General features: G+C 39.8%; 3 protein-coding genes and 1 non-coding gene across 7 annotated transcripts; 1 reads left to right on the top strand and 3 right to left on the bottom strand.

Moving 5' to 3' along the window:
- The first annotated feature begins 6,572 nt into the window (after positions 1 to 6,572).
- GINM1 (glycosylated integral membrane protein 1) lies at positions 6,573 to 25,910 on the top strand. Its single transcript, XM_021540632.3, has 8 exons — positions 6,573 to 6,741; positions 15,862 to 15,921; positions 16,098 to 16,194; positions 18,884 to 19,035; positions 21,205 to 21,361; positions 22,110 to 22,240; positions 22,952 to 23,115; positions 24,912 to 25,910. The coding sequence occupies exons 1-8, from the start codon at positions 6,637 to 6,639 to the stop codon at positions 25,018 to 25,020; spliced, it is 975 nt and encodes a 324-aa protein (XP_021396307.1). The 5' UTR covers positions 6,573 to 6,636; the 3' UTR covers positions 25,021 to 25,910.
- Positions 25,911 to 29,047: 3,137 nt separating this feature from the next.
- On the bottom strand, positions 29,048 to 47,231 carry KATNA1 (katanin catalytic subunit A1). Of its 2 annotated transcripts, none has more exons than XM_021540631.1 (11): positions 47,131 to 47,231; positions 42,180 to 42,354; positions 41,317 to 41,474; positions 40,350 to 40,533; positions 38,355 to 38,476; positions 36,862 to 36,967; positions 36,335 to 36,493; positions 35,089 to 35,215; positions 33,449 to 33,583; positions 33,067 to 33,193; positions 29,048 to 29,389 (listed from the first exon to the last, which is right to left on the bottom strand). In XM_021540631.1, the coding sequence occupies exons 2-11, from the start codon at positions 42,348 to 42,350 to the stop codon at positions 29,191 to 29,193; spliced, it is 1,488 nt and encodes a 495-aa protein (XP_021396306.1). In that variant the 5' UTR covers positions 42,351 to 42,354; positions 47,131 to 47,231; the 3' UTR covers positions 29,048 to 29,190. The 2 variants fall into 2 exon arrangements, with proteins under 2 accessions (XP_021396306.1, XP_077638323.1); XM_077782197.1 differs by lacking the exon at positions 47,131 to 47,231 and adding an exon at positions 45,374 to 45,976.
- A 239-nt stretch (positions 47,232 to 47,470) lies between these two features.
- Positions 47,471 to 47,541, bottom strand: TRNAG-GCC (transfer RNA glycine (anticodon GCC)). The gene has a single exon. It is a non-coding gene; the product is annotated as a tRNA-Gly (tRNA).
- Positions 47,542 to 49,416: 1,875 nt separating this feature from the next.
- Positions 49,417 to 71,010, bottom strand: LATS1 (large tumor suppressor kinase 1). 3 transcript variants are annotated; one of them, XM_021540628.2, is made up of 8 exons: positions 70,936 to 71,010; positions 66,569 to 67,074; positions 64,362 to 64,512; positions 61,004 to 62,532; positions 55,710 to 56,292; positions 54,829 to 55,011; positions 54,475 to 54,581; positions 49,417 to 53,526 (listed from the first exon to the last, which is right to left on the bottom strand). In XM_021540628.2, the coding sequence occupies exons 2-8, from the start codon at positions 66,917 to 66,919 to the stop codon at positions 53,008 to 53,010; spliced, it is 3,423 nt and encodes a 1,140-aa protein (XP_021396303.1). In that variant the 5' UTR covers positions 66,920 to 67,074; positions 70,936 to 71,010; the 3' UTR covers positions 49,417 to 53,007. The 3 variants fall into 3 exon arrangements, with proteins under 3 accessions (XP_021396303.1, XP_021396305.1, XP_021396304.1); XM_021540630.2 differs by having other exon boundaries at positions 61,004 to 62,529; XM_021540629.3 differs by lacking the exon at positions 70,936 to 71,010 and having other exon boundaries at positions 66,569 to 70,529.
- Between the last annotated feature and the right edge of the window lie 212 nt (positions 71,011 to 71,222).

Genomic DNA, 71,222 nt, shown 5'->3' with positions numbered 1-71,222 from the left:
CTGGAAAGGCTGTTGAAAACCATGACGCATACACACTACACAAACACTTTAATAAAGATGTTCCTTTTCAACATGATTTTAGGAGACACTCATTGACTTTGCCTTGAAAAAGCAGGCCAAACCCATAACTTACAGCAGAACAGAAGTGTTACACAGTCTTTATCCACTATAGTTTGGGAGAAGACTATAAATGCAAAAAAAAGACCACCTTTCCCCCCAAATGCACCTGTGAAAGTATCTGTTCATTTTCTTTGAACACTTGCACAAGAGGGAAGCTATTATATTACTCACACCATTATCTTCCTCCCCACCAAAGGAAGAAAGATGTCCCAGCACAGTGCTAGGAAATACTTACCTTTTTTACACATTATTTTGTAAATGGCGTTACATTTTACTGCATTTTTTTTGTGTTGGTACAAAGTGTGTGTGAGCAGGAAGGCACATGATTTTAATACCTTGCACAGCAGCTATTTGATTATCTTTTATTTATTTATTATTTTATAAAAACATATTCCTATGTAAAGACTTTTAATGAAGCAAGAAATGTGATTCCTTTGGACAATTGGCTTGGTTCACAGCAATACCTGTGTAATTAATGTTTATTTATTAGAAAAGCATTCCTGAATCAGTAAATGTATTGACTCTGCTGAAAACTACTTTGGTAGCTTCAAAAATATAAATAATCTACATCTAATAGGAAAACAAATTACCTGAAAAACATCATCTACATCTAGCAGGAAAACAAATGGAAGCTGAAAAACATTCCTGTAATTAAAAAAGTCAAATCCTGAGCAGCCATTATGTTTGGTGCAGCAATCTTTTTTTTTCTTTAAAAAATACTTTCTCATAACCTTAATACAACAAGTTCATACTACTTGATTGTGAACTGGGCCCAATATTTACAATATTACTACACATAATCAAAGGTCAATGTAATTAACAAAATTGATCAAATTTATTCTTTTGGAAGAAAAAAAAAAAAGACTGATTTTGATGGCATTTTGGAGAGCTGGCTTGGTATAGAGTGTTACTTTGGTATCAATGCATTTTAAACATAAATCACTGGCTAAAGGACTGATGGCTAAGACAGCATTATACTGCTGGAAACTAAGTTACCAGTGATATAACATAAATCAAGGCAGTAATGCATTACTTTAAAGATATGTAAATATTTATTTGAATTCTGAAGCATAATAGCTGTAATTTTTCATTGCTTTGATATCCAAGGATTTCTAGTACTACACAAATGTATTTTATCTGCTTTGTTTTTTTAGTTTCAGTACTGTCAGTCAAAACAGTCAAAGCAAAGTAACTCCCATTTCTTTGTATCACACTGAAATAAAGAATCTTGTTTCAGTCCATAATGCTTTTCTTATTCTTTCTGGTCTGTCTCCGTCAGTGTTTGTTTTATGAGCATCAAACCCCAGATACTAGTCCCTAGTGTCCATCTCCCAGTACCCTGGCTCCCAGTCCTCTGTACATACACACCCCAAAGGCACACCAGGCAACACTGACAGTGCACCTGGTGCCTCCATCCAGGACTCTGCAGAGTCTGAGCAGTACTGGCACTGCTACCAGACCACTCGGACTTCGGCAATGTGATCCCTTTTTCTAGTAGATTCCCATTAGGATTCTTGTTGGAACCTGGGAAAGCAGGCCCTACCCTGCATTTCCCATTTCTCAGGAGACTGCCAGAGTCGTTGTGATTTTCTGTTGCTGGGACTGCTGTCACTTTCTGCTAAGACCACAGAAGTCCTAAATAAATAAACACAAATCTCCCTCTGACTTCCATCTAAAAAGCTTCTAACCAGGTCTACTGCCAAGTACTTTGCTCTATGGAGACTCATGCTCCCATCAGTTTGGAAATTAGAACATTCAGGAGCAGACAATATTCAAACAAAAAGGTAAAGACTGACAGGTGGTGGGAGAAAGATGAATTTCCCAACATAAGTACTGGCCTCAGTACTGTGTGCTTCTTTAAGAGCTGTTTTCTGTTGCACCAAACAGGCAGCTTTTGACTGCATAGGTGGCAGCAAGGTGAGAAATAACTAGCTGCCCTGTGACTCTGAACAGATTTCAGATGCAGCAGGAGTGATGAGGTCAGAACAAGGAGAAACAATAAACTCCCATGCAGAGAAGCTTTACCTTAATTCCCAAACTAGTTATGTCCCCCATTTTTTCCTAACAGCATCCAGAGCACCTCAGTTTCACATTTCATATGCTTTTTACAAGACAATTATTGTACTTATTCTTTTTGCGCTGACTGTCACAGAAAATTAAGTATACACTTAACAAAAGTCTGCATTTAGGAAATCAATATTCTTTTCACTTATGCAGCTTTACAACAATCATATGAAGTTGAAAAGAATATATTAGTCCTGCTTACACACAATGAGCTTTAATAGCTTTCTGTGCTCTGCATCACAACAGTTAAGTTTGCAAAATACAAAAAAAAATTAAATTTAGCTGCTGACATCTATGTAAATATTTCCTTTCCAAATATGCATCTTCTCTACATAGATATGCATGGAAATGTTGAGATGCATTCCATGACAACACAAAAAAAAATTCAATCCCACTAGCTGAAAATAAATAAGTTGCAGTGTCACAGCTACAGTGCAAGACACTGCCACTGGACTGATTCACAGAGAAGGAATGGATTTTATCCTACTCCCTGCCTTTAATAGCATCCAACAGGATTTGCACTCCTGTGGAATGAGATGATGGTGATGGTGATATGGATGGCCCCCCTCTCATTCAGGATTCACTAGAATACTATAAATAACTGCTTTTTATGAGACTGCCTAGTCCTAAACTGGTCACCTCTCAAGTAAAACAGATGGTGCTTACTTACAATACCATAACGTTTTTAATAGGACACACCCTTTTCAGAGTTGTTCTCCACCTCCTAGGTAGGACATATGTTTTATCAATTAAAGTAGGTCACCTCCTTTGAGTGTGTAACTACAGGCTTGTTGTACATCAGGTAATGCATCTGACTTTGTGGACAATGCTGTGAGTAGGCTGCTAGGGAGCCTGTCCTGGAGGGGATGTGGAAAATGAAAGACACACACCCACGCCACCCCAGGAGCAACCTCCTATGGCAGAGTACGCATTTTGATGTGGATCACACAGATTTTGAGTGTGGTGCACACTGAGGGGCAATAGGAAATCACCATGATTCTGGCAGTCTCCTGAGAAATGGGAAATGTGTGCTTATTTTACCCAGTCTCATAGATACTAATTAGAGGGTTTCAAAACAATTAACAGTCCAAATATTTATTGTGAGTACACGGTCACAACATGATGTGTAGTATTGTGAGCACCTCTGAAAGGACAGACAAGCAAACAGCATTTATTCCCTTCCTGTAGTGCACACGCACTACACATAGTGCAGCACATGTACACGTACATGTAGCTACATGTACACATGTAGCATGTCCTTGGGCTTATGTGTTACAGCTGAACTCATCTAAGCAGGCTTGTTGCCCTCAAAATAAGGGATTCTACACTGGGAACAGTGTAGAGAACTTCTACTTCAGGCCACTGTCTTTGCTTCTTTCCAGATCATGCTCTGGTACTCATCACATAATGAGTTTGTCCAAGTCACTAATCTCCTGAAAAACTATTTCTCTTTTTTTATAGCTGAAATTGTTTTCTGCCAGATTAGTGACCTGAATTGACTCACTGTGCAGTAAAATGGAACCAGCGAAGGGGAAAGGGGGAAGCAGGAGATGGGAGTGCAGGGATGTGTGTAGGTTGGTGAGAGCAGGATCTCCTCTTTAAGTACTAGTAAAAGTAGCAGCAGATATAATAGCACCTTTTTAAACAGCCAAGCAGGGAATTTACTTTTCAGTGCTATATTGCTGCAGCATGGTCCTGGAAACATAATGGGTTGGTCCTGGGGCCAAGATCTGCACTGCAGGGCATTGTGTTCTGCCTCCACATTGTTCTAGTTCTCAAAGCTGCTTGTGCTGTCACAGAGTGGTTGGCAGTGTTGTATTGTTCTTGTGAGCTTATTCCCAGCCTGTATGTCAATCCAGAATTGATTCAAGGCTGGTTTTAAGCCATCCATATGGCAGTTATCGACAGAAGAAAGCACTATAGCACACATTAAATTTATTATTCTGAAACTTTAGGAGGGATGTAAATGGTACATTAGTCTCATGCAAGCCTATGCTGCCTGAAATTTAATTATTTACTCACTACTCTAAGTACTCTTACTTTGCACTTCAGTAAGAAAACATGTGACTAACTTAGAGCAGGCTTTTATCACTCTTTTTAGTCATAAAAAACCCTAAATCCTAATTTACTTCTTCTTTACACTGGCTTCTGTCTCCTAATAACCCATGCCTGCAATGAAGGTTCAAAGGAAAAACGGCTTTATAATTACTTAGAAAGGTCAAAGACATTACTTCCAACTTAAATAAAAACCCAACGAAATATACCACTTCTGGCACACAACAGCTCAAGAAGTAATCACTCTCAATACCATATATTCAAAATTGTTACATATTCTAATAATAGTTTAAAATGTCAGGACATGTTCACTGGCAGACTAGAGGAGCCTAAGAGCAGCTGAGCCCAAGAGAAAAGCCCTCTTATGCTCCCAGCTTTTTCTAGCACTGAGTAGCTCCACCTTCACCCAAGGACAGTTCACCTGTGAAACAGATCACAAGTTATTTAGTTGTTGCAAGGAATTTTACCATTTACATTAAATAAAACTGTTATGACATCTGTTATGCTGTGAGACTAATGAAAGCTTTGAAATTTGAAGAAAACAGAAATACTTGAAAGCACTATTAGTCCATAATTTTCGAAGTTTTTAATTAAGTTCCAGGAGAATAAAAAAGAGTAAGAAAGAGGATTGAAGAAAAGAGGGTGGAAAAAAAGGAAAGAAAAAGGAAAAAACGATGGGGACAGAAACAGAAGGAAAGCACTGCTTGATAGGTAGTTTACCAGGCAGCTTGCAAGCAGAGATAGTCAAAAATGGAAAGGCATTCATCTACTGTTCAATTTCAGTGAGATGCTAAACTCCTCAAGGTCAGCTCAGAAACCAGCTTGAATTTTGCTGAATCTATAAATTCTGCAGATCAGGGATCTTTGCTTCTCTCCATTTTAAAGTACCCGAATAAGATCAATTATTATGCCCCTGGTACATTTTGTAAACATTTGAGGTAATTAATCTATTACAAAAAACACTGTATTATTCTCCTGCTAGAAGACAACCCCCACTCTGAGTTCTAGAGAATGCAACTCATAGTTAGGAATTTCGGTAATTTAAACTTCCTCCCACCAGCACATGCAAATGACTGCAAGTACTGACAAGAGCTGCATTCTGACAGCCCTCATATCCCCGAACATGCTCCTGCAGCCGTCAGGAGAGGCAGCAAAAGGCCGTGTTGGGGAGCTCACTTACCTCATAGCTCTCTGCCTTATTTCAGGTTACCAAACAATACAGATTAAAAAAAAAAAAAAATCTTGAGGACCAGTATGTGAGAAATTAGGTAAACTAGGTGATAGTGAAGAGAGGTGGTAGAAATTAAGATGTCAGTTTTTATCCCTTCTTCTGTTACTGATACCTGTGGATATTACAAAGGCAATTAGTCAGCTCTGGTTTTTGCAATCTCTGAAACAGTAGGAACTGCTGATGATAAATGTGTTGCATATTTGATGGTTTCATGGAAGTGCGTGAAACATACTTCACAATATATGACTCTCTTAGGCCTCATTTTCCAATGCCTTGTTCCTTGTACCAGATGTTTGCATCAGTGTCTCATGAATGAGAACTGCATATAAAGTAAGTTTCTGTGGGTTTTATGATTCATGTTCATTATCAACCGATAGGGAGTCATAAAATCAGGCTAAAGATTGCTTCAACAGGACAGCTAATTTATGGCAGTATTAAAATCTCTCTACACAAGGTGTTCATATATTTACCACGCCTACCATTTTTTCCTAATAGGTAATGGCAATCCTTCTTGTTCCAAATAAAACACTTGCTATCTTCAAATCCACAGAGAACTTGGTGGTCTAGATTTTCTTTTTCTTTACCTGAGACTTCCATGGTTTTGACTGGCACTACTAAGTTTCACTTTGCTTCCTCTTTTTTAGGATGATGATCTCTAGTTCTTGAAAACTTTCCCTGGTGCTTTCTTCCTTCCCGACGGCTCTCCGCTCCCTCCTGGAGCACTCTGCTCGCTTTGCTTTCCAAACCCTTTCCTGCAGAGCGGTGCTGGGGACTGGCGGCATCGCTCCGGCCCTACGACCCCTCCAGGCAGAGCGGCTGACAACAGCAGGCGCCTCACGGCAGCCTCACCACCGACAGCTCAGTTATTCACACTGTCCACACGGGAATTTCTCCGAGTGCTTGCAAAGGCTGCACTCGCCTGCTTAGCGTGACGGGCTCCTGTAGCGCAGCTCCGTATTCGCGCCTCATTCCGCAAGGCCGAACGGGACCGCCCGGCGGCGGCGCTGCCCGGCCAGGGACAGGGACAGGGACAGGGACAGGGGCAGGGACAGTGACAGCGACAGGGGCAGGGCCGGGGCAGGGCCGGCCCCCTCCCGCCGCCTCCTCCGCTTCCTCCCGGCCCCGCCTGTTGATGTTTCACTTGCTTTTAATTCCCGGGTCGCAAGATGGAGGCGGCGCTGGCTCGTCGGGAGCTGCTGCTGCTGCCGCTGTCGCTGCTGCTGCCGCCTCTGGCCGCCGCTCTGCTGGGCCCGGCCGCGCCGCTGGGACAGGTACCGCCGGCTCAGCCCTGCCCTGCCCTGCCACCTTCCCTGTCCCTGCCCTGCCACTGCCACCTTCCCTGTCCCTGCCCTGCCCTGCCACCTTCCCTGTCCCCGTCCCTGCCCTGCCACCTTCCCTGTCCCTGTCCCTGTCCCTGCCCTGCCCTGCCACCTTCCCTGTCCCTCTCCCTGCCCTGCCCTGCCACCTTCCCTGTCCCTGCCCTGCCCTGCCACCTTCCCTGTCCCTGCCCTGCCCTGCCACTGCCACCTTCCCTGTCCCTGTCCCTGCCCTGCCACTGCCACCTTCCCTGTCCCTGCCCTGCCCTGCCACCTTCCCTGTCCCCGTCCCTGCCCTGCCACCTTCCCTGTCCCTGTCCCTGTCCCTGCCCTGCCCTGCCACCTTCCCTGTCCCTCTCCCTGCCCTGCCCTGCCACCTTCCCTGTCCCTGCCCTGCCCTGCCACCTTCCCTGTCCCTGCCCTGCCCTGCCCTGCCACCTTCCCTGTCCCTGCCCTGCCACTGCCACCTTCCCTGTCCCTGTCCCTGCCCTGCCACTGCCACCTTCCCTGTCCCTGCCCTGCCACCTTCCCTGTCCCTGCCCTGCCCTGCCCTGCCACCTTCCCTCTCCCTGCCCTGCCACTGTCCCACTCCCTGCTCCAGCTCCTGCCCCGCCCTTGCCGGTGCCCCGTTCCCTCTCAGGGGTGAGCCGGAGCCTGCCGCGGGCAGACAGGGTTTCCCCTCTCCCTTTGCTGTTTTTCCGTATTCCGTGTGCCGTATCTGACAGGTCTGAGGGGGACGGTAGTTACTTCTGTGCGATACGGATGTGTTTATGTTGTATTTTCAGGCTTGTCCGCCTACATCTCCATGGTTCAGTGCCGTACAAGTACGCACTGCATTAGGTCTACACTTGAGTCTAGCCTGCTCGTGATTCGAAGCAAGAAAAGGGTTTTGATGTATTTGTGTATATCTATAAATACACAGGGCATTATGTTGTCTGTGTTTCTATCCCAATATCTGTGTTTCTATCCCAATATCTTGGTGACATCAGCTTTAAATTTGGTGGCTTTTTAAAAGAGTGGAAGGAATGTTTTGGGTATTACTTAAGAGAACTTTCCAGTGGGAATGAAAAGATTTGCTACAGCACGAGGTGAGCTCTGACCTCTAGAATTACAGAAAAGCTGGGTACTTCTTCCTGAGCTTGAGTCATGATCAGATACGTCATCTAAAATTGTTATAATTGTGAACCCAAAGTGTAAGATCACAGAGGGAAGAATTGTGAGGGGTTTGTAGTCAACTTGTCTAGCCAATGTGAAGTTACTGTTACCTGACCAAATTTATTATGTCTTTTTTCCCTCCAGAGTTATTTATTTAGTAGTGTAATTTAAGTAAAACATTTCCAAGAAAGCCTGGCAGAGGCCCTGCTCTGGCACATCCTGTGTTGCAAAGCAGGATTCATTCCTGGCCTTACTTCCTGGTTTCTGCTTCTCTTTATGAATTTTTGAAGAGAGACCTCCTTAGCTCTGATTTCAAAATGGGGATCTGGATCTTCAGGCATTTAGGCACTTTTGTAGGTGTCTGAAGTGAGGTGTGCTAAAGAGAGCAGAGGGAGTTCAGTATTTGGATACTTTGCTTATCCCTCTGAGAAAGGGAGTGCAGCTTGAATTTGCCAAAAGCCTCATGAAGTGACAATGTAATGCAGACTTGGGCTCTTGCACACCTTCTACCCTGAAACTGTCACACTTCCACACTGAAACTACAGCTTGGTGGCATTAAAGTTGTCACTGCTGGCAGTTTTAAAGGACACAGAGGCACATTTGTGTCTGCTGTCTTCGGATGTGAAAGAGTGAGCAGGGCACAGGGGTGCCGGGGCAGTGCCACGTAAGGCAGCTTGGGGTCAGGGACAGAACAGGTGTGTTTTGGAGTGTGAGTAGGGCTTGACTTAGGAACTGTAGTGCCTTATGGGCACAGCTGTGCTGTTTGTGGGGTTGAGTTTGTCCATTTGTGCTGTACTGCTCAGGTGGTCTTGTGAGCTCATGATTTGCTAATTTGGAAGGGTCTGCACTTTTTTAGTTTTATATGAGTCTGGTGGCCTAAGTATATGCAGTAAAAGGGACATAAAACTTTTTACTTTAGTGTTTTTTTCTTTTTATATGTTGAACTTAGCAAAATAAAAACTTGTGTTTTCTCCTGCATATTTAGTTTTGTACATACAGGACCAGTTTGATGCAAAAGGAACAGTGTGTCTGGAGAAAGTTTTGAGTAGAAGAATCAATGTTTTTTGACACAGAGGTGTTCCTGTTAGGAACAGAAGTGCCTAGGCAGTGGGAATAGGCAGAGTGGGAATGCCATGCTGTCAAGTTGCCTTCAGAAGCTCCTAGCTCAGTGACAGTGGGCTACAGGGTCAGAAAAACTATGTTGTTTCCTCAGGATTGCTAGGGACTGCAGACTGGTTGGGAGCAGGCAGCATGAACATGGTCAGCTTTGCTTTGGCTGGACACTACAGCTGTGCTTTACAACTCTGTGAGCCTGCTGGCTGCACTCTACTAACAGCTTCACATGCTGTTAACTCTTCCATGTTGGGTTTAAAGCTGGTGTTAAAGTTTACCTCCTTGCTGATGGTAGTGTTACAAAAAAATTAGCGGAAGGACTGAGGAAAAACCTTGATATACTGGAATAGCATTTTGTAAGGCTGAAATGCTTTTGTTCAGCTCTGGAATGTGAACTCCTCAACTGTTGTGCAATACTTGTAATTTCTTAAAAAAGCTGTTTTGAAATCTGGACTTTTTTTAACATTAGTATGTCTGTTATGGTTTTTGTTTCTCCTCATAAAATTTGGATATGCAAAACTGGACTAAAAACTGATTGATTTTAGACAAAATTGTGGGTTTGTTGTTGTGGTTGTTTTGGGCTTTTTTTTTTTATTTTAAAAAGTTTAAAGGGACTGATGCAATAAGACAACTGACTTTCATGTTAAAGTAATGTTTCTGGTGCAAGGTCAGGCATAAGGTTTTGTGCCTTAGAGTATTTTTTTTATGTGCTGCTAGGAACTGGCTGAAAGCAGTACTAACACCATGTTATTTGCTTATTCTGTTTACCTCTTGATAATTGAGGCTAGCAGAGTTCTTTCTAAATAACATACTTGCCTACCATACTTTTTTTTTCTTTTTAGTTTAGTTCAGTTGCCTGGAAAAAAAATGCTTTTATATTATTTGTTGCCTGCAAGAAACCTCTGTGTGGATGGGTTGTTTCACAACAGCAGGAAATAATCTTCACTACATCAACCATTTGATGCAGTGAGTACAATGTATTTTAATCAAAGAAGAAACTTGTTAATAGCAATGTGCCGGAATGTTTCTTCCATTGCTTTATGCCAGTTTCTCTATTAGCAGTCCGGCACATGTGAATTTTAGGCCTAAAAGAGCTGACATCATCTTCCAATGTATATTTGATTAAGTTAAAGCAGTATTATGCAGTTGTGTCTCTGTGATATGAGACTGAGTACTCACCTCTAAAACTCATGATAAAATATCATAGTATAGGTTGTCTTAATAGGAAGGATACAAAGGCAATTAATTCTAGTAACACACATAGGGGAAAGGGAAGGATAAATCATGTTATAATAAGAGTAATTGTAAAACAAGGAAGGAATGAAAGTAAGTGTGCTTGTTCAGAAAAGCAAAGTAAAGCAAAAACATCATGTTGGATTATTGTCTTAAGAAAGAGTTTAGATTTAGCTAGTTAAGAAAATACTGGATGTAGTGATCTTACCCTAAATACTGTCATGCAGTTTAATAATGCCAAATCTTAATGGAGAAAATTTTGTACAAAAATTTTCTGAAATGTGAAGGACAAATTATTGTCCTGCAAACTTGTGAAATTCTATCATGTCATGTCAAGCTTTTACCATGGTTATTTCTCAATTCAATTATGCCTGATTGCAGTTAAGACTCTACAACGTAGTTCTGTTTCAATTCTTATGCAAGAATTATGTGAAGCATGGATCATAGAACCCTGGATTGCAATATATAGTTACACTATGTGGAGTCAGTTGTCCATATGAGTGCCAGGATTCAAGTGGTATGAGTTTGTGCTGTAGTTTTATTTGTCTATTCAGACACTTCTTTTCCCATAATCTCTTCTCAAATTTAGAAACAGGTTACTAGTTTTGTCTATTTTTTACCTGTTTGGCAACCTGACATTTTTCAGTTGCAAACAGGATATCAGCTGTGCCTGTGTAATGGCTGTGAGGGGATTGTCTGCCTTTCAAGTCTCTGTACAGCTGGCCATCTTGTAAGGCATTGTGCCATCTGTTCCTAGGGCTGCCCACTTGGCTTCCACAGGCCTTGGAGCAGAAAGAGCCTTGTTTGGAGAGCCTCAGTAGAGAACAGCTGTGCTTCTAGTGGGCCAGCTGCTAGCAGCAGAATCTTGATGGGGTTTGTGTGACTGATGCAGCTGTGTAGGACTCAACAGTTACCCTGTACTGTGAGAAATTGTACAGTGCACCCCATCAGGTATTCACTGCCTGTGGATAAAGTTTTTCCATTATTCTTTAATCAGATCTGTTTGAAGTTCCTGTGTGATTGGACCCATCAGCGTCTTTTTCTTTTGCACCTTTTTTTAAAAAAGCAATATTAGGTGAAATGTTCTCTGTAGATTTGTGTGGTGTTAGTCTTTGAGAATTAATGAATATTCCCTTTTAACTTATGCCTGATGCTTTATATTCTTTGCTGACATCTTTCCCCCTTTTTGCTCTGCTGCTACTGTGATTATAATGCCCCAGTTAACAGTCCTGGATTCTGTTGCAGCCCACAGTGAAAGAGAAAATTAATAGAAAATGATCACTACCTGCTTACCTCTGCTGATCCAAGCTCACAAAAATTCACTAGTTCACTGTAACCTGTGCCATCACACCGTTAGTACTGCTACCTAGCTGTTCTAGAACACAATGACTTACATTTGTGGTAGGGATGCTGTCCTCTTTGCAGGTTCTGTGGCCATTACCACTGTAAATACCACTGCTGGAGTACTAAATCAGAGATAAGAAATCATAGAAAAACTCAGGAGAGACATTTACATCCAATAAGAGCATTAAGAATGATGAGGGCCATTTTTAGTGCAGGTTGGAGTTTCGTGTGAAGGCATTTACCATCACAGGAGGGGACAAGGGGCTGCAAAGTATGAAAGTGGGTCAATGGTAAGCTGAAAGCACACCCCAATTCTTAGGGACTTGAATTGCTTCTTGGGGCTGTCCTTCCATTCTAGCTCTGTCAAAGCACTGCTTTTTCAAATATCCCAGTGAATTCAGAACATTTTAAATTACAGGCCTGTCTGAAACTTGCATGATATTGTTAATGCTGAAAAGTGTATTATAAGTTATACAACAAAGTTTTACACTCATAATTGAGGCTTCTCCAAAAATTGACAGTGCAACAGTATGGACTACTGCAGATTTCCTGTGTTCTGCTCTCAGTGGCTTTGTTACTGCACACTGCTTACTGTGCTTTTACAAAATAAGGGTACCTTTCTTAGTACTGAAGTCATAACCACAAGACATATCTACAAAGCACTATAAAACACTTTCTTCCCCTCCACCCTCAGGCTGTGAATTTTATTATGGTAACAAAAAAAATTCCTATGTTGAAATTAAAGGATGTTCTGTTAAGTGTGTGCCTTCAGCCTTAGGACTGGAAAGATGGGGATTTGAATTATCACTAGAGCACTTTCTAGCAAGTGTGGCTTGTCAGATCAGGCATTTCATCCTGAAAGACTGGTACAAGAGCTGTTGACCTGCCACATCTGTTTCCCTCCCCTTTAAGAGGCATAAACAATGTATGGCTCTTGAGCACTTATCAACATGCAGATATTGAAGGGGTACCAGTCAGACCTGTGATAACAGGGGCAGTGCTATGCATCACTTCTTCTCTGCTGTGGGTGAAAGTGGGTTAGCTGGGATGGTACTCTGCTCTCCTGTGAGCTGCTGCTTCCTTTCCCCAGCACTCCTGCCCAGCTTTTCATGGCAGTTGGCATGCATCTTGTTTTTGCCATCCTGTAGATTTTGTTAGATGGGGTATTTGTAGGGTCAGGATGATTGGCCACAGCAGGACCCATTGAGTATTAAGTGTGGCACTGCAGGAGACACCAGCAGGAAGCCATGGGAAGACAGCAGTGTGAAACCCACCTTCAAGGAAGGGTTAAGACTGAGCTGGAACACTGCTGTTTTCTGTGGGAAGATAAGAAGAGTAATGAACAACCTGTTCATAAATTGCAAAATGAGAGCATATGACAACTGAGTAGAATGGATGTACAGAATCTGGGAAGATATCAGTAGAATTTTTTGGATCTTGATGTGAACACACTAGTCCCAGGAATAGCACGAGTCCCAACAGTATGAGTTCTCTGTTGTATGTGAACACAAAATTGCAAGGATCATGATGCAGCTGCTGTAGGGGAAAGCTGAGCATTGCTCTGAGTTACTGAGGAGCTTTATGAACCTGTACCATTAAGGAGATGCATCAGCATCACCTGAGATGGTGGTGAAGACAGATGTCTCCCAAGGAGATGCTGCAAGGACAGACAGATCACACAGCAGAGGCAGTCCGACAAGCTTTGTGCATCAGAACAAGGAGCCCAGCTCATTCTTCCCTGCTGTGTTCTTGGATCTCTTGTGCTTGTCCAGTTCTTCCTTGATTCTTCAACTAACAGAAAAATGGCCTGACAAAAAAGGGAAAGTTTTTGTGCCAATTTAATTAGCTAAATTACCTCACTGACTTGGGATGGGTTGAGATGGAAGGATGATGTGCAGGAGAGATCTACACTCTCTCTTTCAGTGGCAGAGGCAGCAAGTGGTTAAAGTGTGTTACAATCTGATTTTTGAACCTTTGACAGCACAGAAGTGATCCACTGAAATATTTCATTTCTTAAACATGTAACGTGTTCTTCAAGTGCAAGTTTTAAGTATGTTCCAGAATTCATAACAGTGCTTGTGGATACTGTGCCAACAGAGTTGACAGCTGTTTTGAAGGAAATTAATCATTGTATGTATAGCTAACTTTGTACATTTATCAGTCAATTGTTGAGCATATCTAGCTTCCTTCATGCCCTTCACTTTCAAGTAAAAAATTTGATTTAAAAAAAAAAAGGCGGGGATTTTCCTATTTTTCATCAGTCATTTCCTTTTTCTTGTAATCTCAGTGAGTCTCTTTGTAGATGTTGAAAAAAGATTGTGAAATACTTTCTGTGTAAAAAAACCTCAGATGTAATTTGTGGCTTAAAAAATGAAGGATTATTAAGACTGCCTGGAAAATCCTTTTTTTGTGTCCTTTGCATTCCCAGAAAACAGAAGAACCTAGGACGAAAGTTTTAGTCATCTGTTAAATATTTTGAGAGTGTAAAAGACTTACAGTTCTGAATGCTAAGACCTAAAATATCTAAAAGTTTGGTGAATTTTTATTTTGTTGTTAATATACAGAATTCTTAAAATATGAGAAAGAAATAAGTGGTTTGAGGAAATTACAGGAAGACAGGATAGAATATATCCTACGTTTATACTGTTAATCCAGTTTATATTTTCAGTTACAGAGTTCACTTCTCTGACTAATTTGGTAATTTTAATTTGCTTTGAATAGTTAGGATTTAAGTTTTGAAGAAAAGTCAATATAAAAACCTGTTTCATAGAAAGGGCATTGAGGAAGAGATTTCTCTTTGGTCTCAGTGGACAGAGTTTTCTTACTGATAGGCCAAATGGGTCTGAAGTATTTCCAAGTCACTTAGAACCAAAAGGTTATCTGTGCTAGGTTTGAAAGCATTCTTCTCATGATGCCAGATTCCAGCTGAATTGGACTTGGAAGTTGTTTTTCAGTTTTTACAGTTCTGGCCACTTGAGTATGCTCATTAACATATGAAACCCACTGCTACAATGATATTTGGCATTATAGTCACGCTTCAGAGTTTTCTTTTTCTGAACTGGGGCTGTATTATGTTAGGTATTGTATATTTCACGTATTTTCTGGCTGAAAATCTAGTGTTGTGTAAAAATACTAAATGAGAAGTCTTTTTACGTACTTACATTTTTATTTATTTTAAATGCTGAGCATGTTCAACTTTTTATTGAGACATGACTCACTTTTTAACTGTTGGTTGTGAAACAATGACTCAACTATAGAGCTAAAGATGCTGAAGGTATGGAGATATTTTTGAGAGGAAAATGGATCCGCAGAATCACCAAATCATTTAGGTTTGGAAAGACTTCTGAGGTCAAATCCAGCCTTTGACTGACCACTACCCAGCTAACTAGACCATAGCACTAAGTGCCATGTCCAGGTATTAATGAACTGAAGTTATCATGATTTAAGGCTCCCACAGGCCGAATATGGAGCTTAACATTATTTTTGAAGAGGTGTCTGAGGAAGGCAGTCTGGCAATCATTACTTTTGGCTATGTGCAAGCAAGATTTGATTTTTGTATGTAGTTTTTTTCAGGGACAGACCTGGGAGATTTAAGGTCTCATTTGCAAAGCAGCCCCTGAAATTACAAGGGAGAAATGAGAGGACAGAATGAGTGATTCAATAAATTGCAGCAATTAGGGTTTGAAAGAAAGAAGCAAATCCCCATTTTCTGTGAGTTTGAGATGTCCCCTGTGGCATTATTTGGGAATCACAACCAAAGAAACAGAAGTTCTGCTGACAGAACTCAATGTTCTTTAGTTTAGACTAGCTTCACTTTGAAGACTAACTGGAGTGCTTAAAAAAAACATTTACAGAGAATCTGATTTTTACCTTTTGTGGTTTATTATTTTTCAGCTAATGTAAGAGAATTTCATTATATCCTTGTGAAACAAGTGATTATTATTATTATTCTATCTTTATTACAAAAAACCACAAACTATACATAGGGGGATGCAGATGTCATTCTTTTCCATCAGGCGTCTTTATTAAAAAGAAGGGTGAAAGAACCAGAGTAATCCTTACATGAAACAAGAAGGCATATTCCTTTTCCTTCTACCTGTTGGATGGAAAGCCTGGGAATGAGCTCTGGGATTAGTATGAAGTCATTCTGCTTGGACAGTACAACAAAGTTGCCTCCAGTGGCTCATACGTTTTCTCAGACTTACAGCTCTTCTGGTTTTTTTTTTTCAGGAAGCAATTAGAGTCGGTGTTACGATGCTGAGCACCAGTGGAGAACTTCACAAAGTACAGGTTTGTCCAGTTTTTCTATTTATTCAGTGAATTAATATGCAGTGAAGCAAAGTCTGCAGCAGCTGCAAGTATATCCTTTATTCTGACATCAGTGAGTAGGGAGCGTGTTCCTCTGAGAGCAGAATTGCAGCACAGGGGCAGGAAATGTACACTCATTCTGGCTGTCTTTCTTTCAGGTTCTTTTTAACATCACCTATGTTAATGGACAAGTATATCTAAATGACTTTCCTATGAAAAGTGGGGTTGCCCACGTAACATGTCAAACAATTATATGTGAGTATTCTCTTTTCCTTTTTTTTTTAATTTTATTTTCCTCCCGCCTCTGGGGTATTTGGCTTCCCTGTTGTCTAGTAACCAAAGCTTATAATGGCTATATGTTCTGTATTTTGTAAACCAGAGCATTGTGGAAGCAAAACATTTCCCAAGGTAGGACAATTTTTGTATTAAAATGGATCAAAAAAATCTTACTGCCTTAATCTCAAGTCACATTAACAGGCTTGTGTGTAAATGGTCTAATCTGAAATCCAGACTCTGCCCATCTTTTAAAAGAATGTTTTGCACTACAAGCTAGACAATGTAAACAGAAGGATGCAACCCCACCCTGCTAATGGCTGTGTCCCTAGGTTAGTTGGCCTATATCCAGAAGGAGATTCAATAACAGAAGTATGAATTGTTGTTAGGATGATATTTTAAAGATATCACTTCTGTATCTGTTGGACAAACAAGTTTCTGCTGGATAGGATATTATAGCACAAATATTGTACTTTAATGACTGTAGTAGTTAATGACTTCAAATTGTCTTGAACCTGCTGTTTTTCCACTGATTCAATGCTACATTTTTTTGGTGAAAAAGCAGAAAGTACTGTGTGATCATTTTTGAGATCCACAGAGCATACTGTATAACTAATTAAAGAAGGACCATTAGGTTTATTTGATTTAGGCTTCTGTTGTATTGAGAACAATCTTCTACTGCATGTGATGCAGTTAGTCTCTAGGTTGGTATCTGAGGTCATCCTCATCAGGGACTTACAGAATAGTAACACTTTTACAAATTGCTTCTCTGAGTTGTGACCTTGTTGCTTGAACCCTTCTTTCCCAAGCATGATCAGTTATTAATTTGACAGTATTTCCTTCCTGGAGAGGGAAAGCAGTAATCAAATTCTCCTTTTCTGGTACAAAACCATGGTAAAATGTCATTTACTTGCAAAATAACTCACTCCAGAAAAATAGATATGATTTTATTGAGTAATTCTGAGAGCTCCTGAGCACTCTTCTGTAGTCATAGTGCTTGCAATGACTAGTTTTGAATCTGAAACAGTGAGGAAAATACTGATCTTTACCTGGGAGCTAGAAACCTGACACTCTTTATCTCCATATTTGAGTCTGAGTCCCCAGCGCAGTACCACTCTCTGTTACCTGTAATGTAATGTTTATACTATTTACTTACTAAATTATTGACAACAGATTCAGGTAGTGTTTGTAAAATGCTAAAGAACTATCAAGATACTTATTCATAGAGGGGGAAATACTCCTGAGTGTATATAAAAACAAAACTTGACCTTAATAATCATGCTTTTGAATATTGGAGACCACGTACTCTTAACATAGTTGTCATATCATTCTTGGCACCTACATCCCCATTGAACTTCCTCCAAAAGTCAGTTTTGGAAGTGTATGTGTTGTTCCTGTGAATGTAGTGGTGGTTGAACAGCCTGACACATGGTAAAAGCTGGGAACACAGGGAGCTTCAGCTGCTTGGCATGTTAGAGGCTTTGGGCCTTTAGTACATGCTTGCTGCTCCAAGTCAGAAAACATTCAGCAACCAGGTTAGTGCCCTGGCTCACACCTGTAGGTTACTTTCCTTCCAACTTATTTTGGCAATGGAAGACATTACTAAATTATGCCAGAAAGTATTTTTCTATATTTTCAATAATAAAAATAGCTTTATGAGGACAGAGATCACAGCATGGTAGTGGACACTCTGAGTGGTTAGTGTGTGACTGAGACCCAAGTTGAGCCTTATCCCACATTACCTGACAGGCTCAGCACTCCAGGTGTCACACACACAGCACCAGTAGCTTAACAGCAGGAATGGTCTCGTTTCAGTTCATGTCCCTTGGTATCTGCATACTGGAGAGATCCCTCACCTCCACTCTTGTGCTTCTCCAGGACTTCAGTTCTAGCATGCCCTCACCTGAAGCAGAGCTGTGGTAATTGGGAGGATAGTAAGAGTGTACAGAAACAGCCAGGGTAGAAAGGCAGTTCCGTGTGTACTTGTAGAATATTAAGCTGTTGAAATAGCTGAAAGCTTTTGGGTAGGAAGAGAGGTTGAGGTATCATCAGTCACATATGGAAACAGACAGGGGGACAGAAAAATATGTAGGAGGGAACTGGCACTCATCTTGAGCTGGAGATGCAGTGTGCCTGGAAAAGACCATATTTGTTTCTGTATTCAGAGGAAGGGGAATGTTGTGCAAATGAAGATGTTTACACAGGTGGCTGGCTAGGCTGTGGCATTACTCTTATGAACTCCTTTGGACAACTGATATAAGAATGCAGCAATAACCAAGCCAAAGAGCTCTGCTTAGAGTGCTCAAATGCAAACCTCAAAGGCAGATGTGACTTTTCTTGCAGGCTTCCTGAGTCAGGGGACTGTACAGCTCTGCTGTGTTACAGACCTGCTCTGATTTGGTGATATACTGGTAAAAAAATCATGGCACCTGTTTTTGCTGTTGCCCACATTACTACTGGTTGTAAAAGTGGTTACTGGAAGTGTTAAGATGTTCTGTACTGTTGTTCTGGCATTGATGGCTTGATGCTAGTGGTACTCTGACTTCTCTATTCAGGTGCTGCATGTGCAAAGGCATCTGTGTCAGAGTTGCACCTGTTTTCTCTATGGCTTGGTGCTGCTTTCTGGTTGAGGTGGTTTCTCTTTGAAAATGATGACATTTTGCATTAACAGTGGAGAACAGAAGCTTGGATAACTTACCGGATCAGCAGCACCTGGGAACCGTCAGTGTTCGAATCATGGTTCATGAGTGGCCTTTAGCATCCACTTCTGATTTGCAGCTGATTGTCATTCAAGAAGAAGTGACAGAAATTGATGGAAAACAGGTAAATAAAAAGCCCTGCTACAACATTCTGCTTGTTTTTAATTTAGGAGAGACAAGTAGTTCCCAGGGACTTACATGTATCTGGCTGGTGATTAGAACACAAAGAATATACTTAATGTTAACTAACATAGTATGGAGGGAGACAACAGCAGCATTGGCAGGGTAATAGTGGGGGTGTTTCATGAGGAAACTTCAAGTTTTAATACTTCTTTTCATATTTTAATAATTAACTATATCACATGCACTTTGAATAAGTGAACTTGTGCAGGCAAAGCCAGACCCACAAGCAAGAGTTGATTTATAAAATAATGTACAAAATTAAAAAAAGGATCATGGACTCATTCTGTGTCATGAGGTTTTCCCCATTGTTTATTCCAAGCTAACTAAAGGTTTCAAGCAGGTAGCATGGGGAACAGCTTGCAGCAGAAAACTCTTATGGCAAGTGGGCTTATTGTGAAAGCCCACTACACCTGAGAGCTTAGTCTTAGAAGACTTTGCATGTAAGATAATTTGAATCTTGATAATGAACATGGATTTTGAGATGCACAAGCACCTCCACCCCTCTGATTTCTAACTGTATTTGCACAAATAGCAGTCAATGTGAGGGGTTGTAATTCTAGCTGAGGTTGAAATGTACAGAACTAAGTTCTCAAAATCACTTCTAAGATGTAGTTGATTTACTAACAGAAGGAGATTCTGTAGAAAAGATCCAGCTGCTGAAGCCAGCAACTGGCTTATTTCTGTGTCATATTTCTGTTTCTGCACATCTGCATCTTACATGTGGCCAGGCTTTTTTGAATCTTGCTTATGGTTCTGTTGCCTTCTTCTTTTTTTAAATGATAATGATTGCAATACCATTGATCCTTGATTAATTGCATGGTCAGCATATAGAAGTTTTTACAGGGATCTGTATCATGTCAGAATCTTAGTCTGTTAGTGAAAATTCCCACTGAGCATTTCCAATGAGGTCTTTATCCCACTGATAATAGCCAAAGAATCATGGTTTGATTCAGTTGTTACACAACAATGGCATTGTATTTCAGGCCTCAAACTAGGCATCACAATGCATTTCAGATTTTCATAGGGCCCTAGTAAAAACAACTAGAAAGCTAATGTTGTTTCCTTGATTGTTCCTTTAAGTCAAAAGCAGTCTCACATAAGCACAGTAGAGGAGCAGACTCACCTCCCTCAGCCTTCTAGCCACACTGCTTTTGCTGCAGCCCCAGGACAGAGTTTGCTTTCTGGAACCTGAGTGCACATTCCTAGGTCATGTTGAGCTTTTCATCCACCAACACTGCCAAGTCTTTTTATCTAAGGCTGCTCTTTATCCATTCACTGCCCAGCCTGTACTTGTGCTTGGAACTGCCCCAACCCAGGTACAGCACTATGCACTTGGCCTTGCTGAACTTGGTGAGGGGATTTACCTCTCAAGCCTGTTCAGCTGCTTCAGGATGGTATCTCTTCCCTTCAGCAGGTTGACCATAGGGTGTCATCAACAAACTTGCTGAGGGTGTACTCAGTCTCACTGTCAATAGTGCCAGCAAAGTTGTTAAACAGGAGCAGTGCAAATACCCATCCCTGAGGACACCCCTTGTCACTGATCTCCATTTGGATATTGAGCCATTGGCAGCAACTTTCTAGAGTGCAAGCATCCAGCCAGTGCCATACATATCCAGTGCCTGCTCCATCTGTCATGTGCATGTCTCTTGGTTGGAGACAAGGGTTTCAAACACAACACTGTCAAATGCTGTGACACTTGGCTTTTCAGTTGAAAACAAGCAATGTTCCTGCAAAAGCAGAAATTTCAGTCTTGCCTTAGCAAGAATTTCTTTGTTTACAAGTGCTTTTACTACATATCTGAGTTTTCCATGCCTTAAAATGCCTTCCTGCAAGAGGATAGTGATGTACTATGTAAGACTTGGTTAAAGCCCATGGATTGACTACCATGTGCTTTTGCAGGGACAGACTCAGTCTGTTCAGCATATTTTCTGATGTGGTATGGTCTACAGAAGTGTGATATGTGAGAACAAAGAATATACCAATTCATGTTGTAACAGCCTTATGTATACATCTTAGTGGCCTGGAGTTTTCTGGGATGTACTGGTGTCGTCTGCCAGGCTGCTTCAGTCTTGCTTTTAACTCAGTAATACCATGTTTGTATCTTTTGCAGGTTCAGCAGGAAGAAGTAACAGAAATAGATATTTTAGTAAAGGACCTGAGAGTACTTAGACATTCCAACTACACCGTCCCTTTGAAAGAGAGCATGCTGTACTCCATGCCAAGGGACAACGACGTGTTATTTACACTGCCCAACCTCTCAGGAAAAGGTATCTCTCAGCTGTTAAGTAGTATTTTCATCCATATTCAGTGTACTGCTTTACAGGGTAAGAGAGCATCATTTATCCCTTGTTTTACATAGTGAAAGATTTTTCATTAACAGGGACAGGTTTTATTTTATATGTCTTGGTTAATTTTTTTAAACACCTAAATTCAACTTTTCATATTAGGTATTTTATTTGTTTGTTTTCAAATCTGTTCTCCTTTGAAGTACTTGATTCTTGGCAGTCTGCAGTCCAGACATCTGACAGCAATAAATTTCTCTCTCAGATCTGCGATGGAAGTTTCTCTACAGCTCCTCCTTTTTCCTGAGAAAGAAAGAGAAAACTGTAGAGGAAATACCTGTCTGGGTCAATTCCAAACAACAGACCAGTTTTCTGTTATTAAACTTGAATAACTTAAAAGCAATAGAAGTTACTTGATGCCTTCATTTTATTTCTGTTTTGTTTAATCAAAAACTGTCAAGGGTTTAATTGGAGTAGAATATTTTAATCTAGTCGATCAGCATTTAATCTGATGACAGCTGAAATTTACAGCTAAGGGCATAGCTAAAGGCTCCACTGTAACACTCTTTCTGCTTCTTTTCCAGTTCACTGCTCAAGTCAAACAAAAAGCCTTCTTGCTGTAAATGTGTGAGAAGTATACCCTCTGTAGAGAAACATTGCCTGTCTTTATTTTCTTTCAGAGTGAGTCATACAAAAAGCAAACTCTCCCCTAAATCTAGCTCTTCTTCTTCAGATATTCAAGATCCACTGCAGACTACCAGTCAGTACCTCATCCAGCAAGTAGAAACTACAGTGGATGAAGAGACATTACCTGGCAAGTTACCAGAGACCCCTCTTAGGATAGAACCGCCATCTTCTTACAAGGTGCTTTTGTTGTTTGTTTGCTTGTTTTAATGATTAGTATAATTATTAGTATATAAATACAATTATTTAAAGACAGACAACCACTAAGTCCAGTGGAGTTTTGCAGATAAACCCCAAATAAACCAAAAAATGTCTGCTCCTAAATTACTATTCAGCAGTGACAAGTCCAGTAGGAATCCACTGGGCTTTTAAATCCTGCCATGTTCTGACCACACAGATACTTCACGATAGTCAATGGTGACATTTACATTATACCAAGCTAAGCATTTATGACAATTTCAAATATTGCTTAGCTTTAAATTCTGCCATTTTCTCCTGACTCTGCTCAAGTGCTTACCCCTCTGAGAAACGGACCACTGGTCTCACCTGCTGTAGGAAACACAGTAACAGCTGGAGAAGTTCAGTTCCAGCTTAGACAAGGATGGGTTTCATGGCCTCCTCTGTAGCCAAAACACAGTTACAACCCACTGTCTACTCTGTTCAAGTGTCCTTTATTTTCCAAAGGGGCCTTTAATGAACACAGAACTAAACCTTCACCTGTTTCAGACTTTGAACAATAAAGGTATCTGAGCCACCAGTCAATTTCATCATGCTTTTATGTATGTTTAAGTAAAATCATCACCATGTAACGTGATTTACTGGTAGTTAAAAAAACCCCAAAACCCAGCAGTTGCTTTGTTTTGTAATCTTTGTATTTTTACCGTTTTGTAGGTGATGTGCCAGTGGGTGGAAGACTTGAGAAAAGGGTTATGCAGATTCTGGTTTCAGTCTCTACCTATCTTGTTTAGTTTCATAGAAGTTGTTGTTGTTGGAGTTGTTGGAGCAGCTCTTATTATCAAAGTCTTAAAGTTGATTCTGCCTTCCTGTGAAAATAAGTAAGTAATTTTTGTAATTATTTTTTTGCTTCAGTGAAGGCAAAATGTTGGCTAAAGAATCTTCCAAGATCAGGCCCATTCTGTAGGATATTGTGGCAAGAATTCAATGACGAAAGCTACTGGTAACTTTCCATTCCAAGTGCATTTCTGACACATAGGCATATCAGAGAGACATGGGAAAGTATTTTATTGGAAATGTGTTTAGCTGAGCTGTCATACTGCCAATTTTTTATCAAGTTTTTTAAGGACTACATTGTGATATGCTATTAACATAGTTCCAAGAAAGGAGGATAGAAACTAGGTCTAAACAATTCCAACATCTCCCAGTCTTTTCATACTCCTACTGTGTTGGAGTTTTACAGTAGTTCTGAAAGGCCTCAAATTTGGCTTCACAAATCTGCAGGGGAATTCTCCAAGGGGGACCAACCTCTGTAGGCAGCTTCCAAGCTATAGTGACTGGTGCTGGCATAGGTGGCAAGAGGCCACAAATAAAGCTGATTGCCTGCAAGGGCTGTATGCTTTCCATGTGTTACCAGCAACACATTTTTTGGGAAAGCAAGGTCTCAGAGCAAGGGGAAGAAAGATGAATTAGTAACTGCAGGTCATAAATCAGTGTAGATTTAGTGCTGGAATGGGCAAGCACATGCACTTTAAAGCAACCTAAGTCAGCTCTGGAAGAGCTGTCCCTTGGAACTTCTTTGAGAAGCGACTGACAGTGCAGTGTGTTTCATCAGCCCCAGGCACAGCTGCTGTCTTCAAATGCAGCTGATCAGCTGTGCCTCTGAACAACCCTGCATGCAGTTAATTTATGTATCCACTCAGGGGTACAGGTGTTCTGGGTCCTTCTGACAAACCAGGAAAACAGAGGGTTGGAAGATCAGGAAGGATGGAAGCTGCAGTGACAAAATAGGCAGTGCTTCCCCTGGCATTTCACACAGCGTGCTGTCAGAGGGGAGAGCTCCCCTGGTTAGAGCAGGAGGAGTGGAGAAACACTTTGTACTTTCCCAGCAGTAAGCAGCTTATCACTGCCAGTAAGCAGCTTAACACTGCCACGTATGAAACTGAACTAAGTGGAACTAGGAAGAAAATTCTAATCCCAACAAACTGTTCAGCAAAGTGGATGATAACATGTCCATAGCAGAGATCAGTATGGAGCAGACGAACCAGCTTGCAGTAATTTCTCTTCCAGTTGAGGAACATGGGGCTTGTTCATGCCTTATTAGAGTGTATAAAGAAATTGAACCGCCTCTTCCATTAAAAAAAAAAAAAAAAAACACCAAAAAACAACCTCTAAACCAGTTATTTTCTTGCTACCTGTGTAAATGGTCCTCTAAAGAATGGTAAAGGTTTAACTCAGGATTGTAAACCATTAAGAATGACCAGAACATCTCACCTGGTGAATGACAGTTGCAGATGTGAGTTGGGACCTCATCCCAAATCTTTAATGCCATTCTTTATTACACTGATGAAACTGGAGGCTGTTGCCGAGTCCTGGAGAATCAGCTGTAGGCCCTGACAGCAAACAGTTTTAGGCTACTATGAAACTGAGCAGCTAGAACCTACACTTCTGACATTTCAGATGTAGAAACTGGGCAAGGAGAGCCCTCAGAAACCACAGCCAGTACACTTTGGAAGCATTTTTCATTGCAACTTCATATAAGAGATATTATGAGGGTAATACTTAGTTGATGCATTGATTTAAACTGCATTTGGGGAGTTTAAGAATAAGACCAATTTTTAGAACACAGATTCGTTTTGTGTATTGTTTTCTAATGCAAGGTAACCTTACCTTTCAGAGGCATCCTTCTCCTGGATCAAGTCAGCTTTGTACCTGTGACTACCATCAGCCTGCCTTCAGACCTTTCAGACAGGAAAAATAATTTAGATGAGAAAGCATGTACTTAATACTGTATTTACTTTGGAGTTACTGGTTTTTAAAAACACACTTTTAGTTGATCTGATACTTGGCACCTGATCTTAATACCTTGTTTTTTTTCCTACTAAGAAAACTAAGTCAGTTGATTAATTGATAAAAGGCCACTCAGACCAAGGCCCAAAGCTGACTTCCTTGTGCCTCTCCATAAACAAGCAGCCTTTTCAGAAGCTTCTAAGTAGAACAGCTGCCTTTTCAGAAGTTTCAATATAGAGCAGCTTTCCACCCTGAGGGCTACCACTGGTTTTAACTTCTGTGAAGTCACTTTTCCACACCTCAGACAGGATGCTGGCTGCCTTCATGCCCATAAACCAAGTCAGCTGTCCTGACTAACAAGATGGTGAAATTCAGGGTGTCCTTAAGTCCAGAGATAGCATTCTTAAAAGAAATATGAGGGAATATTGCAAACATCAGCTGTGCCTGCAAGCCTAAGCAAAGCTGCTCCACCTAGTTCCAGGTCTCATAGGGTTAAGTGTGTCTTGCAAGGAAGATACCACTACCAAACATTTGTGTTACTTAAAAGATCTGACATTTTATATATGCAAAACAAAAATTTGAACGGCAGATTTCTATTTCAAGCACTTTACATTTTTATGGTCCCTTCCACTCATAAAAATTGTTAGCAGTTGTAACCAGTTTGCTTTTTTGTATCTGTGACAGCAGTACTCTATGAAGTCCCAAAAGAAAAATGAAAAATCCATTAAATTCTACAGAAATACTGGCTTGCTATTGCTGAGTAGGCCCAGTCTGCTCATGCCAGTTTGTACTGTTAACATTTTTCAAATAAACATTTAAATTGTTTATTAGATTGTGTTCGTGTGTGCATTTATAGTTAGGTAATAAAACAGCGGTTTGCCAAACATTTCAGATTTAGGGCACTTTCTGTTTCTTAGCTTTTCATTGTTCTTACAATGTCAAAAGAATGAATAGGGAAAAACCTCAGAACGGTAACTGCCTTACACTAGACTGAGCACAGTTATCATCGGAATGATCAGAGTTACCTATGTTCAGCTGGAGCTGTTAGAGCAAGGGAGAAAAATTGGGATTCCTGCTCCTGCCCTAAGGAAACATCATGTGTTTAATGAGATCCAAGTTTACTCAGATGTTGGTCTATGACAGGAACAACTCTCATTGTCTCACTGAACTGACAGCACTGCAGTGATAAAAGGAATATTTTTAACACCAGCTTGGCCTTGTAAAAAACCAAACCAAACTTCACCACCCAGCAGTGTTGTGTGGTACACACCACACCAGCCCAAGGTTAACAGGGACACTGCTCAAACTTCCCTATTTTTTTGTTTTAGTACCTTGTGGGTGGCATAGGGATTGCCACCCATGGCTGAACAGGAAACTGCTATGATTAGCACAGGAATAGTGATGTACAGACAAGAGCAAGTATTGAAACAGGAATAGACAAACCTGTCTGTATGTGGATATTGCCTGCCCCCTCCATTAGCATAGGTCAAGAAGTGATGTACAAGGCTGAAGTTAGCTTCTTCTGGGGAAAAAAAAATAGGATGGACAAGAAACACAATAGTTCTCCCTTAGAGCACACAGTAGGAATTATGCTGCAGATGGAAACTTGGCAGCTGTTTGCATGTGCTCTTTGCATCCCTCCTTATGAAATTGGAAACTGAGCACCTGCAAGAACCACAAGGAGATTTAGCTGTTCTAAACAGCTGCAGAAAATGCATAGTTAAGCCTGAAAGTGTTGGTAATGCTTCAAAACTTGTCTGATTTCCATAAAGTTACAAAGCAGCAGGAAAGAAGTATCACCATCAGGTTAATGGAATTCTAAAATTAGTGCAGGTCTTGAACACAGTAACTGCCAGACAGTTTCTGCTGCTTTATGGAGCTGGAGTTATGAAGTCTTTAAAAAGTTAAAACTTTTGTGTTTTTGCTTTAGCATGCACATGGTTTTCCCAAATCACAAATCTCATGCGTCTCAGACGAGCGCTACTCTGGGATGGCACAACACTGAGCTATTCTGCAAATTGACTAAAAAACCAGCTCACCCAACTAAGACAATAAGGATGGGGCAACTGTCCTGCATGCCAGTCATGGCAGGTCTCATTTTTCCAGGACATGAACTGATGTGCCCTCTAGGGGAAGGTATGTGAGGGGGCTGGGAACTGATAAAAAAAAAAAAAAAAACAACGAAAAAAACAACCCAACAAAACCTGTCTACCCAAAAAAATCCCTGGTGGGACAGTGGTAGGTTCCTAGAAACAGCAACATCATCTTCTCACAAGCACCTCACCGCAGCCCTTCCTGCCCTCAGAACTGTGTATCACCACAATGCGTGTTCCAAACCAAAATGAACCTCTGAGCTACAAAATAAGCCTCTATCACCTTTTCTTTCCTTTACTATGCATTACAGAGATGTTAATTTTGTTCAATCAGAGTGAAGAGGGCTGGCTTAGTACTAAATTCCTGCTTTTAAGTTGAGGTTTACTTTAGGAGTTCTCAAAATATATCACACTTAGTGTAAGTGGCCCCTTAATGGACTGCTGTCAAGGTCCAAAGCTTGCTTACTCTCCCTTCTTAAGTGGGAGCCAGATTAAGTATTCTAGTTTGTTTGCAGTGAATTATGAGAAGAAATCTGCAACAAAACCTGACAGCTACACTCTTATCCTTACATACAAACAGGAAAATAAGTACTAAGAGTACCTACATCTTCAAAATACTGTGTATTTTTATTAACTCTGACACATTTTCCATTCTGGAAATGGATGTCTATGAATGTGCACACCTGTATACTCACCTCAACTTTTTCATTTCCTTTCTGGGTTCATCATGCTGGTCCACCCAGGGATTCAGGAGCTCTCACAAGATCTCAGTGTCTTACTTGAGCCTCTTACGGCTGACATTGCTGGAAGTCCCTTTCCAGCATGTCCAGCTGTCACTCACAACATAGCGATGAATTTTAGGCACAGGAACAAGATGCTCACAATAATGCCATTTACACAGCTGTGTCTTTGAGATGCACTTGCCTCCTACTCAGACTGCAACATTGTGTTAACATTACAAGTAGGAATTCCACAGCCAGCTTTATACACATGTATCTACCAGCTAGAACAAGTCCAGACCTATTTGATTAATGAAAAAAAATGAAGTTTACCCATAAACAGAGCTACAGCTGGCTGCACTGGGAGGAGCTAGCAGGAAGAAAAGTTTCTCAAACAGTAGAAGATGGAAAGGAATTCAGGGTGGTTTAGTTACAATTACCACTGTTCAGCAAAATCTAAAATTATTACCTGGATGGTTACTGCAGAACCATTCTCAGATAATAAATCACATGTAAAGCAGTTAAGTAATGAAAAACAAGAATTTAGATTTCATGTCAATTGTAAAGTCAGGGTTTATGAACTGAGCACAAACACAACACATGCTGCCTTACCAGAATAACCGTGTAAAGCAGGACCCAACTCACCAGTCTAATGTTTTGCTGCTTGCAGTACCAGACAGTCAAGGAAGAAACGCCAGAAATTAATGCCAGAAAGCTTTTGATTTCTCAAAATAACAAGGAAACTGTACGTGTGACAGCATCACTGCTGGCTGCTCAAATTTAGTTTACACTGGCTGGATGTATTTTAATATTATTTAGCAGCTGCTGTAAACCCATGATGATCTGAAACCCTTCCTCAAACTCCACTAACTTCATTGACTGTTCCACCATGAGGGTTGCTGTTCCATATCAAAGCCTTTGCACGGGTTCTTTAACAACAGTTTAACAGAAGGATTCTTCAAGATCAGCTAGGGAAGCTATCTGTGTAACTGCATCTTGTTTGTCCAGTTTTCAAGTTCTCAGCAGCCCTGACTCTCTTAGCAGGGCTAGCTTGGGGGATTTTATTGACACAAAAGCAATTTTTCAAGAGTAAATACTAAAGAAAGGAATTATAGTATTAAAGTAATTTCAAAATCTTGAAAATCAGATAGCATCAGCATCTGAGAAAAATGGATGACTTCTGAGCTAGTTCAAAGAGAGCTAGGCAGAACTTGCATTATAGAAAAAAATTTATTTAGACATCTGTTGCTCTTAAATTACAAAAGTTAAAAAGAGCACGCAGTGCACTGACACATCACCGATTACTTCTAAAGCTGTTTTAAGACATAAGGTGGTTTCTTCGACAGAAGACAACTCAACATGATCCAAACTCAACTATCCATTTCTCGTATTTCTCAATGTCTGCAGCAGAAACAGATTTAGAAACTTTCTTCAAAGCTATTTCAAAGTCTTCCATAGTTGTTGGCATGTGCATTTCATCTCGGGGAAGATTTCTGATTTCTTCTGGTGTCAAGCCTTCAATACGCCTCCTCATAGCCATCAATGATGCATCTCTAGTCAGGAGGGTAAGAAAATAAAATCATTACTCAAATACAGGATGATGAGTTCAGTTGTTTGAAAGGCTCAACACAGCATTCCAGTTAAGCTGCTGCATTCAAAAAGATTCAATAAAGAACTGTAACCTTTTATGGGAAGATCTTCAAGTGCTTCTGCAACCTACAATACCACGCTATCCGTAGTTTTCAAACATGGCATTATCCTCACCAAATATCTGAACAGCTACTATTGATAGGCTAGGCAAAAGAGGTAAAGACAATAGTTTAAACATGGTTTAGCTGATGTCACTGCATGCCTATGATGTAGCTGCTGTTTATAGTATTTTTATACGGGAACAAGGCAATAACAATTTCACTCTTCCTAGATATAGAAGGAATAGCTGGAGTGTTTTGAATACTTCCTGGTTTGAACAGGAATCCCACTTCAAAGGTGGAGGAGTCAACAGTATCTACCTCCAATCTGCACACTCATAGCTAAATGTTAAATAACAAAATCTGTTCTGTATGTAGCTCCTCAAACTTTGGGCCTTAATGAGCACTGAGTGCTTTTACAAATGTATCATTTTCTTTAGTGTTAGGTTTGACTACCTTTAGATTTCCAGCAGTAAATCTGGTAGCAGCAGATGATGACCTAGTGAGGTGATAATTATACAACACTGGAAGGCTGAATTCATTGTTACAGATCTTATAATAACAAGAAAACACTGCTAATCTGCCTAGCAGTAAAAAAGATGGAAGTGTAATCTTAGTGATACCGCAACAGTACATTGTGTCATGTCAGAAGGTGAGAATCCAAAGAAAGAAAAGCTTACACCTTGTCTTCCGGAAGGATTTAGAAAAATGGTTTGAGTATATTCTCTGTTTCAGTACCATCTCCTCCCGCTAAAGGAAACCATAACTGTCAGACTTCACGAATTTACGAAATAATTCACAGAATATTCCTGCTGGAAGCTGGAGGGGACCCACAAGGATCAAGTCCAACTCTTAAATGAATGGCCTGTACAGGGATCAAACCCACAACCTTGATATTATTAGCACCATGCTCTGATCAACTGAGCTAATACTCAATGTAAATTAACAAATTAAAATCTCTTAATACAGGAACTAAAATTTCAGGACAACCAAAAGTTTGCCTTGTTGAACTCCATCTCAGCCAAGTATCACCATGCTTTGCTGTTACATCATCACTGGTAAACCATAAGCTACTGTTACACAATGGGGTGAGGGGACATTCTATGCATCTAATTTGCTTCCAGACAACAGTTAAAAAAAGCATAAAGTCCAGCAAAAACAATCCAGCCAATCAACCAACAAGCCCATCATACCTTAGCACACTGACAGAACTGAAGTGCAGCTGCCACCACTTCCTTTTGTGAAGTCATTTTATGAAAATGACAGTCCAGTGTTCCAAACTGAACTCCTGGTGCTTTCTCAAATGCACTCTTGGTGCCTGGAGAAGCACCAAAGCTATAGTGAAAACATAGGCAGCCACCCACTGTAAGACACAGCAGGGGCCAGTTCTGTTCTAAAGGCCTTTCAACATTGGCAGTCCACCCAAAACAATGATTCAAAGTTAGTTCATACTCGCATCTAATCTGCAATTTGGATGTATTTTGTATTTCTGGAATTTTAAACTAAAGATTCATCTTCATTTCCCCATTGTTACATGTTAACTGCTAGGAACTCTCATTTCTGACTGGTTTTCACTCTGGCTTAGCCAACTTTGGACTTCACCTCAAATTCTTTAAGATAGGAGGGCATTTTCAGTAAACCACAGCTCTTGGCCCACTTATTCTTATGTTTTGCTTGTGTCACTAGCAAGGACTGTCACAGTATACAGGTTTGAACATTACTCTGTTTACAGCCTGAAAGCCTGAACCATAAAAAAGCACTTTTAAATCATCCACATCTTTTTTTCTTAATGTAAATGGAACAATCATATCCAAGAGCTATTTCTCCTGACACTATGAACAAAGTGCAATTACTCAAGTTAATACAAGTACTTTCTTAGTGATTTCAAACCATGTACATATATCCAAATCTCAGTTCATCTGGATTTCTGCTTGCTGCCACCTCAGTCATCACTTCAGAGACTGCCAAAAATAGAAGATTTAGATGTTTCTTCATGGTTTTTTAATCTGTTTGCCCTTTTTTTTTTTTTTTTTGTTTAATAGTATTTGTACAAAGAGGCTTTGGTTAAAAAATCAAAAGTATATTGTGCACAACTACATACACACATAAAATTCACAAAAAATATTACAAATATTTTAATTTCTAAAATAAGTGTATTGATATTCAGTATAAAATTAATTACAAACAACAAACACTGAACAGACCGGAGGAGACAAACTGCAGGTAAAATGCACAAAGCAGCTGACCAAATAAAACATGAACCTATTAGCACAAACTCCTTTCAAAACAGAACCAAAGATCAAAAGAACCCTAAAAATTCATCTCACAAACCTACAAATGAAACAGATCTCCACAACAGAGATTCAGAGCAACTAACATAGCATTATTTTCCCAGACACTGCGCAAGGTTTGTTCAGGAAACTCTAGAGGCTCTGAACTTTTAGCTCAGCCTGCAGTGGCCCTGCTGACAGAGCCTTTGGTGGCAGCTTTGTGTACAGGCTGCTTGCTTTCATCCCTGTGGCACAGCACACTGTCCTCTCAGCTGTGCTGACACGTGCCTGCAGAGCCGTGTCAGGAATCCAGGCAAGACATGGATCTGAGTTTGAGGGAGCAGCCAGGAGGTGCTTTTACTCCAGCTCTCATCCTGCTCAAAACTGACAGACTGGGCTGGAACAACTAAGAGGTCAAGTCTTGCCCTGCCACAGTTCAGTGCTACCTCCAAAGCCTGAAAGCAGCATTACACAGGTGCTCATCAGATGACAACAGCATCATCTCAAGCAGCTTCAGCTCTCTGTCCCCTACTGCAGGTCTCAGAGCTTGCCACTGCCACAGCTGTGCCAGTGCAAGTCTTGATGTAAACAGGACAACTGACACTTGTCTCTTAACAGATCAGTCCTCTCCTTTCCAATTTTTCAAAGAAAATATAAGGGAAGAATTAGAAGATATTTTTAGTCAATTATTTCAGGAACCTAGGCTAGAGAATAGGCCACAAACAACTGTATGCCAACAGTACCGAGGAGACAGGGAAATGAAGGAAGCAGCAGAAAACTTTAGTCAGTCTCATCACAAAAACCAGTGTGCTGAGTACACAGCTCGTACCACCACACTGGACTCCACCTTTTCCATGTCATGAAAGAAGAAAACTCCATGTTTTTACTTTAGTTATTCCAGCCTCTATCACTGTTGCCTCTCACAGGCAATAGAAATATGGATTTCTGCAGAAGTCATACAGCCCAAGCAGAATGACTGCAACTCTACAAGTTAATCGTCCACTGGACAATCCTCATGCATGGAATTTAGTCTATATAAAAGAAGGTGGAATTTTACCTAAATCACAGCTTATTAGATTAGTAGGTTGCAACTACTTTTCAAATGGAAATTCAGGTAAATATTAATGCAGTATTTCAAGTTTTAGCCATACATAAAAGACAAGTTACAGCCATTTTTATCCAATAACTTTAATAGTGTAAACCGGCTACCTTACAAACAGTTTTCCCAAAGTTTGCAGCAGTAGTAACACAAATGATGCAATGTCAGCTTACCTGCATACATTGGTAATGTCTGCACCTGAATAACCTTCCATTTTCTCAGCTATGTTTGCAAGGTCAACATCGTCAGCCAGTTCCAGCTCTCGCAGATTTATTTTTAGGAGCTCCTCTCTACCTTTGGCTAATCACAGAAAAGAAAATTAAGTCTGTACCATGTACTTTCTGAAGATAAGTAATAAATTGAAGGAGGATAAGAGGGAAGAATGAGAAAAAGGATGCTCTACTTGCTTCAAGAGCAAATGGTCATGTTTAGATTTCAGCTGGTCCTGAATCCATAAGTGAATTAGATTTTTAAACCAAGTGACCAAAACTAAAGGAATGTTGATAAAATTCAGATTTTAGAAGTTTTAACTATCCTCTCCCCAATTCTTCATACCTGATGGTAGAGGAATATAAATTCTCTTTTCTAGTCTCCGTCTTAGGGCTTCATCAATATCCCAAGGAAAATTAGTAGCAGCAAGTACCATGACCATCTTAGAAGGATCATCATTTTCAGCAGCCCCCCCAACACCTGCAGTGGAGAAAAGAGGAGGTAAAATATACATATTTTTTTTTTAATTTCATGTACAGAGAAAACACTTCTGCAGTATTAAAGCAGAACTGTATTCTACTGCACTTTAATGAGCCCAAGCATAATAGAATCACCAAGAGCAACAGAGTTCGCGTTTTCATCTCTATGACAGCCTGCAAGCATCAATGGAAGCTTGGTTTAAAGAGCAGCAGGGGCACAGGGTTCTGCTCAGACTAGGAAGCTCCTCTCTATCATGGCCAGAATGGTCTTACACCAGAGTTATTTGTACTTCTGCCACAACAGTGGTTCAATTTTCACACTAACATCCTGTAGCAGCCTGTGAGGAAACAAAACAACGCCCAACACCATCACCACACCAAAACCCAACATCCCCCACAGCATTCACCAACAGCCACACTAAAGCAGCATGACTCCCCTACAAGATGTCTTCAACTTCTGAAATCAGGCCAAAGGTTTCATATGTACAGCTGGACAGTGCAAACTGCTGAAGTGAATGTTTAAATCTGGTGGACTAATCAAGTTCTTACAGACAGAACACCTCAGTTTCTTAACACTATGAATCTGCTACAACAGGAAGAAGGTCATTTTATTGAAGTTGCTACTCTCTGTATCTACTGTTTTTGCTTAGAACAGGATTGGGCTGTGGGGTAGCTGTTGTACCTAGTCTGCCTGAGAGTCTACATATAAAACAATTTATTAATGCCTAAGTAAAAGGATTCAAATAGTTCTTAGTAATAAAATCAGATTATGTACATACTTAATATTAGAGCTCTGCTGCTCTTTAAATACAAAAATAAAAGGGTACCAACATCAGAGGAGGAGAAATAAACATGCAGATCTTCTGACTCATGGAATTCTATCACAAATCAGTCCATAGATTAGCACTTCTCAGTAGTTCCTTTCTTTCTCTCTGCTCCTCAGAATATAAAATGGATGCCTCTATAGCAACTCTGTGTTGTTACCTACTTTTGAACTTCACTGATTTGTGAAATTTTAGCCATATATCTGTAGTGAACTCAGTGTTTTGAAATGAAAACTCTCCCAACCACTTCTATAAAACAGAAGATCTTCAATTGTTACTTATATTTTTAGGAGAAAAAGAGATCCCAAAGAAGTTAAGTGTAATACTGCCTTTGAAGTTTAAATAGAAACAGGTAACAGTTCTTTTGAAGCACTTTTTACTTAATTTTGAAGAAGTGAGTGATATGCCAGGCAAAGACTGAGAGAAGCAGTTTTTTTTTTCCTGCTGATCTTTTGAAATATTGTATTTTTCACTGAATCTTCCTTATTCTGGGTCACTAATATAAAATCATAGCTCAGAGACCAAAAGTATGTTAAATAATGTCACCTGTAGCTTTTAACCCCAATTTCATGAAAAGCTTTTGAAAAACTGCTTCTGAAGAATGGCGTTTTCCATTTTTTTCTTTTTTTTGTCCCTCAAGTTTCCTCCCATCCAGCAGTTCCCAGTGATCCAGGTTATTTACCGTCCATTTGAACTAGCAGTTCTGCCTTCACACGTCGGCTGGCTTCATGCTCCTCTGAAGTTCCCCTGCGGCTACAGATGGAGTCTATCTCATCAATAAATATGGTTGTTGGGGCATAAAATCGAGCCTGAAGAAAGCAAAAGATAAAGCAGAAGCTGAAATAGCAGTTTGTTCCCACTTAAGAAGTAGCAGCATATTCAGAGCAGAGCAATGATGCATTTACCCCAGCTTCTAGGTATAAAAGGATCCCCACCCTTCCCTCTCTTGGACCCCAGCACTCAGGTACAGAGCAGCTGTGCATTCATTCACAGCCTTTGAGTAGAAGGGCTTTTGGCAAAGTCCCGTAGTTGTTAGGGCTACAAATAAACATTTCATGAACTATAGGCAGTTTCCCACATTAGGAGAAACATTTGAAACTGTGAAAGTCATCACAGAATGCTTGAATAATATCTCAGTTAAAGCCAGGATGAATGTTAAGCTGGGACATCATGACATGGAACCTGTCCAAGAGATAGGTCAACTGCAAAATAACTGACATTTTTGAAAACAAGAGCATTTAAAGACAAGGATCCAGGATAATAAGAGCTATTGTATTACAGCAGTTGAAATGCTGCTCATTGTGTTATCTGCATTTTTGACCAATTACATTAAATGAGCTGGTATCCTGCCTAACAAACTGTAATGTAAAAGATCTTTTATTTCCTGCCTTATCTGATTACTGTAATTGTAACTCTGCTGTCCCCTTCAGTACTGGGCACTCTAGCAAACACTGCACACATACCTGCCAACACAGGTAAAAAAAAGACAACTATTTCCTGAATATTATTTCAAGTATTATGTGCTCTGAAGCCAACTGCAGTTTGGAAGGCCACTTCTTTTAACCACAAACAAAAAACCACCCACAAAAACAACAAAACGCACAGCCTAAATAGGGTTCTCACCCAGAAAGCAATTAATTCCATCCCTAGATTTCCATTCAACTATGTTCTACAGCACTCACCAGCTTATAGTGAGCTACCTCCAATGTAGCAAGCTAACCCCGAAAATAAAAAACAACCTATTTTTCAGCCTTTATAAATCCATTTAGGAATAATCATGAAACACAAATGGACAAATGAGAAATGCCCCAAGCATTTGAAGTTTGGAGAGTTGTTTATGTATGCTGTAAGTTTGAAACCTTGGTAAGGTTTCACTGTTCCAGAGGTGATTCTACTTCATTATCTTCGTGTTCAGAAACTTAAATCACCATTTCAAACAGCAGACGAACAAGTTTCTCAGATTCTCCTCGGTATTTTGAGGTAAGTGTGGAAGAAGAAACATTGAAAAAAGTTGTCTTGCATTCAGTGGCTACAGCTTTTGCTAGGAGAGTCTTTCCAGTACCAGGAGGACCAACCATCAACACACCCTATAAAAATGAAAAAGAACCACTTTTAGGACAGGAATCAAAACAAAGGATTTTACAGTTTACTTATTGTAATAGTACTACTGGATGTAAATTTTCCCTTGAAAAGTTATTCAAAGGTAAGTAATGAGTATCATGGCTTACTCAAAAACACCTAGCTGAAGACAGTGTGCAGGTATCTGGCTGACATATTTATTTTGTTGTTATTTACAAATAACAACAAAATAAATAAATTTTATTTATACAAATAAATCTTGTTACTAAAATGCAGGAAGAATTTATTTAAACTGTAAAACATTTGAAATTTCTTGTTCTGCCAAGATCCAATCTCAAAATCCTACTTATAATCGCAGGAGCAGATTTTTTCATACCTTCCAGGGTCTTCTAATCCCCTTGAAAAACTCTGGCATCCACATTGGTAAAACTACAGCTTCCTTAAGCAGCTTTTTGGCTTCTACTAAATCAGCAATGTCATCCCTGATAAGAAATAGAAAGTTGTTTGACAGATTCAGACAGGAGGCAAAAGAATCACTCCACAGCTCAAAAAACTACACAATTAAACTTATTGTTACACATTGGTTCTCCCATAAATCTAATTCGTTTTCCTGAATTGTTTACATTCTAATGGCAAAAGCTGTATCAGCTACAATTGACATCTGCCTGGCAGACTCCAGATGGATGCAAAAGCAAAAAAACCCCTCAAACTATTTCACTAGAGCACCACTGTCAGTATTCAGAGAAAGACAAGGAGAAGAAAGCAGGTTGGTTAAACTTAGTCTAATTACCAATTATGCTTTCTTGTTTTGCTGAGAGGTTGGAGGTCCCTGAAACTTTAAATACCATTCTTTCATTGTCACAAGAACAACTTGCTGAAGACTAGCAAATGGAGCGGAATTAAACAGAATGTTTAGAATTCTTTTCCAGAGTTATAAAGGTATTAATTCTTAGATACCTTACAGGTTGGTTTTATTTCCTTGAAAGTAACTTTCAGGCCATTCCTCTTATCAGCATATACCCAAGTAATATTTTGGTTTCAGAACAAATCTATATGAAGAACTAGTTTAAAATCTGAAGTTGTAATTTAAGATTTGATATAAAAACTGAAACATATATTTAAATATTAAACTGAAACACAAGGCAGTTGCACGCACACAAAGTGTTCTGTGGGACTCTTTGGTTTTTTTTAAAGCATACTTTATTTGCCAGAAGATTTTTGCTCATTTAATCCTCACAAAACCACCTAAGCTTGGAAACATTTGTAACACAAAACAAGCTTTATATAAGGTTTAATATTTAACATGTTTATGTAAAGGTACTGGCACAGGGTTATATTTTATACTAATGGCCACATTACATCCAGCAACATTTCAAAGGGTTCCTACATTGACATAGCTTCTTTTTTAATCAGTTTTCTGTCTTGATATGCCCCAGAGTAGCAAGACAGATTTTCAAATGAAGAAACACTGATAGAAATGAGAAATTTTTACATTGCAAAAGAGTATCTCAAAAAATGATACTAGGACTCTCAGAAATTTTTGAGAAGCTTTCTATGGCCAAGTTGGACAGGACTTTAGGCAACTTGATTTACAGAAAGATGTACCTGCCATGGCAGGGGACAGCTTTAGCTGGTCTTTAAAAGTCCATCCAGCCCAAACTATGTTATGAATCTATGTGTGGAAAAAAATTTTTTTGAGCTCTAGAAGTATTCAACTACATTAAAAATTTAGTTGCCTATTTAAAATCAGTAAGGAAAACCTGTATGTACTTTTATATTTATGTATCTGTTAAAATAATTAATTCTTGTCATATCATGTGAGAGGAAATAGAATCAACTCAAGAGACTAGCAGCAGGACTCAAACTTACCATCGGATGTTGGGATTCTGAGAAATTATATCTCTTTCCAAAGCTTCTACTAAATCTTTGTCATATCCAGTACTATCAAATTTCTTTGGTTCAGACTCTGAAATCTCAGATGTGGATTTGTTCTACAGATAAAGGATATAACAGTGTAAATACATAACTATGGTCATGCTACTAATGAATTTTTACAGTCCATGACAGCATCATACTTTTAGAAGGTGACAACATAAACCAGCATGAAAATTATGAAGCATCCATATTACAGCTGCACTGCAGGATGGATCTGTGTGTTTCACCCAGATTTCTCTACTGCCCTGGTTCCATTTCCTTCTCCCCAAAGCCAGCATATTGTACTGATGCAGTTTCTTTGCTTTGGTACCTAACCAAAACTGCATACACCTATCCCAGTGTAAGAGTTTCTGCCTCTTCTCAGAGAAATCTGAAACTATCTGAGACACAATAGGGGAAAATTGTGTGTAAGACTGAACCACAAAGCATCACACTGAGAGTATCTCAAATTCTCCAAGTGTCACAAATATGTCACATATGTGGGACATAAAAAAAAAAAAAATTAAGCATGACTTTCATATGTAGAATGAGCAATGGTGATCTGCAGGGAGACCACAGGGGTTAAAACAAGAGCTAATTAACTGATACAGAAGCATAGACATGAACAGCAGAGAAGCAGCTCTGCAGCAGAGTCAAAGCAAAGAAGCTACATGGCTGAAAGGGCTCAAACAGCAGAGACCATGCAACTGAAAGGAAATAAAATGCACTAGACATACCCTGGCTTTATACATTTAACAGCAAGCACTGGTGATGACAGAACAACTGTAAAAAAGAAAAAGAGACCTATCCTGTCTCTCTGTGGGTATATTCTGATGGAGAGAGGATTATCACTCATAGGCAATCTAACTTAGCTCCTAATAAAAGTAGTATCTTACACAGATTATACTTGTAGATTATACTACCTCCACAGGCCATAACATCACAACTTAGGGTTGCTGAAGCTAACAAACTATTGCATGGATATTTGATTTATTTAGACCCTGGAAAACTATGAATCTGCTGTTTTCCATATGGTCTCTTACCTTGGTCATCTGCTAAATTTATGGAGACCAGAGCACAAAGCAAAAATTAAAGAACTCTGATCACAGTTCAAGTATGCTGGGGTTTTGTTTGTTTAGAACTGAAGAGAGTACGTGGCTAGCAACATAGCTCAAAAGAAAAAAAAATAAAGAAACAAAAAAAAATCAAGGGTTTCATTTAAGGATTAAGTAAGTCTTGATATGCTTTGGAAGAGGCACATCAATCTTGGTTTAAATTTAAAGCAATTATGCCACAAAGATGTTCCATGTGAATGAGCTCCACCAGGCTCTACTTCAGAAATTCAGTGATGTCATTTAAACAACTGCCTTCAAGTTGCAGTAAACACGTCACAGAATCAGAGAATGAGTCAGGCTGGAAGAGACCACAGCAGGTCATCTGGGCCAACCTCCCTGCTCAAGCAGGGTCATCCCTGAGCACACGGCACAGGATTCCAGAAGGTTCTTGAGTATCTCTAGTGAGGGAGACACCACAACCTCTCTGGACAATCTGTTCCAGTGTGTGGCTACCCACACACTGGAAAAGTAAAAGTACTTCCTCATCTTCAGGCGAAGCTTCCTGTGCATCAGTTTCTGCCTGCTGCCTCTTGTCCTTTTGCTTGGAACCACCACAAAGAGTCTGGAAACATCCTCTTGGCACACACCTTCAGAGACATTTACCAGATCCCAACTTCCCAGAGCAACTGTTTGTTTTTATTAATCCATAACCAACACTGTGCATGAAGAAAAGACACCTTACAAGGTGAGATTCAAATCAGCATGCTGACATGAACAGAAGAAACATTTTATAGGCATGTCATTTTCCAATAGACTTTGTAATATATTTTATAATTCCAATAGTAAGAAAGCACAACTGAGCTTCTCAACACCATGAAGTTATTTTCAAGTTTACCTTTTCCTCTTTTCCTTTATTTTGCGGATCCTTTTTTTCCCGGCTGCGGACTGCCTTCCCTTTATCATTGGGGTTCCGGGAGGAGGGACGGTGAGAGCCTCTGACAGCTGCACTCACACGATTATTGTGGCCTCTGCAATCACTGCACGGAGCAGACTGACGCTTCCTGGGTCCTGGCGAAGGTCTAATTAGTTGTAACATATGCAAAAAGCCTCAGTGTAAAGCCACTGCTGAGCACCACACAACCAAATCAACTGGTTACAAACTGAAAAGCCATTTGGCTCAAGATAAAAATCTGTATGTCAGAAACAAGACAGATACTTTTAGACAGTGACTAAAAACCCATTTTCCCTGTGCCACAAGCTCAGGGTCCCCTGCTTAAAATAAGTGCCTTGCTTTGTATATTTCATCAGTAGGAGCTCAAAAAATTAACAAACAATGATTTGACACTACAGTAGAAGTAATCTAATAGTGTCACTTTCTGTCAAAATGTAGAGTTCTGTGCCTGCGTTGCAAGTACTCCTGTCCCCTCCTTCAGGCTACCACTGGCATGTGTTGGAACCTCCAGTGAGCCAGGTCAGATAGCTATTCACAAAAAAAGGCAAAAAAAACCAAACAAAAACCACTAGACACACAGAACAATATCTTTAGCATCCTGAACCAGCTAATTAATGCCAACAGAGACAAAAGTGAAATAAAAACTCAAAACCAAACACCAAACAACGTGGGCAACAGTGTGTGGGGGTAAGAACCTTGACATTAAGTCAGGACAATGTAAGATAAAACCCCAGAACGTTCACCTGACACCTCCTTCACCACAAATGGTGTCAAGCTGCTGGTGTGAGTGTTACACATCTAAGCACAAGAACAAAAATTGCACCACAACAGGTTGAAGCTGTTCAAGGCTGAAGCCAAAGCATACATTGTCCTGATAAATATTAATTTAGGTCTTCAGGTTTCCTCTTACCTACGTTCAGCAGGTACTGGCAAAGACCAGACTTCTGCATCATGAGCTGGTAATTCTTGTTGTGAGGCTTTCAATGGAGTATTGTCTAGTTTAAAACTCTCCAGTGTTTTCATTATATCTTTCACATGCTTAGCTTCCACACTTATCTCCTGCCAAACCTGATTTTAAAAAAAGGTAGATTAAGCACACTGGAAATAAGTTTGTAACAGCCCTCTGTTCAAGCCCATGAAATGCCTGGATGGATTCCACAGGGTTTAATGAGCTACCTAATTCTACTTCAATAAACAAGAATTACACACATTAGATATTAAGAAGGTTTTTCTGCCTTCCTCAGCACATTTAAAGAACAAACAAAGAGATTTTGGATTTAATATCAAAGAGACTTTTTAAACAAATTTTTCAGATTAAACAGGTATGACAGAACCTAACAGACTAAATATCAATCAAAAGTATCAACCAAATAGGCAAAATATCAATAAAAAAAAAAAGAGGTTTTTTGTTGAAGACAAATTATCAACTTGCTGTTAAGGACCTTAGTCCCACTAAACATTGAGGGAAATAAGACCCTAAAGATACCAGGTGAAAAAACTTGAACACAACAGGGGTACTCATCAGCAGAGCTGTCAGGGCAGACATTGCACTTTCTCCTCAGAGCCCTATTCTATTGACTGTTCTGCCACTGTCAGACAAAGAAGTCATAAAGATGACTTAAGTCTACATAACAAAAAAGAAGCCTATATATAACAACACTACTTTATGAGATAATGGGGTAAGTATTTTTATATTTTTGTTTGCAATAAGATAGAAAATTCTTGCTACTTCAATGCTTTTCCCTCAAGATGTCCCAGAAAAGTGCTATTTACCTGCTGCCATTTCTGCTGCAGGTAGGTATCTCTCACAGAGTACAGATACTTATTCATTTGGTCAAGAACTCCCTGGTAGTAGACCATTGCAGAGTCGTAATTTCCCAGTAAGGCATATTCACGGGCCAACTTCACATTCTCAATGATCATAACAAGGCTCATGTTCAACATGAAGCTGAAAAAAAAATACGAAATATTAACATATGCTTATTATTTCATTTGGCATTAAAACATAGAAGCTGAGAAAACATTGCCTACAAAAAAAAAAGGCCTAAAATGAATGTCATACATATAAAAAGGTAATTGATGTTCTATTAGTAGAAATTAACCTTTTCATGTTACAGCTTTGTTTCTTGTCACGGAAATTCTGCCAAAAAGCCCATGTAAGATATACAAATTTAAATGCATTATTACAAGTCACAGTTGCATACTCTCCTTACATCTTTATTCTACTGAAGATAAATTAGTATTTTACTGTGACTGGCCTGTCTTGTGTGGTTTAAAAACAAACCCTCATAAATACCAAACAAGCAATAAACCAAAACCCTTCTTCCTAATGCATTATGTTTCCTTAATTTTTTTTTCCTTAAAAAAAATTCCATGCTTGGGAGTTTTAATAGTCTTTAATAGTCTTTAATAGCCTGGTGAAAAACACTGTTCTTCTATTAGCATGATTTCACAATTCTTCAATTTTATTTAATGTTTCTTTGAAACAAATATCCACTTTCCGTGCCCCGCTTGCACCTTCCTATCACCTTCATTCTTACACCTACAAAGAAACCCCTGAAAAACATCAAGGCTGTTTAAGTTATCACTGAAAGTTAAGCAAAAGCCACAATCAAACCCTTAGTATGTAACCACCCATTTTATTTAATGCATTTTACAAACCATGCTGTTTTCCCCGTCAGTGGTGCTTGTTTGTGGTTTTTTGGAGCAAACATTACAGACTGTGACTACTTCCACTTTGCAGCACTAACAGAATCTGTGCTTTTAGATTTGAATAGCACAGAAGTTTACTTATACAAGTACAGCAGAAGTAGAAGCAGTAGAAGTAGACTCATTCTTTACAGTGCTATTGTCCATGGAGCAGTTCTCCCACATTGTCAGTGTCTTATACACCCCAGCCACTTCTTCTCTAGGACAGTTGTGCTGTCTCCACTTTTCTTATCTCTTACACACCAAGAATTTCCCCATTCTCCTTCTAATTTCCTAACCAAGCACAGAAAACACTGAAATCAGCAAAAAACCACACCAGCAGGAGAGTCATTCTACTCTCCCTTTCGTACCTGTACCCAGTGCCAGGAAGAAGCAACTGCAGACAAGCAACTCCAGCTAAGCCCTGGGATGAAGCATACTTGATACAGATCAACTATTTAAAGAATGTAAGAGGCACTAAATTCACATGCGCAATAAACAGACTTAGGGCTGAATATATTTCAAGACTAGGTCAGGGTCGAGCTTGGACACATTATCAGAGGTTTCAGAAGCCACTCTTTGCACACACCTGCCAACCTATTGCTAAAATGTGAGCTTTCCATCGTAAAGAGGGGCTGTTAAGTACAAATCAAACATTTTAGGGCTTTCATTAATTTTTCTGTCCCCTTCCCAAGTAGTTCCACTCAGAGAAACACAGCTCAGGCATTTCTGAGCCAACATCCTCTTCTTTATTTGCTTCCCTCCTCTTCCTTTCCCAGCTTCCATTAGAGCAAATAGCTGCTGTCAAAATTTTCAATCCAGATGAGCAGAACTCTGGCAGCAGCAGAGCTGAAGACAGGCCTCCATGAGCCCACACCCATCCCTGCAGAGGGGACCCGTGGGGTGAGCAGGGAACCTGCTATCACAGGACCTGCACGGTGTAATCTCACTCTGGCCAGACACTCACTCGCCCAGCTGGCCATGATGTCTACAAGCTGATACAGTTAATGTGACCACCAACTACAAAGATTAACATAGCCCAAGCTAATTAGGCTTTGAGGACACAGTTTGGCTTGGGAGTTTTGTTGGTTTTAACCTCAGAAGAAAGGGCCTGAAGATGTTTGTCAACTGCTGTATGGATCATCACACAGATGTTAACAAAGTTTTCCCTGCTGTATTTAGGAGCGAGCTTTTCCACTCTTGCTCATCCTACCAGATACACCTGTTTGCCTGTCCTGAGAATTCAAACTGATGACTAACATACTGAAATCACGAGTTGAGCAAGATGCTAATAGACATTTTAAAAATCAAGTAATAGCAAGCTACTAAAATCAAACTAGACTTTTAAATACAGAGAGAAGTCATACGTAACTTTTTTCACTGAATGCTGTAGAGCAATCCAAGCAGAACAGCAACTTTATGTACACAGAAAAAGAAAAGTTTATAAGAATAGTTTTCATGTGGAAATGTGAAAATAACTAGAATTAGAAAAAAAATAAACAACAAAACTAAAGAGGCTAAGTCGGAAATGTATGAAAGCTTGGGACCAAAAGGATAGCACTGCACATAATAAAAACAGTCAATGACATTTTCAGGTTAGAAAGGGCAGAGAATATAAGGCTAGAAAGAATAAACAGACATGTAAGCAGACTAAGCTAGCAACTCATGGGAAGAAACAAAAGAAGGAAGAAGGTGCTCACTCGAGCTGATAATACTATTGGAATCTACCTGTCTCACCAGTGCTACTGAAAATGCAAGATAATTTGGCTTAAACTAGAAAACCAATTTAATTTGTTGCCTCATCTTGACTCATGAGAGCAAAAGAGCTTTTGAAGTGGCTTCCAAATATAAGGCTCTTGAGTACAAGTGAGGCAGAAAAAGCTGCTGGCTCTGCTTATGTCTGGACATGCCACTGCTGCTGCCACAACTTCAGGCAGTGTCAGAGCTGATATACTAATGAGTCCATGAGTCTGCTGCACTTGTAAGTGAAGATGGTAAAGAAGCTCTAAGGGGGAAAAAGAAGAGTCAGAGTACTAATCTGAAAGCAGACTGAAGTTTGTGGCAGGAGGTGACAATATACTGGGGCAGTACAGCAGGGTGGAGAACTCCCTACACACAAATACAGAGTTAAACCAGAAGGGATTAAAACTCTCAAAAACTAATCCTGCACTACTTATTAATTTTTAAAGTATTTACAAATACTTAGCAACATCACATGTGTTTACAAATACTTGGTGCTATCACGTAACAGGATGTCAAAGCAGCAGGTCTGCACTTACTAGCCACAACCTTTCCATGAATCATGACCAGTGAAGTTATCTAAGTTCCAACAGCTGCTGAAACAGTGAAGAGCTCATAAAGTTTACAGTGAACAGGATACAAGGAAAATAACCTAAGGACTTTGTCTTCCAAGTTTAATTCTTTACTGTGTACAAACACACAGACTTCACAAGAATAACCACTTTTCACACCAGCTGTGAGTATTAAGGCTGTCCGAAATTAACCCATCTCTAGTTGCAAAATACATTTTATCATTTGCTCCAAGGACCTAAAATATTTCTAGAGTATAGAACAGCCAAGTCCAGCAAGGGCTGAACCTAACAAAGGTTCAATATCCCTACAACTTGTGAGAATGAGGTTTTGGAACTTATTTTTGTACTTCATTTGAAAGATACCAGCCTAACCATTATCAAGAAAACCCTGAGGATACTTCAAGCTTTCCATAATAAGTTCAAGAAATCATCAGTGGAAAGTACTGTAAGTAATTTCTGCTCAGAGTCGTATGTTAGAATCCAGAAACACTGCATCAATCCTGTAACACAAAGAAGACGCCCAAACTTTAAAAAATAAAAGAAGAGGTTGACTGATAGTGTGTCAATTACTGTGGTAGACCAGCTGACTGGAAGGCATGAACTGTATGTGGAAAATACTTTCAAGGAGTTCTTTGCTCCAACCTTAACGTCTGGACTAAGCCAGAGCCTGAATTTTGGCAGAGTGCACATGTTTCCATTATTTCAGCCTGCTATACCGGCTCTGACATCAAAGCAACCCTGTAATATTTGCAAAGTTCTCTTGGCAAGCCAGAGGAGAAAAAAAACACCTCACAGTAACAGCTTTCAGGAATCAGTTTTTAGTGATGCCACAATGGCCTGCATCACCTCTGAGTTTGCTTCCACCTTTAATACTCTTCTTCATAACATCCATGGCCAGCAACATTTGGTCTCAACAAATGACTGCGTTGATTACTGGGGAAGGAGAGATGCCAGACTTACTGGATACTAAACAAAATGGTTCTCATGCATTTGCTGTATTTAGCAGTAACAGCATTAGAACCATCAGCAGCCACAAACCTAAGTATGGCTGGCAGTTTGTGGAAAATAAAAAACATTTAAAAATCAATCACTAGGTAGAAACACATGGGTGGCATGTCATTTTACGTTTTCCAGGCTAAGCCTTTCAGAAGGCTTTATTAAACAGGCTTCTCCCCACTTCATAGGGGCTGGCATTCTTTTTGGCGATCAATGTTAAATTAACAAATTTCTCTGGAAGTTTAGTGAGGTCCGCGGCTGAATAGGTATCTGAAATTGCTGCCGACAGCTTCTGTCTGGAGAGAAAGCTTGCATCGCCGCAGATTACTGCACATTAACAAAAAACGCCACACCGCCAAAACAGGTGGAGGGTGAAGGGAGACCGGGGAAGCAGCGCTCCGTGCCCGGGCCGGTGCCAGCAGCCCCGGGAGCGCACCCGGGCGGGCTGCGGGGCCGGGAGCGCCGGCCGCACCTGCGGGCAGCGGCAGCCCCGGGCAGAGCTGCGCCGAGCACGTGTGAGCACAGCCCCGACAGAACGAGCTCCGTGGTCACGGCTGTCGCCACAGCAGCCCCGCGGCCCCTCGCCCTCCGGCCGCGGGCAGAGCAGCCGGAGCCGCCCGTGCCCGGGAACCCTCAGGGTGCCCCGCCACGCGGGGCGCGGCCGCCGCCGGCCCGGGCCCGCCGCTCCCTGCGGCCCGGCCGGACCCCGGGCCCCTCCCGTCACTTACTCCTCTCCGGAGCTCGCTCCCGCGGCGGCGGCAGCAGCTCACGGCGGCACCAGCCACGACCCCTCCGCTTCTTCCGCCCCCTTCCTCCCGCAGCGCCGCTGGCCCCGCCCCGGCCCTGCCCTCCACCTCCCGCCGCCGCCGCCGGCAATTTTTGAAGGCAAATCCGGCTGCGTCACTTCCAGCCTGGGAGGACGGGGAGAAGGCCCACCCAGCCGGACCGACGAGCAGTTGGTTTACGTTTGAGCGTTATAACTAAGAGCGAAGGGTTGTTTTGTTTTTAAATTTTAAAGAGTAACGGGGAAAAAAAACAAGAAAGAAAAAGAGACGAGAAAAGGGCAGTTGCATTGGCCGGGAATCGAACCCGGGCCTCCCGCGTGGCAGGCGAGAATTCTACCACTGAACCACCAATGCTTGTGCGAGGAGCGCTCCCTGCCTTCGTGACTCGAAGGTGACGAACACACGTTTCCTTCCCCACCGCACTCGAGATCCCGCCCTGGTGGCCGATGGCTTGCTTCCCTTTAGCTATTTCCTTTCCGTAACTCCCAAATGTGAGTTTCGCCAAGTGAACAGCAAGCAAGCACATGTTCTTTGCTTGTGACTTGTCTGCACTCCTTCAAACTTTCACAGATGGTGTTATTCTGGGGAAGAAAACGTGTCTAAGAGTGCTGAGGAAAACCTGCTGCCGAGCGAGTGGAGTCAGCCCAGGAAACTGCCCTTAAGTATCCTTGATGGAGCAGTACCTCGTCACCTGTCTAAAGAGACTCAGCTGCTTAGCAACAAAGAGGATCTAAAGGTTGAGCACAATGCAGGAGGTTTATTATAGTCCTTCAGGGTCAATTCCAAACCCCCACAGCAGTATGTCATCCTTTAATTAACTATATCACATCCATTCTTACTCGTCTTGTTATTCTATTTCTACCCATTCTTAAACTGGCAGTTTTAGTCTCCCATTTCTAACAAATGTCTACGTTTAAAACAACCATTCCTACATTACTTCAGCTATCAAGACACAGCTGCTGATGAGTTTCTAAAATTTAAAGTGTATCACATCACTTGGTTGATGAGAGCTGGAGGAATTTTCTGTCTCCCCTTTGTAGGTGGGCTAATGAATAAAAAATGTACTGTACTTCCACAGACTCCTCCACAAGTATAGCAGAATCAGGATATAACTCAGTCTCTCCAATAACACATTAGTTTCTGCATTAGCACTTTGAGATGTGCACTTCAAGAAGGGGATTTTCACAAACACAGATGAAAATTGTGATACATTGTCTTCTTAAGGAACAGCTTCATGGTCCATAATGTATGCATAATAATAAAAAATAGTAACAGTGATTCGTAAGATTTACTTATTTTGATGAAAGAGGCAGCAGAGGACACAGAAAGAATACCAACAAATTGATCTCTTGAAAATCAACATGTATACAGAACAGGTTACAAACATGAGGTGACAGCCAAATACAACAGCATTCCTGCTGTTACATGTGTGCCATTTTAATGTTAAACAGTAGAACTGCTGCAGCATAAACAGAACTTGAAGAGGGATGTGAAGGAGGACAGAAAAATAAATGTAATTAGGCAACTAATGTTTACATTTTATGTCTGAATAGCCAAAATAAGAATGTGATTTTCACTTCTTATAAAGGTCCAGTGTGGTGTCTATTATCCCATGAAGTGTTACACTACAGAAACCGATTCTGAGAACAATTTCTATAACTCAGAATGCCACTGACTACCAGTAGCTGATAATTCAGTTAGGCTGCTCATGAGAGCTGGAATTCTTTCTCTTATTCTAAATAGCTTTTAAGAAGGTGTCAGTGCAACCACTCGCATCCCATGCCCCAGGTCAAACACACAATGCTGTGTGTTCAGTCAAAAGGGGCAAGAAAGCCTCCACTGCTCAACTGCTGGGCACTGACAAACTGGAAACCTGGCAGTCCTGGATGGAGGGGATGGATGCTCCAGTGTACCTACTGGAAAAGTCAGCAAATATGCACATTCTTTTCACATGAACACCAGGAGTCTTGGAGATCACAGTCCAAGCCACCACCCCATAAGCCCCAAAGACGCAAGTGTGCCAATGCACATTCAGAGATTGCATGGCACACATGTAGCTGGATTGCAGGAATGCAGAGACCTGGCAAAACAGGATGCCCAGTCATGATCGAGACAAGTAAAGAACACGCAAAAAAATTGGTGAATAACTTACTATGGCCATGAGATAATGCAAAATTGTTAAGTTTACTAGCTAGACACAGAATAAATGAATGATCCGCTTAAGCAGAATTGTGGGATGGTCTATGTATTTAATAGAAGACTCCAAAGAACTGACAGTCTTATAATACAAAAAGGACATTATATATACATATACACACAGAATATGTCTATATATATCTATATAGATATATATAAATCAGTAAACTTGAATAGTGCCTTTATCATGACCATCTTAAGGCATTCAAAACATTTTAGTATGACATTGACCCAATTCATTATCTTTTTTGCTTTGGCTGAAATAAAGCAAACAGATTTTAAGTTCTGATCTGAAACACCCACAACATCTGAAACAAAAGCCTAATAGTATCTTCAGTGACAGCAGCATAATCTAAGAACCCACCCACTGCACTGCCTATCAGCTGAATAATATTAAAAGGAGTCTAAATAAATCATTCCCACTCACAGTTTTTGCACCAGCGGAAGATACATCAGTCTCAAAGAGACTTTCTAAGACAAAAATTCTATAGATTCTATTACAAATTGAAAATAGAAAAGATACAGCAAGAGGGCCTGCCCGAGGATAGAATGCCACTGAATATCATATACTATTTACAGTACAAGTTATAGGATTATAGAACATTTTATAAATACAATTAATATGTATACAAGGACACATAAAAGAGAAACTTGTTTTCATGCTTTACAAAGTAAAGGTAACCTGAACTAAAACTTACTGCAGAACTCCACAACTGCTGGCTAGGAGCCTCTCTTCTCCACTGCCTGTATAAACCAATCCCCATTGTAGGTCACCAGTGAAACACCCATGTTTTAAGCAGCAAATATGAAGAATCTCAACAGACTCTGAATCTATGTCAAGTTTCAAAACATAGGTAAAGCAGAGCATGCTGGAGAGTTGTGACAACATTCATGTGTAACTAACTTTCTCAGAGAAGAACCCGGACTGTAACTTCTTGCAAGGAAACACGTAACACTGCAGCATACAGGTGGCAAAATGCAAACAAGGAACTTCTAACACATGATATTAGAAAATGCCAGAAGCATCTACCAAATTCTAAAGTTATGAGCACTTCCTGTATTTGTTTAAAAAAGGCAAAAGAGTATTTAGTATTTCAGTACCTGCGCATGTCCTTAAAACAATCAATAATTTCCTTTAATAAAAGCAATTGGTTTTTCTTTTTAGACCAATGGTGCCTTTACAGGACACTTATTTATTCTTTTTTAGAATTATTTTTAAATTGCCTAGGATCAGTAATAGTATTAAACAGGAATACACCATCGTATACTATAGTGCAGGCAGAGGAGAAATATACTCAGATGAAAAGGCAATTTTAAGAGTCAATTTAATGAATTGACATTATTTTCTCTGCACACTTCAAAAATGGTGAAGCAGAGGCTTGATTAAATTACCTTTAACCAGCAATATATTATACTTTGCTCCAAGACAAGTAGACCAGTTTTACTGGGATACTTACTAAGAAGGAGGATAATCTTTAAAGTTTATTTACATGAAAAGCAATCTTTTTTACATAATATATAAAATGGAGTAGTTATGCACTGCAACCATTTTATAATAATTAAGCTAAATGAAATTAATCTTAAAAGCTACTCTATTTCAACAGCTGTGGGAAAGGCAGAACAGGACTGTTTTATTAAGCTGCAAACTCATTTTCGTTATAGTAAGCAACTAACAACTTCTTTGAGAAAACTTCTCATAACCATCTTCTAACCATTATAAATGCTTCACAGTAGAGGGGCAAACTTCCACAAACACTTTCTTCTGTGACAAAGTACGTTTAAGAAACTTCCTCACTGCCAAGCTGCTGCAGTTTCCTCAGTTATGTCAATATAAATCATTTTTGGACCACACTAGAAACTGGATCACTCAAATGACTACACTCACAAGAAAGGAAATTCCAAATGCTAACCGACAAGCACTTTCTTCAGTGAGCCAGTATGTAGGACAGTACTAGAGACAGTTGCAGTAGCACAAAAAGAGACACTGGACTCAAGCACAAAAAGAGAATAAATGGCCATAAGCAAACAAACCAGCTTGGTGAGAAAAGTAAACTGGTAACTGATGTTTGCTTCAAGAACAGGTATGAACACCAATTTCATGTTGTTTAGATACTTGCAATGCCAGTGCAATGGCACAAATAATAATTTAGGAAAGCAGTAATGCTTACATGCCATGTTATAAGATTATCCATTGGAATTCAATTCCAAGGAAGAAGAAATGTTTCAAAAGTCATTAAGTTTACTAAAAATAGTGCATTTTTTTACCACTGTGTTTATTTTAAGGAAAAGGAGGATAGAGACAAAAACATAATTCTTTCTGCCTCTCAACACTTAACTCCTGATCTTATCTCGGTGAAACTGCTTAAAGTGATGTTCCCATCCCTGTTCCACAAAACCTCAATGGGCTCAGTACCCTCCATGAGACCCTAGGAGCTACCTGAGCATCTGCTGCTGGAAATTAAGGAAACAGTAATGCAGAAGGCAGCAGGCACAGCTCTAAGTTCCTAATTCTGTTCTGAACCAGGCCGTGACAGAGCATTGAAACTGTACTGCCAGCTGAGACAGAGCCATGCAAAGGCCTTCTCAGTGCCTGTGTAACTGGAAGGAAAACTGTTCCAGCCAAAGCAAATGGGTCTCTACAAGTCTCAAAAGTAATAATTTATAATCTTTTCCCATTACTATCTCAAATTTATCATAAAAATACTACTCTGAAATTTATTTTTCAAACTAAAAATCCCAACTAAAGCAGTACTGTACACACTTTACAGTTTGGCTGTAGTCAGAAAATTGAACTAGATTTCAGAAAGTGTTTCTAAGGCTTCTTTTCCTCTTACATCTATAGAACTGATGACAAGAGACAATCAAGTTGTTTCTGAGTGAGCAGTCCTGCTTTGAGAGGAGTACCAGTCACATGCTAGTGTTACTAATATCAAATCCAATCCCTATTTAATAAAATACTAGTTCTAATGTTTTATCATCTTATGATCATACTATAGTCAAGACTGACACTTTTGTGTTTCAAAGCTGAGAACTAGGCCACTCCCACAGCAGCTGGAAACATTTCACCAGAGAGGTGGCTGTTTTTCCAACACTGTGGATAATGAGGCTAAATACAGTGAGAAGTGAGGGTACAGCAGCCTTTCATTTCAGAAATGTATCCGAGAACTTTATTAGTGTAAAGTAGGTTTTATATTTGGTCAATGCATGGAAAAACTGTGATTAAAAATTATGAAGCAGAGATTTGTTCTCTAAAATTATTCACTATATGTATAAATAGATACCAGGCATTTTAGGGGAAAAATCACTATTTCCTATTTTGAGTACTTAGAGTACAGAGGACCAATAATAATATTCAAGTGACTTTTTTTAACCTCACATCAAATCTCTTCTAAATTAAACAATTAACATCACTGGAATAAATTAATTTTTAGAAGGATTTCCCTATATTCTAGGGAAACAAAATGTACAGAGAGGGAAGATAAAGAAACATTTTTTTTTAGCATTTAAAAAGAAGTGTGCACATATTTACCCTAGCAATCTTCTTTCAATACTCTTAAAGGAAGAGACTTTTCAAAAGCTACAACTGCAAAACTGATTATTTCATTTTTGACTTTTATTCCTCTACTAAACATAAACCAAATCACGACTCTGAACTACTCTACTTGCCTGTTCATCATCATCATCATCATCATCTGACTGCTGTTCTGAATTTTGGGAACTACCATACTCATACTCAATGGGCTTTGGATTATTGTATGGGTAGCCATTGTCATCAAAAAACCTTCGAAAGGTGAACTCATAAAAAGCATGTTCAGGATGTTTTCCATTTTTGTACCACCCATTAAGGGTATCATTTCTGTTCCCCTCCTTATCATCATCACTCCACAATTTATCTGGATCAACTGGATCAAAGTTTGACGTATCCGTAGGATGAGCAATTTTGGGAATGTAGAAAGCAGGCTGTCTCCGTAGATCGCTTGAAAAATCAATTGTTTTGAAAAATGGATGAGCTTTTATTTCATCTGCACCATTTTTGCCTAAACGATCTTCTGGCCCTCGGCAGAGTTTAATAATAAGATCAGAGGCCTCTGGAGTCAATTTAGCCTGAGGTGGAATATGAAGTGCAGTTTGCCAGTTGATAACCTTAAAAGCAAAAAGATGTGTTATTTATTTATAATTTCACAAAAAGAAAAAAATACATTAAAACAACAAAAGAAAACAAATTACTATGAAGAAATAATTCAGTATGTCTAACGTTTTTCACAGTAGAGGGGAAAGCATGAAGTTGCTCTTTCAGAAACACAGGAATATTTTGTCTGGAAATCTGGCAAAATGCAGGCAAGTTTATTCACATTCCAAATCTAAACTAGAGTCTGGCATGGAAGACGTCTGCTATAAACCAACAAAAATACCATAAAATCCAGTACCTGGGACCTGAGCTTAGGTACGTGGCTTACAATCCTGAAAAGGTGAGGCAGATGAGTTTTGAGTTATATGATGTACTGTAAAGCCTAAGAGATTTCAAGTTAAAAAAATAATCAATACTGCACTACATTTGAGCCACCTGAATGCAATTCTGCAAAAAATGACACCTGCAGAAGACTGCCTTGATGCTTCCTCTGAAACAGCAGGGGCTCCGAAAGGAAAAGACCAAAGGCTCTGAGCTATCAGTAGCTCTGAGCAGGCAGTCATCTACTGCTCCTCCACCTTCCCACCAAAGGAAATCCTCTGCAGGCAAACAGGCACAGAAGCCAAGAGGTGGGAAAAGAACAGATACTGGAAGAGGGAAGGGAAGGGGAAAGGGAAAGGTAATAAAACCTGGAACAGATACAAACAGTGAAAGGCTGAGATGTGATGTGATGTTTTGTTGGCATGTTTACTGTACGACCAGGTTAAGTCACAAATGTGATTCTAGAAGTCTCTTTATAAAGACTGTGGAAGTCACCTCCACAGTAACATAAAAGTTTAAAATTGCCATAGTTTAAAACACGCTTGGATAGGCAGTGCTGTCAAACATCACCTTTGTTTCCACTACAAATTAGCAAGACTATGTAAGTTTCAAACCTGTTAATACCAGACTTTTAGAGTTACCTTCATTTGTGTTTCCAGTGGTGTTTGTGCCAGGAATGGAGGCTGCCCCACTAGCATCTCAAAGAGAATTACTCCAACACTCCACCAGTCACACAACTGTGTGTAACCTGAAATAAAGTTCAAATAAGGTAGTCAAGCCTTTGTATAGTTTTTATCTTACATTTCTAAGACTAAAAAAGTTCTGAAGAGAAATCAATTCTATTCAATACTTATTTAAGATTTCCATATTAAAAAATATTTTTTTCTTAAAATATCACATCCTGGGGAGAAGTGGGAGTGTGGGAGAAGTGAAGCAGCACACCTGAGTACCAGTCACTTTATAGTGAGACTGCAGTACAAAACCACATACATTACCTGTTCGTAACAACACTTCTGGTGCAATGTAGTTGGGTGTGCCCACCAGGGAATGGGCCAGGCAGCGCTGGTGCTGCCGTGCAGCCCTGCGCTCCAGCGGCTTCAGCCGATCCCCACATCTGCAGTTTGCTGGGTCACCCCACTCACTGCTGAAATCCATACTGTCCTGACGGGCATGATCACCTGCCATGGAGTGACAAAAATGGCAAAACTGACGATGGTTACTTTTGTTCTTATCTAATACGACATTTTCTTTAACCATTAACATTCTGTGTTACAAGACAGAATCTTTTTCAGTTTCAATACTGAACCTGAGAGTTAAAACAAAAATCAACATCAAGATGTTGATTTTTATTTATGATATAAAACACCAACCTCTGAGGACACAAATTTTTCAACTAATTTTTGACTTAACTATGAAAAAATACCAATCTTGATACTTTTCAGATTTTTCTTAACATTTTCTAGGGTGTATAATGTGTATATTGTTTTTACACTTAACGCAAACATAAACCTCTAACATTTAAATCACAAAAAAAAAACCCAGATTTTAAACCTTTATCTTCTCACCACAGACTGTGTAACAGTCTGGCCTAAGATATGTGACATTTTGAGAAAAACTAATCATAAGTAATGTAAACCTTGTTTTTGAAGGTATGTTTTTATTTTTGGAAACTAAAAACAAGCTATCACATAATTTGTATTTTACCACTCTCAAAAGCGTGACTTTTCTTTTGCTCCAACATTTTCTTCAGCTGTTTCAGTAATCAAGTAGGATTCTGAAAAGCCTATTTAAACCTTCTCATAAAACAAACAGCACAGTCATCTTTCTACTCATTTATAATTTAATTCCTTGTAAAGAATACTTGGATTTCTCTTACCGCTCTGGTAGTATTTCGAGTCATGGGTCCATCGAAAACCAGTACAGAGCCCGAAGTCAGTCAGTTTGATATGACCATCACGGTCTATCAAGATATTGTCAGGTTTAATATCTCTGTGGATGAAGCCCATTTTATGAACACTCTCAACTGCGCACGTCAGCTCTGCTGTGTAGAACCGTGCCAGATTTTCTGGGAAGACGCCCATTCTAATTAGGAGACTCATCATATCACCTCCTGGAATGTAGTCCATTACAAAGTACAAATTGTCCTTATCTTGGAATGAATAGTACAGGCGAACTACCCATTCATTATCAGCTTCTGCAAGGATATCCCGCTCAGCTTTAACATGAGCAACTTGATTTCTAAGCAAGACATCTTTTTTCCTCAGAGTCTTTGTTGCATATAGAGCATTAGTATCCACCTTTCTTGCTAGGCAAACTTCTCCAAATGCACCAACTCCCAGGGTTTTAATTTTTACAAACATTGATTTGTCCATTTTAGCTCTTCTTAGCCGAATGTAATTTGACTCTTTCTGGCACAACATTTTCCTCATTTGATCCCGGGCTTCTGGTGACAATCCAACCTATGCAGCAAACAGAGTTAAATCTGAAGAGTGAACTCTTAATTCTTGGTGATCTTCTCATGATTAATTACAAGGCTTAGGCAAAGCAAGCCAAATACTTATACACAGCACAAGAAATAATACTTAAAGGGATTTGGTTTTATTTTAATTTACACATTAGGATTCTATGAAAACATATAGGAGTGATAAAAAACTGAAATGTGATCATTTTCAACAGCAAAATGCACAAGGTGCCATGCACCAGGAGGTTCTAGAGAAGGGACTACTACATTCTTAAGAAAGGTAATTTACAAATTACTGATAAAAACCACTGCAAATAATATTATCTGAGGAACAGCGTGCATCAGCTGCCTCCCTGATTCTCTTTACAGGGTTAAAGAAAGCCAAGACACGTCTGTGTCTTAGCTGAGGGCTAAGGAGCTGCCATGGGAAAGGCAGACTAACTGGAGCAGAAGTCACTGAACTTCCTGACCATGCTCTAGAATTTCAGCTGCAGGAGGGAGTATGTATTCCCTCTCACTCTCTCACTTCCACGTGTAGCTACCTGAAATAGATACTACTGGCTTCCTACTGCCCGCCCACACCAAGGCCGTGCCTCTGCCACAAGCTGAGACCAACCGATATTCCTCTCATCACATAACACACCCCCTTCTAAGAGGACTTTGCTCACACTCAACACTGCTCTCCACTCTTCCTAGGAACCAGCTGAGCAGAGAACTTCCTTTTGAAGTGGCTCACTCATCCTGACAATATCTTTTCTTGGCTCCCATCTGTGTACATATCCCTCTCTTGACTGAACACCCTATGTTCCAGCCAAAGCCACCAACATTCTGACAGCTGAAACACTCCCAGACCACACACAACTCATCACCTACAGCGTGAAAACCTTTATCTACAAGAACCACATTGATCACTCTCATTGTACTCCAAACCTGCATGCCCTCCTGGTATATTTTTGCTGGTTTCAATGCCCTTAAGAGTTCCATTCAATTTTGGTGCCATTTATCTTGGCAAATTTCAGGACCTGGAATCAAAATAATCCTTCTTCTTTGTTTTAATATTAATAGAACCTGTCTTCAATTTTTTAATATTTTTTTTCTCTGTGACACTATCCCCAGCTTGATGTTCATTCCTTCTTTTGTTTCCTGACAGCATTTTCAAATTACTATATGCTACCTTTCTCACAGCATCTCCATTATTTTATCTGCCTATTGGACTTGAAATCACCATCCCACACTAATGATTTCCAAGTTCAACTTATAGCATACTTCCTTATTTTTTTAATGGACATGTTGATCATAAACTCAAACATGGCCAGACTGAACACTGCAAACATCACAACTGTACTTGAGCACTATTCTAAAAGCTTTCCATTTTTTACTTTAACATTGATTCTTGATACCAAGTCTTGCTGCTTCCATCTCTTTAAAGCCTCAAATATGTGAGATACTGTCTGCATAGCAGTATTCAGAACCATTAATAGGACTAATTAACTAGTCTAGGCCTGTATAGACTGTATGTTAATATATGACTTCAGCCTTGTCTGACTTCCAACATAACTTGAAACAAAATATAATAGAGGTGACTGACAAAAAAAGGCGAAAAATAATCAATTTGATATCACTCAGTATCTTAAAAATGCTTTCACAAGTTACTATATGTCACCAATAAAGAAAATACTGTTAGAAAACAGAATTTCTTACAGGCATCATAACAAAAATGGATCCAAAGGAGATGCAATTAGGAAAATGCATACAATATGATTGTCTACCCAAATGAATTTCACAAGTTATACAAATTTGGTAAGATTTAAATGGAGAAGACTGTCACAAATTTGAGATAAATTTTTTTGTAGACATCAGATAGGCATTAGTTAAAACTGGTTAGCTGTAGTTTCAAGACTGGTGTGGGAAATAGGTTCAACTACATGCTTTTAATCAAAAAATTGTCTTATTGCAGGAACATCTGCGTAGTGTCTTCCAAGACAAAAACATCTGAAGTTTTCCACGAATTAACAGACTTAAGGCACACTTCAGTACAAAAGGAAGGATGTGCTTTTAAGACTTGCAAATGTCAAGAAGACAGCTGAAGACGTGAACCTGGTAAACTTCAGATAATGGTGGGTCACCTTCTTAAAGCCCATCTGAATCCTAAAGTTTACTTCAGTACAGACCCACTTGACACAACTGAATACAAACTGACACAAACTGAACCCCACCCATCACTGAAAAAGCTTGAAAAGGAAAAAACCTACACGGCAACAAACTCCTTAGGTGTGAGACTCAATACAATCATTAATCACTGTGAGACATACAAAGATTCACCAAAACCCCGGTTTTTGAAAGGTTTGCTTTCTTCTACCCACTCTCTAGCTCTTGCATCTGGACTGCTTTATAATAAAAAACTAGCCCAAGTACTGCAATTTATCATCTCTTCCCTCAACCCTTGATTTTTCCCTGTCATCCACTAAACCAAATGTTAATTACAAACTTTCTCTCTGAATTGCTGTATTTTCCCTAGAACTCTCCTCAGCTTCAGCATTTGCCAAAAATTAACAGACTGTCAGCTGCACAAACTTTTCTGCACGTGTATCTCCAATTATTTCATGACATCAGACACCAAATGTTTTGCTCTCTAGCATCACATAATTTGCTCTCATTTTGCTTCCTTCTCATCTTGCTGTGCCTTAAAGGATGACTTAAGTTTCTCTTTGCAGGAAAGACACCTATTACAACTCTTGGCTGAACTTACACATCTAAATCAAACATTTTTGAGACCACTCAGCTCCTAGGAGACCTAACACCATAGAAATATGTCACATATGTTAGAAATACAGCATCTGATGAAAGCAGGTGTTTTCACAGGGATGCATTCTGAGTTTTTTTCTTTCAAAATTCAAAGGGTAGAAAAGAAGGGTTTTAATACTTGCTTAATCTTCTTAAAACTTTCTGAAAATAAACAATTTTCCTTTCTCCTTCTCATGAAGGCCCAAAATATAGTTTACTGTTGTGGCATTCCTCTCCTGTATGCTTATGAAAAAGGAGAGGTCTGCTGCAGTACAATAACCCATCTTCCACCCTCCAGCCTGTAATTAAAACATCCCAGCTTTAAACCCAGCATAAACTATTAAAACTATAGCATTAATATTATAAATATTCTACAATTAATATTGATAATCCATTAATAAGTAATTGAATTAATATTAAAAATATTATGTAATACCCCTACTATGGTGCTTTAAAAGCCCAAGAAAAAATATCAAGCAAAGTTCTATCAGTGCTTTCATAAAAGTAATACTTATTCTGAGATACTACAGAAGACAACACAGTAAGAAGGGAAAGTGAAGTTTGCAAATCAACATTAATTATAATCTTACATTTAAGTACTCAAAAATAGCCAAAATAAATTCATGCTTAATTTTGATGCAGGATTGCATGCAAAGCCCTCTAAAAAGGCATCATGCTATTCTTAAGAAACACTGTTGCTTCAGAATCTTACTTGTCTACACAGGGATGGAGGCTACAGAGTTCAGGAAAGCTTCCCACACCTTAACAGTTTAAATCAGCTGTTAGTGAAGTGAAAAAGGAAAGAGAGAAGACTAAGAATAAAGATCTAGTAAGAGTTCCAGGACGAAATCTTGCTAACATTTACTTATTCGTGATTAAGTAAACACTTATAAAAGACTACAGCTTACAGTAAAATTTTTCAAAGAGTAAGAAAATACAGATTTAAAAAACAGCATGTCAAGAAAGCAGTATAAACTAAATAGATACTCTCATAAAATAAATAAAAAAAGAACATCATACTTATGCCAAACTTTCAACTACAATTGTTAAGAAATATATTTGTGTGACAGATCTCAATTTCACCTTTCTGCAAATATTAGTTTCACTACTTCTCACTGTTTTCTCTTTTGAAATTACATAGGTTTGTCAGCTCCAGCTTTTACCCTTTTGATTTGGTTTAAGAGAGCATTGAAATAATAGAAATAGACCACTGACTTCATGCAGACACAAAACAGTTGATTTCACATGTATTTGTTTTATAATTATGCCCTTCGATTGCTCTTGTTTAAACAGATTTCAGTGCAGATTACAAAATAATTAGACAAAAGATACCATCTCCTTCATTCTAAAAAAACCCCAACTAACATTTAAATGCTTTTTATTTTAACTTAATAAAACTATCCCTACTGGTAACAAACTGCAGAATGTAAATCATATTACTGTTTGGGTGTCCAAGTAAGAGCACTAGCCAGACTGCCACTTGTCCCCACTTTGTTTGTACCTTCAGTACTTATTTTTAAAAAATAGAAATAGTTTTTTAAATCATTAAAATATTGCCTGTAATTCAAAAATCAGGATTAAATAGAACCCATAACAAAAAGCTATGAGCTATGTAGCTACATTTCAGTTTATGTAACAATTATTTCACTTCTGCTGCCTTACTTTTTGTAGGCCATAAGAATTACCTTTAGACAGCCAAAAAACTTACTTAAAAATAAATTTCTAGGAAGAAAATTAAATATATAAACAAGACACAGAAGAAACTTGCCACATCTCAAATACGAAGATTAAAAATAGACTTCAATGCCACAGGTTCTAAATGCTCTACTTATTGGTACTATTTAATTCTACAATGAAGACTACTATCTCATAAAAGTAATGCAAGAAAACTTTAGCAATAGATTTAGAAAGAAGCAAGAGTTTACCCGCATCATTTCATTCTCTAGTTGTTTTTTCCGGTGCAAACGTTGCTGGTGTGATTTGAGTATATTCTCCACATGCTGCTCCATGAAGAATTTAAAGGCTTGAGGGGAATAACTTTGAATGCGAGACTCTCTTCTTTCTTCATCTTTCTTGTTTTTTCTAACAGGAACAGGTGAGGTTGTAATTTGTTTCTTTTCTTTATCTGTTGAATCAACACATTCATAACTCTTTTCATTCTCATCCTCCCTGGACAAAGGAGGTGGCTCCTCCTTGCTGAGCTTGGGTCCTGCCTCATACAGATTGACAGAAGGATTCTGATGTAACAAGTGTTTAGGGTAAGGTGGTGGGGGACCCTGGTAATTTGGAGCCTCCGCAACAGGAGACATAACTGCCATATTGGTAGAGGGGCTGTCGGAGAAGGGAATGGTCTGAACAGTTTGCACGGGCTGTGGCATCCAGGAAGGGTGAGTGGGTGCCAAGGCAGTCTGCAGCTCTGGTTTCAACACTCGCATGCTTTTCACTGGCTGCTGAATGGGAGCTGGCGTTATGGCTGTCACCGTGGTGGCAGAAGGCTGGGAGCTGCCAGAGTGACTCTGCCTGCTGCCGTGATGGTTGTTGAAGGAGTTTGACCGCACGGGAATACTGGGCTGCCACGCAGGCAAGTCGTGCCCATTGCCTGGTGACGACTGCGGCTGCACAGGGGAAGGCTGTGACCAGGATGCAGGTATTCCAGCCACATTTGTGTTGTAAAGTTCCAGGTTGTGACTATTTCTGTTTGGCACCATTATTGCCTGAGGAATATTCCCATTGGTGTATGCTGAAGGAGGAGCAGATCCTCCTGCCTGCATCTGTAGTGCTGTGGGACTCTGCCTGTTAGTTGGATTCATTGGGTATGGGGGTGGCTGGCGACTCACCGAATTTCCAGACACCACATTCTGATGAACTATGAATTCTGACTGACAATTGCCATTTTGCATTCCAGCTCTTCCAGAGGGAAAACTAAATTTACTGTTGGCAGAACTCTGCATGATTATTGGTTGCCTGCCAATGGGGACAGCATTCATGCCTCTCTGACCCTGTGTGGATGAATTCATAGGAGGAGGATTCATAGGTGGAGGTGGATAACCATCCTGCCATGTTCCTGGTGGCACTGGAGAAATACGGGAGATCACATATTCCATGTTTCCAGAGTACCGCTTTGTTTGAGAATTTGGCTCCCAGGAAGGAGGTGGAGGAGTAGTTCCCCTTGGAGGGGGTGTCTGCCCCCGAGGAGGAGGAGGAGGAGGAGTGACACTCCTTATCTGTGGTAGAGGTGGGGGATTCACTCTTTGTCCATTGGCAGGATGAGCCTGAGCAAATGCCGCAATGCCAGATCCAGATAATGGCCTTCCTACATCAGGCTGCGAGCTGGGGCTTTCTGAGCGATAAATGACACCCTCTGCCAGGGAAGGGCCGTGCCGCTGAGGAACCAAGGACTCCTTAGAACCCTTCCAGCTCTGCTTGCGGTTAACTGACTGCTGGACAGCCCCTGCTTCCACGAGAAGAAAACACAGCATTTTTATTATTGGAAATTATTCCTGTTTACTGCTTTGAGTATGTTGTTCTGCGTTAATTACTACAGAAACAGGAATTGAGTTCCCTGACACAATATGATCCACTGTACTTCACATGAAAACTTTTTCTAGTAATACATAGCACAGCATGCTAATATGCTCAGTGTACATATAAGAGGAAAAAAAAAAAAACCACATTGAAACTATAAAACTATAATACCAGAAAGTGACTTTTTAGAAATAACTTTCCTGAAAATTCATTTTGCTTCAGTGAAAACGTAAAATTTAATTGAAAAAAATGGTAATGTGCAAAATTATTAGTCATTGTTAGTCAATGTATTTTTAATTACCTGCACAAGAAATTCTCAGAATGTTCAGCACAAATGCAAAACAAGTAATAGTGTGGAAGAATATTTTATGTTGCTATCCCTTCCAGTTAACACTTGCAAAACACTTAAGTGTTCTCAAACTAAAATTTAACTAAATGCTGTAAAATCAAGGTTTGCACCCTTATATGCATACAGATCACCCAGACTTGCTAAATTCTCCTAATGCAGAATTTGACTAAGTACTTTAATTTTAAAAGTTGTATCTTTTTGGGAACCAGTGCTGTAGATAGAGAGGCAAGAATTAAAACTGCATGAACACAAAACTTACAGAGCAAAACCTCGCTCTATATTTACTTTGCAGATGCTATTTTGCATCATATAAACAAAATATACAAAGAACTGATAGTGCAGGCAGTCTTACTGTGGTTTTTATAATGGTAACACTAAAATATCTGTAAACACACTAAGTACTTTAATTGCTGAAAGTCACCCTGTCCTCAAAGAATGTGTTAATTACTATATTTTTGCAGGTAACAATGAAAACTATGTCTACATGGTGGAATTTACCTATGAACTTCATACAAGCACCAACTAATCCTGCTTAATAGACTAAAGGAAAAGAACACTTTTTTCTTTGCAACTCCTGACTAATTTTTGCTCCTACCTATATTGTTGATTTAAAATCTAACTTCAGTTCCAGCAGCTCAGCACCCAACTTCCGTAAAATAAAAGTTCAGTATTTCTGCTGCATTTTAAAGTTACTCTTTTTTTAGGTGTATGCTACTAAAAAGGCATCAAGTTGTATTAAAAATGTGCTACAATCTGTTTAGAAAGCAATAATAACAAGTGGCAAAATTCTGACTCTGCTAGTAAAGACACAGTCTGTCCTCTAACATATCTAAGAACATGAAGCCTGCCTTAAAAACTATACAACCAAAAGCTAGAACCAAGCAGGAAATTAAGCAGAGAGGGATCCTGGAACATCACATCCTAAAATACAAATATCATAGTCATCCGATATATAAATACACACACAGACAAATACATACACAAAAATGCACATACAGAATGCTGTTGTGTGGGAGTGTGTGTGAAGAGAGACAAAAAATTAAAAGAATTCTTCAATGCTCAGCACTTATTTCTTAGTGGTGCCTGGCAGAACAAAACACAGGCACCACATCAGCAAGGTAACAGAAATTACCAAAATGAGATCTGAATGCCATTCCTTGTATGAAATGTTTATCCACAGTAATAAAACCATGCAGTTATAAAACAATGCTTAAGAAACTCATGTTAAATGGACCTATCTTTCAGAAGGATTACATCAGATATGTAAAATGCTGTTATTAAAAGCAAAATACCTGCATCTCAGCATTTCTGTGCTACTACGAGCATGTGAAGGCAAAATTTACTATGTTCTATGTTTTACCTATAAGAATACACGCAGTGAGTTACTGAGTCACCATGGATACACTTACCTGGCGGTTTCATACCTGCATTTACAGGTCTTGCTGCTGCTGCAACCATCTGTTCCCGACGAGGATCCTGGTAGCTCATTTTACTTATAAATTCAATGGCAGCCTCTATACTACGGTTGTTAGTTTGTCTAAGAGCTTGTATAACCATATCCTAGAGAGAAAATTATATACAAAAAATTACTTACAAGATTCCAAAAATCATGGTTATTTAGCCAAATAACCTCCACTAATTTTTCCAAAGTAATTCTACAAAGTATCAATTTCTCTCAATTGTTTGAGAGTTAATTTTAAAATGTCTTCTTCAGAAGAGATAATCCAAAATAGTACTTCAGTCTCAATGTTCAGAAGAAAAGTTAACTTGTTGAAGCATTGTAGTTTGATATAAATCATGTCACCTTGCTATTCATAGAACAGTTTGGTCATACAACCCTTAAAAACGGATGTTATAAAAAAACCCTATACAATAAATTTGTTACAATCCTTATGGACCAGCTGACATTAGAAAAAGCAGATACAACATTTTCAGCTCAAAAATTTGGTCACCTATGCAATATGAATTCGTTAATGTCTTAAAGAATATCACTATACACAGAACACATGAGGATTGAACTTGAACCATAGTAAGCAAATGAGATTTTCTGTAAGGTATTTAGGATTAAAAAAACCCGAATACAATCAACAGCATTCTACCCTGATTATTATACATATACATACATATATATATAATTATCTATATACACACACACATCTGATACTTATTGATACCTATCTGTTCCACTTTACCCCTTAATGCTACCTACTACCTGAGAGGTGGGGAGAAATAACAAGTATGCTTGTGATATTTCATTTGGAAAAAAAAAAAAAAAAAAAAAAACAAACCAAAAACCAAAACCAGTCTTCTTCTTGACCAAGAAAACTGCTTTCCTACTTCAGCTGTATCTGCTCCTAGTGACGTATGCGGATCAGTGCCATATGGACTATTGTGATAACAAACTGTAGGTTAACACACGGCAGAAAGGGCTTATGCTGACACTGTGCCTGAAAAAAGCCCCAAACAATCACAAATGTCATGGGAATTTGCAGTTGTATCCAAGAACAAAGGGTAGAAGCAAAAGGCTTCAAGATCCAAAGGATCCAACAAAAACACCACCCTAAGACACCTTTCTAATTTATTGTCCAGCCACATACCACAACCTTCAGTTTGCTAAACTGGCTGCAGGTTCAAATCTGTAAAAACAGAGCTGAGAACCAATCTACTTTGAAAAAACTTGCCCCAAAATCCCACACAACAACAACAAAAACACTTCCTCAACCTCAGCAATGAATCACAGAGCTGGAGCAAAATATTACAAAAATAATTTATAAAATCCTTCCATTTTTCCTGACACACAGTCTGGTCTCTGTATTTGATCAAGTGAAAAGAACATTAAAAGCCACTATCGGCACTTGGCTTGACTGGGATGCTGCTGAAGAAAAGCCAGTTGGTAGTTTTGGAGAAGCTCACTCTTGGTAGAAGTAGATCTCTGTAAACACCAAAGCATCACAGACAGCAGAACTCATGAGCTGGTCACTACTGCAAGCAGGGCACATCTGTAAAGGTAATCCCTGCTGTGGTACTGTGCCTTTTTCCTTTGGAAAGATGAGTGGCTTGCCAGCTCTTTTTAAACATGCTTTTGTACCCAGGTTTACAAAGGAGGCATGAAAACAAGCATGATTTATGTGATGTGCAGGTCCCAGTAAAAACACAGAAGCTGTAAGTGTATTGAAGTGTATTTCCTTTCTGGAAACAACATTTCAGATTAATTTCCAAAATATTTGGTATTGCCTTTCAATTTAGAATGGCTACATTTTATCAACCTATTTTAATTGAGCACAATCCAAAATTACTTTGAGCATCAGAGGCAAAATCCACGTTCTAGAGTCCAGTCCTCTCTGACTAAAATTATATAAATAATTAGAACAACCTACCACACAAGAACAATCTGGATAAGATGCTTAAATAAACAAAGCCAAGTCTCTCTAAATCCTTCTAGTCCTCTTCTACATCTCCCACTATTACCAGTTTCATGTCTTAATGAGAAATCTACCAGATTTTGAAGCTTTTTGCTTATCGTGCTGTTCAAACATTCCCTGACCAGCACCCCTCCAACATGCATTAATAGTTTATAGCTAGCAGAACACCAAATCTTCAAAATAAAACACTTCACCTCATCAAAGCCAGCAGCTTGCAAGTCTTGCAGCATTTGTCGATTAACTTCTGATGTTCCTTTGACAGCTGAGGTTGCTTCATTTGCAAAAGGCAGAAGTGAGTTTCTTATCTCCTGCAAAACCTTATGATATGTTACAAATTTGGGGGGATTTCGGCCTTGTCTAGGATCTTCAGGTAACATTTTGCCCATGCTGTGATCAGCTTTAGCAGCATCTGAGGGTTTAGGCAGATTCCTGAGGCTCTCTCGTATTTCCTGTAGCATCTGCTGGCTGCTGCCAGTATAATTACTGGCAGGAAAAGTTTTAGGCCTCATTTGTCTATAACCTTCTGGCTTCTCACTTCTCTTCATGAAAACATGTATATATGCAACCTCCACCAAGGACTCGCACACACCAGAATTCAAGGAAGACTGGCTGATGTCAGAACTTGAGAAAGCAGTGGCTCTTCACTGTGAAATCTTGGTTCCTGTAATGCTGGAGCTTGTCACAACCCAAAACTGCTATTCTGTTAACAAAACAAATCACATTTAACAGATCAGTAAAAAAAAAAACACAATGCAGCACTGATGGCAGTGAAACATTCACATGCAGCACTGCCTTCAGATATTAAAAGCACACTAAGCAAATTCTTCAGGCAGTCTTTACTCAGCCTAATTTACAAACCATATTGGGTTTTTAACTGTCTGTTAACAACTAATGTTTTAGGCGCCTCAAGTCTAAACAGTCCTGAATTGCAAAGGATGCAGACACAGTAAAAAGCTCTGTGTGGTGGACAAAGCTTTCAGGAGCAGATATGAACCACTGGTGTGCGCTAACTCAGCACTGCTTCTTTGCCTCCCCTCTCTCCTGTGTCTGTCACCTATGTCCTCCCCATCAGCACCTTTGTAATAGGAAGATCAAACTCTACTACCCAGTCAGCCAAGATATGGGTCAAATCACCTTGCTGTTCAATGATTCTGACATCTAATTCCAGCAAAAGATGGGAGTGAGAAATTCACCAGTAAGAGCATGTAATTACAGTGATTTTATCCATTCTCTAGCAGTCACATTTATTAAAACTAAACACTTGTCTGGCTCATCACATGGAACTTTATGACTTCTTGTATCATCTGCCACTTACATATGTTTAACAGTTCAGATTCTGAAGCTTTCACAGTCTCTTAGCTCAAGTCTCCTTGAACCAGTCTTCATCAATAGTTAAGTAATTTTAAAATTTATTTTACATAAGGGAAAATGAGAGCAGAAAGAGAAACAAAGAAAATTTTTATCAGTTTTTTTTTTTTTACTGAAAAATTGTTTAACAACTCAAGCATCAAATTCACTGAGAGCATAGCTATGACATTTGGTAAGGGAAACAGAATTTTCTGCCAAAAGCCAAATAAAAAACGTTTGCATTTTGAAGGCGCTGACTCATCAGGGAAAGAGCCCTGTGTGTGCAGAGAACTCAAATCTCTGTGTTCAGGCTGGGCATTAATTATTACTGCAACTGCATGGCAAAGGATAAAGCAACCACAGTGAAACACTGAAGAAATTGCAGAGCATTTGCCTCTTTAGAATACCATGGAATTAAACTTTTTCAGTCCGTACTGTTTCACAGAGGAAGATCAGTTACTAAGATAGTGCAAGATAAACTAAAAGCTTCAGCGCTGTCTTTTCTTCACAGGCAACAAAAATGTTGAAGCCCAACACAGTGTTCCTTCACTACTTGTTGCTAAGCATTTCTGATATTAGACATAAATTAAACAAGTACCAAAATTTTACAGTCTACAATAAAGTCACTCTTTCTTCATTCAGGTTTCATTTCTATAATACTTGCACTGTCACAAACCAATCAGTGATCAAGCAATTGAGGAAGAATATGACAAGTTAATAGGAAAAAGAACCGTCTGAAACACATGCAGATAATATGAATTAAATACTCATGCTACCTATATATAAATAAAACCTGAAAACTAGGAAGTAATACATAAAAAAGGACTGCAAAAAGTAACACTGAAGGTATATCCACTTAATCCCATTCTCCTTGGAGAACCATTTTAGAAATAACAGAATTTCTCTTATGAAACTTTCTAAACCTTAAGGGGTATAACTGCAACCACAAGCCTTCTTTGCACTGTGATAGCTTTGAAACCTTAAATGAGTGTAGTTGGGGAGCTATATGTTTCTTTAATACAGTCTGATAGCATCTAATTCTTCAGTGCTCACTGAATAAGGAAGAGATCATCAGACATGAGTGAATTTTAATAATCAACAGTGAAATATTGCCCAAAGTATTAAGAAATCAGCAGAAAGTAGAGCATGAGAGCTATTAAAATGTAATTTAATTTTGGCCACTTTCAAAATAATTTTCCAAACATGCCGTATTTAAGACCACATTGAAAATACTTTTTCCAAAGAAAATTAAGTAAGAACTTGACAAAATACCCATACACAAGTTTTTAACAAATTCCAAAGGCCTGGAATTCAGGAGAAAATGGGGTTTTGCACTGACATATTTTAGAAATTTCATCTGGTATTTCCATATTCACTTCATAGTTACACCTCGGGTAGCTGGCATAGATAAATCTAACACCCTCTAGGAGAAATCAAGGTTAAATTAACAGGAAACTAAAATCATAGATCAGGAGCAGTCTTGGGAAATAAAGCTGCACTCCAACTTAAATTTTTAGCAGCAGTTTAGAAGTGTAAACCAGCCAGTCCACTTATCTCCCACCACTTACCACAGACAGCATAACTGTAAGGTCAGACAGACAGCATGAACCAAGCTAAGGAACTTAGCCAAATAAATAACATTTTTTGGTGGGTTGTTCCTTTTGACAGCACTGATGGGTACCAGCATGTACATGTGAAACTAAGTCTTAATTCTTAGAAAACAAATTAAATTAGTCCTCCAGAGAACAGGAATTACTAGAGTTTACCTTGCTTTATATATAAATCTCAAAACTCAAAAGTCACCTCTGCTTATAGACACTGGCACACATTTTAAAGGAAGAGAGTGTTGAGTAAGTATCTCAAGTGAGTATCCAAACTTTGTACTTCTAAGTACCAAACACCAACTGTACCCAAGAGAACTGATGTCTATTCCCTCTTGTAGTTTTGTGTCCTTAAATAATCTGTTTGTCAATGCAGCTGTTTTTGCTGATTAAATTTTCTTCCCTAAAGGAATTGAGGAATTGAAAAAAATAATCTTTCACTTCTTTTCAAAATATGGGAATACAGTATTTTCTTCTACAGGTCAAACTGTAAGGGAAAAGAACGCCCATCATGTTTTTTTCTACATTATAATCATAAAAGATTGGACTTATATTTATATAAATGCTTGGATGAAAGCTCAGAAGTGTTCAGGGCCAGGCCCGATGAGGCTTGGAACAACTTGGTCTAGGGGCAGGGAGCTGACAAGAGATTATCTCTAAGGTCCCTTCCAACCCAAACCAGCCTGTGATGCTCTGAATGGCAACATGCAACTGTCAATGATTCCCATGATTTTCTGAGGGTAAAAATACACAGCTTTGTAATCTAACTTATAAAAATAAGTTATAAAATTTCCTTATAAAAATACTTTCAATGCCCATATTGCCAACTGAGTACTGAACATCACATATTAATGTATGTAGGTGCCCTCCCTCATGTACCTATTGTAAGAGCTTATACATAATCACAATGCTTCATTGCTAGGGATAAACAAAGTAACAGAAACCTCACAAATCATAAAATTAAGTTTGTAAGGACTTGTTCAGACCGACTAAAGGAAGCTCTTCTTTCAGGTAACAAGCCATTGAGCTGCAACAGCAATTCCCCAAAAGGATGCACTTCCAATGCAAAAAGTTTTCATAGGATAAGGAGAAAACTGGACCCCCAAATTAGCACATAAGCACAACTGCATATGGTCAGAGAAGCCAGAGCTGGGAAGAACCAGAGACCAGATGAACACTAGGAACATTGGTGCACTCGCTCGGTTTGTTTCCATTCTTACGCTCTGCTATCTCCTTTAGCAGGATGCAGCTTCTCTACGTACACATGTACTCCCGGGAGCAGCAGGAGTCATTTGAGGCGCACCTGGGAGCGATCTTCAGGGCTAACACCTGCAGGGCAGCCAGAGCCCCGCTGCGCTGGCTCAGGCCGGCACGGATCGCTGCAGGACAGCAGCACCCGGCTCCCAAGGACCAGGCAGGCAGGAGGCTTTCCCGGCCGGGAGGAGCACCCCGAATGTACCCCGCTGGGACACCAGCGCTTCTGCCGCCTCGCCGGCCCCAGGCCGTGCCCTGACGTCGCTGCTGCCACGGCTGCGTCCCGCAGAGGCCCCAGGACGTCGGGCCGAGCGGAGCGGGCCCGCTACCGCCCCGGCCCCGCGCACGGCGGACTCTACCTGAGGCGACAAGGCGGCGGGGCAGCGCCCCGGGCGCCCGGAGCTCGGCCCCGCCCGCGCGGCGCCGACCGGCCGCGGCCCTTCCCTTCCTTCCGCCCTTCCTCCGCCCCTCGGCGATGCCGGCAGCGCCCGCTCGGTCCCTCCGCCAGCGCCCGCCGCCGCCCCGGGCCGCTCAGTTCGGCGCCGCCATTTTGTCGGTGTCCCCGGCGCGGAGCCGCCCGGATGTGGGCAGCTCCCGGCCTGCCTCGCGCGGCTCCCGCCGCTCCCGGATGGAGCTGCGGCCCGCT

The sequence above is a fragment of the Lonchura striata genome, chromosome 3, assembly GCF_046129695.1.
Source record: "Lonchura striata isolate bLonStr1 chromosome 3, bLonStr1.mat, whole genome shotgun sequence".
Classification (NCBI taxonomy): Eukaryota; Metazoa; Chordata; class Aves; order Passeriformes; family Estrildidae; genus Lonchura; species Lonchura striata.
The sequence above is the reverse complement of the archived record's forward strand: the minus strand, read 5'-3'. Positions and strand labels throughout refer to the sequence as shown.

What these genes read in the sequence shown, in the direction of transcription:
- KATNA1 (XM_021540631.1), bottom strand. Translation starts at nt 42,350, where the DNA reads ATGTTGAACATGAGCCTTGTTATGATCATTGAGAATGTGAAGTTGGCC. An exon ending in TTCGTCTGCTGTTTGAAATG is followed by an intron (nt 35,216 to 36,334) that starts GTGATTTAAGTT and finishes TGCTTTCTTCAG; the next exon opens with GCTCGATTTTATGCCCCAAC. An exon ending in ACTGCTAGTTCAAATGGACG is followed by an intron (nt 33,584 to 35,088) that starts GTAAATAACCTG and finishes TCTCCACTGCAG; the next exon opens with GTGTTGGGGGGGCTGCTGAA.
- LATS1 (XM_021540628.2), bottom strand. Translation starts at nt 66,919, where the DNA reads ATGAAGAGAAGTGAGAAGCCAGAAGGTTATAGACAAATGAGGCCTAAA. An exon ending in TAGAGAATGAAATGATGCGG is followed by an intron (nt 56,293 to 61,003) that starts GTAAACTCTTGC and finishes TTTGCTGCATAG; the next exon opens with GTTGGATTGTCACCAGAAGC. An exon ending in CACTGGAAACACAAATGAAG is followed by an intron (nt 53,527 to 54,474) that starts GTAACTCTAAAA and finishes TTTGCTTTTAAG; the next exon opens with GTTATCAACTGGCAAACTGC.
- GINM1 (XM_021540632.3), top strand. Translation starts at nt 6,637, where the DNA reads ATGGAGGCGGCGCTGGCTCGTCGGGAGCTGCTGCTGCTGCCGCTGTCG. An exon ending in GAGAACTTCACAAAGTACAG is followed by an intron (nt 15,922 to 16,097) that starts GTTTGTCCAGTT and finishes TCTTTCTTTCAG; the next exon opens with GTTCTTTTTAACATCACCTA. An exon ending in GCCCAACCTCTCAGGAAAAG is followed by an intron (nt 21,362 to 22,109) that starts GTATCTCTCAGC and finishes CTTCTTCTTCAG; the next exon opens with ATATTCAAGATCCACTGCAG.